Consider the following 72,089-nt stretch of genomic DNA (forward strand, 5'->3'; position numbering starts at 1 on the left):
GAGGAAAAGAATACCTTCGTGTCTTTGCTTCAACTGGTAATAAGTTGACGTGTAAGTTCTTATCCGATGAGTGTGTCACGCGATATCTGTTACTTTTCTCCGCACTGATCACGATTATTTGTAAAGATTATTGAAGATTTTATTTATACTTTTAAGTTATAAAACAGTGTATATGAACTCTTGTTTGGTGTAAATAAATATCTAAATTAGACTAAAAAGAAGATTTTAATGCGACACAGTTGGACATTTGTTTTTCAATCCATTGCGCCCCCTGCAGGAAGTTAACGTTTTTTCTCCTTGGAAACGGCTATTAGCTTGTAGCGCTCTAGTAGCGCTTGCTCGGCTGTCATTGCGCTTGCCGTAGATTTGTGGGAGTTTATGTAAAATCATGATGGCGGCGGCCTGTACGAGAACGCTGGGTAAGGTCGGCCGGTTAGTTTTAGACACGCCGACGTGCCGTTTTACAAACACTGCAGCATTCGTGCCGAGAACCTCCATGAGATGCCAAGGGAGAGCTTACGGTACCGGTAGCTCGGGGTTTAAATCCAGACTTTTGCTCGCGGCGCCGGTGCGAGGCAGTGGCAGAGTCCTGGGATGCGCCTTCTTGCTCGGAGGTGGTTTCGGCTTGTACCAGACCATCAAACTCACACTTCAACATCACCTTGCAGAGAAAGAAGCTGACGTAAATATACACGAATGTGCAATGTCTGACACCCTTGAAATTTTCTCGTTGACGTGCAGCTGTTGAAAGTCCAATATGTGTAATTTTTAGTTTGCTGGCTTACCTTGATTTTTATTGTTTCAGGCATCAGATCTGGACACAGACCTGAAATTGACTCTCTATCAGTATAAGACCTGTCCGTTTTGCAGCAAAGTGCGAGCTTTCCTGGATTATCATCGACTGCCATATGAAATCGTGGAGGTCAATCCCGTTATGCGGCAGGAGATCAAGTGGTCGACCTACAGAAAAGTCCCCATCCTGATGGTGAACGGGACGGTGGTATGTAGTCTTTCCTGATTATGGATAGTGAAGTATATGATGCTTCTGCTCACAAAGTCTCTTTCTTGATCGATTCCTCAACAGCAACTGAATGACTCTTCAGTAATTATTAGTGCTTTGAAGACATACATTAGCAGCAAGTGAGTATCTTCTGCTTGAATAGTTTTATTTTATTTGTATGGATGTTATTGTTAGACTATTTATAAGATATGTCTGCATAAAAACAAATTCTAATCTACAGAATATATTGATATACTTATTAAAATGGGAATTATAATTAAAACATCATTACAAATTTAGTTTTTTTGCCTGATAAATGGATAAATCAGTGACAACGTATAATGGTTTAAAATAACAATCAATTTTTATTTTGTTCACCAATAACATTTTAATGGGTGTCATCTGTAAATTATAGTAAAGATCTAGGATAATCATTGTTTGCTTGAGAGAATGTAATGCTATTAAATACAATTCAAATTATAGAATAAAAGAAAACTATTAAATTTCATATTATTTATTGAGACTGAAACCCTGTTTTTCTCTGACCTATAAATATTTTGTAGTAGCAACACTTAAGCGTCTTTTTTTTGCTGTGCTTTTGGCTTGACTTTATTTGTAACATTACATTTTATACATTAAATTTCTTCCCTAGTCACAGTTTGAAGCCAGAATGAAATGGCACCATTATATTTTCTTATAATATTGATAGAATATAATAAGAATATAAATATTTTGTCATCGTGTACACACTTTTCACTTGTTACAAACATGTTCGAGAACACAAAAGAACCTATTTGGTAAAATGTTGGAAACCAGTAACTGTTGACTGTATTTGTGTTTTTTACAATGCAAGTCAGTATTTACTGGCTATTGTAATTCTTCAAAATATCTTTTTTTTTTTTGCTCAAGAACAACAACAACAATAAACTCATAAATGATCAGAACCACTTAAGACTGAGTAAAGCCTGGTTTATACTTCTGCGTCAAGTGACCGGCGCAACTCACGGCGCAGGCAACGCGCGCAGCTGTGCATTTATACTTCTGCGCGCTGTCTCTGTTGGTCTGCATTAACACTTCCGAAACGCTAGTTGGCAATGAGGTGTAAATGTTTCTCTGTGTCGAGTTTCTTCGCTTCTGTTTTGCTATTCTGAACACTTCCTGGATGTACAAGTGACTCAAACTCGCTCATTTTGAGGCAGGAACCGGCGGACGTGCAACAACTTTAATCATGAGGTAAACACAAAACAAAACTTTCCATCCGGAGCTCCTTCACGGGACTCCACACTTGTAAACAATCGCTCGCGCCATTCGCGCGGCTCTTGGTCCCGCCCAGACTCGTCGGGGCTAGCAAGCCGACCAATCACAGGGCTTGCGCTACGCGTTGTTGCGACGTGTAGTTACAATTTTTGAGAGGTGCACGTCAGTGACGGCGACGGCCACGGCGAAGGGCTATGCATCAGCGCCGTAGCCTACGCCGGTGTTTGACGCAGAAGTATAAATCAGCCTTAAGGAGTCCATTTTTATTTTGGGTTAACTATCCCTTTAAGTACTGCATTCATTTTTGTGATTGCTTCTTCGCTATAAAAAAGTTGTGGTTCTGTTCATTCTGGCAAATGAATGTAAATTTAAATGCAAATTTGGATGGTCTGTTTTCTCCTCCTAGGGACAAAAAGATATCTGAGATTCTTGCTTGTTATCCTGAAATGAAGTCAAAGAACGACAGAGGGAAAGACGTGATAGAGTTTGGCAATAAGTACTGGGTCATGGTGCATGACGCGGATGCTGATCAACTATATCCTGGAAAAGACAGCAGAAAGTAAAGCAAATCAGTTATGTCTGAGAGTGATTGCATTCTCAACATATTTCATTTTTTATTTACTGTGTCAAACAATAATTTAGCTTTATGGGGCTTCCTCTATGTTTCAATAACATTTTTATTTCTCAGAGAAGAGATTAAATGGCGGACATGGGCAGATGATTGGCTGGTGCATCTAATTTCCCCAAATGTTTACCGGACGCCAACTGAAGCCCTCGCATCTTTTGACTACATAGTACGGGAAGGGAAATTCGGTTCCTTCGAGGGCTTTTTTGCTAAGTATTTTGGAGCTGCTGCCATGTGGATCATCTCAAAGAGATTAAAATATAAGTATGCACCTGTTGGCAGTGTGTAAATAATATGTAAAAAAAATGATTTGATATTAAAGTTAAATTTGCTCGTTCTACAGACACAATCTGCAAGCTGATGTAAGGCAGGATCTTTACAAGGCTGTCAATGACTGGGTGGCAGCCATTGGAAAAAACAAGCAATTCATGGGAGGTGATGAACCCAACCTTGCAGATCTGGTATGTGTTTTTCTGATAGACAGAAATTATATTAATAGAAATACACTTTATTTCTGTAAACTGGGGTCTATGAAAGCTTTTTCCACCACTAAATGAAAAAAAGGTTATTGCTACTTTTTAGCTCAGAATTCAAAATCCTGACTTTTATCTCAGAAATGTGAAATGTGAACTTGAAATTGTGAGTTATTGAGTTAGAATTTCCTTACAATTAAAAAAAGTCAGATTAGTCAGGTTAAAACTTGCAACTGCGAGTTTTCAAAATTCTGAATTTATATCTTGAAATTCTGATAAATAAAGTAACAATTCTGACTTGACTCGCAATTGTGAGATAAAATTTGGACTTTTATCTCAAAATTCTGACTTGATAACTTGCAATCGCAAGTTTTAATTTTTTCAATTAGCGAGATCCAAAGTCAGAATTTTGACCATAACTCGGAATTAAGACTTTTTATTTCAAATCCTGACTTCATAACTTACAATTGCGACTTATCTCAGAATTGTTGCTTTACCTTAAAAAAAAAAAGTCTGAATTCTGAGGTAAAAAGTTCTTATTTTCAATTTCTTGCCACTCGTTTACATGGGGATCTGTAAAATATCTATGTTTTTGAAAAAAAGGCTCTTATTGTCACGAAGCCTGCGCTTATTTAACTTAAAAGGCTGTATATTAAAAATATACAAAAATATTGTGAAAAAAATGAATTTTTGTTGTAAACAACAACCTCACTGCAAATCTCATCATGTAGCGTATTTTTAGGGCACAGGGTTACAATGTAACCTGCTCACCTAATGTTTACATTCGTAATATTTATATTATTTGCTAATAATTACCTCATGTGGAGCTCTGAATGTGCGTCTCATTTCAAAGTCTGCTACTGTTCACCGCAGGTCGCATTTCGGTCACAGAAGCATGCTTTTAGAGCTTTTCAGACTGAATGAAATATGCGGTTTTCCAACAAGACAACCCAGGGTGCTGAAATATAAAAGGCTAAACTGGGCAACTAAATAGGCAACTTGGTGGGTTACATAGACCAAAACACAGACAGACGTTCCGGCACAGAACGCCCATTTTTAAAGCAGAATAACTGACTTCAGCATTGTTTTTCAGAGAACAAGAATGTTCACTTAGCATGTTTCTTAAATATCTGCAAACATATTATGATATTTTTATGCTTTAGAAGAGTCAAAAACTTACATACAACACCTTTAAGTGTGCCGTCAGGAGCCACAGATATTTTGTTTTGCTTGTAAATTATTTGTGACTCACAAAGTGCTGAAAATGGTTCACTTGCATTTTAGGAATCATAAACGGCTAAAATCTTTTGTCGGTCAATAAATTGACATCAAACTTACATTTTTGGGTGAACTATCCTATGTAATTATGCTGGAATATGTACTTTACTTAAGTAATAGGCTCCTTCTCATACCTTGTTTATTTTTTATTTCTTTGCTATAGGCAGTGTTTGGAGTTCTGAGGGTTATGGAAGGCCTTCAGTCATTTGATGATATGATGGAACACACCAAGGTGAAGAAATGGTACAGCCGAATGCAGAAGGCCACACAACATGTGTCATAAAATCAAAGCTTCTGTCATTCTGTCATCGCTGCACCGACATGAAGCTCTTGATTAACACAGCACAACTTTAAAAAGCTTGATGCCATCTAATGGTAGCCTGCTGGTTTTGCCGTAAAGACTTCCTTTCTAGTAATTAAACTGGCTTTCATCTATTCTTGGCTCAGACTGTAACCTCAAAGCTAAGAAATTAATTTAAAGATATCAATAAAAAAAAAATCCCTGAAATGGCATTGAACGCTTTTACTCTGTCATTATACTTGACTAGGCTGGATTTCTGGATTTCCTTTTACTTTGGATGGCAACATGAACCTATTTCTATTTAAAGTAAAACATCCTCTTATGGTAGTTGTGAATGAGCTTTACAGGGATTGTTCTTAAACCATCCAGTTCTTCAAGTGTGTGGATTAGTTTGAAGCTAACATCAGTTTTCACAAATTACGGTTAATTGTTTTCGCATATGTTGCTCTTTCTTGTTCTTTCGAATTTCTGCTTCGCTACAATTGTCATCAAGTGGCATTTAGGTTGCTTACTCAAGCTTACAGTTACCTCAGTTTAGATTGCTCTTCTTTCAATCTGAGGTTACAGTGACTTCAAAACTTGTTTGCTGATTGTTCATATTAGTTTTCAAAGCCTTGGGTTTAGATGGTTTAATTTAAAGGAAATCTTAATGAATAATGTGATAGTTTCTATGGACATTCAGCCTGTTCATTTAACCAAGATATTATCTATGCATCATCTTTTGATTTGACAAGAATGGTAAATATTTGTCAAAGAAATAAACGTCTCAAGCATATGGTCATTGGCTTGATTGGTCTGTAAACTGTTTTTTAAATAGTCGAAACAGAACATACATAAATACATACATACATACATACACTACGCTAATGCAGTACACAAATTGTATGTGTAGATATTGAGTTCAATTGTTAAAAGGGCAGATTAGATTATTACATATATTATAGATACAGGGTACTTTTGGGTGCTGGAATTCCTGGAAAATGCTTGATTTTTAATGGTGTTTTTAAGGTTAGAAAAGTGCTTAAACCTGCTTGAATTTGAAACTTCAGGGCTCAAAATTGTGACCATTTTGGTTGCATATGCACCTGAAATTTTATCTATGTGAGCTCAAAATATATTTGGGAGCATTTGTGGGATTGCATAAATTGTTGCCGTGTGACCAGTTTTCATTGCAAAATGTTCATTGTATGCTCGTATTTATGAAGCTAATAATATGCCAAAACAATCTGAATTTGAACTGTTCATTTGAATTATTAATAGTTGTAAGTTAATAAAGACTAAATATTATATGCCATTTAAAATTCTTTTGAATTTTAATTTCTCAACTTGAATTTTAATTTCTCAACTTGAATTTGAATTTCTTAACTTGATTACTGAACATCTGAAATTTAAAACAACTCAATTTTTTAAAGTCAGATTTTTATAGACACAATTTCAAACTTTAGATTTTTTTGGTTCTGAATTCATAGACAGCAGATATTCAGTTTGTAAAAAAAAAAAAGTTTTAAGTTTTCAAGATGGAGAAATTCGGAACATCAAATTTAATATACTAAAATACAAAATTTAAAATTCAGATCATGAATTTCAGATCTTGCAGAAAGTAGGTCAGTGGTGATCAGCAAGGAAGAGTAGATGATCACCGAAAAGTCAAACTAAGCATTTTGGCCTATCATACAGCTGCTTGAGTTTGCTGGCGTTTGTTTGGCTATTGGGGCGCAGTTATTTTTAGTAGTTAACATGCATGCTTCAGTGAACCAAATTCATATATTTAAATTAAATCTCATTGGTTAATCAAACAAGCTCTCAGTGTTTTGAGGGATAAAGAGCTGATTCTGACTTATACTGTAACCTTATCTTTTAGTTAAAAATTCAAATTATTATTATTTTTTTAAATATCATATAATAATCAGTTATATTAACTTTTGGCATATTATTAGCTCCATACATATTTTGGAGACATTTACCCAGAATGCATCTAATCATGAACGACTGGTCATGAAAGTTTGGCATTACATCCAAACAAAATCTGACTGTGAGCTCATTTTTTGAGATATTAACTTTAGGTAGAAAGAGACCAAATTTTAATAACATACTTCTTCCAATAACTGATTATTTTATATATTTGACCATTTTTGGGTGAACTATGCCTATAAATCTATGCTTTAAAGTATTCAACAACTGAAGTTGAAATGTAATTTTTTGTTTTTAAAAATAGCTCAATGGATTTAAATGTGAAAAGTACATACATCATAAATAAATGTAATTTACTGTGGTTGTTAGGTGCTGGAAAAGCATAAAAAAGAAAAAGTGAAAAGTGCTGGAATTTGAAGTTGGAAAATGTGTAAGAACCCTGTACATGACAGGGTATATCTGTGGGGTCTTAAAATGTCTTAAATCTCAGAAGCTAAATTTTTGGTCTTAAAAAGTCTTAAATCCATCAATATATTGTGTTGCAGGTCTTAAATCTTTTTAATAGGTCTTAATTTTCCTTTGTTCATATATAGCTACCCAATCAGGCCATTAACTTACAATCATACAAGAATGTATGCTTATAAGATCACAAACAATCCCAATCTCTTTACATTTTTTTTTTATTTTAAAATAGGATTTTAACTAAATTTACCATAATTTTTTAATTACTTTCCTTACAGTAACATTTGTTTAAAAGTTCTATATTTGTTTACTGTGAATACTCACCTGACCTATATTTCTTATTATTTAAATTATTATTATATTGTTAAATATATTAAATTATAATCATTTTTGATAAAGCAAATGAAAATCTTTTTCAACTGGTATATTCGAAAAAAAAATCCTTAGCATTTTGCCCTGTATAAGTCTAAAGTTTCGTTCAATGGTGTTAAAAAGGTCTTACATTTAACTAACTGGGTGAAACCAGCAGAAACCCTGATAAAAATAAAAATAGGAAGTTATAAAAATAAAAATAGGAAGTTTTAAAGTTATTATAATTTAGATGAAATTCATTCAAATGTCATTCAAAAATGTCATAACGTTACTACTGTTTATTATTTATTATAAATGCCAAACGAGATGCCCACACATAGCGACGCGTCGTTGTCAGGACAACCTAATACGCTTCAGTCCATTGGGCATACACTTCTCAGCTCTTTGTCGATAAAGTTCGAAATAGCCAATCATTAACCAAAACAGTACATCGAAGGCGGGACTTGTAGTGCCAGGAGCGTCTCTGATTGGCAGCTATTGTTGTCCGTGCGAGACTACCGGGTAGTGCAAACAACATTACCCGGGGGATGCAACGTTGTATACTTGACTTGAGGTTGTAATATTTTTTTTAAATTCATATTTACCATTTAATGTACACGACTTGCTTTTTCAAACGTATTTCCGATCATGCCGATTTAACTGGTTGCAGTGCGTAAACTAAAATAACGACTCAGAACTACAAACATCGTTGAATGTGGACAAAGTGGACGCTTGTTTCGTAACACTTCTTTTTTATTTTTCTTACAAGTTTCTGACACACATCTGGGACACTTTTACATACCTGTAACTGTTTTAAGACCGTCTTACTAAAGTAAAGGGATGAAAACACGGTCGTCTTCTCCGCCCGTTCATGTTCATATCCCAGACTCCACATCTGTGCATGTTCACCTGAAGAAGAGCCCACAGAGGAGCCAGGTTTGACCAAATCCTCCTCTTGTTCCAGTTTAAATAAATATCATCTGAATTACAGAAACAGTTAAGTCACTCATCACCATTACTGTGTTTTTAGCAGGCAAAAGTGAGCAGTTTGCGATCCACTGCCAGTGTGAAGGTCCGAGCTCCATGGGTTCCTCCTGGAAAGAGCTCAACACGAAGACAGTACAAATGGGAGGTTTGTTTAGCCCTGTTTTACTTTATTCACCAGCGTGAAATAAAAATCTTTATTATGAATAATAATTATTAAAATCATTTTATCTCTAAACACACACAAACACATACATTTATAAGTGCCCTTGTATTTTTTAATTAAATATATTTAATTTTACTCTTAATGCAGCAACCTTTCCTGTGTGAGGGCCGGACAAACCATGTCACATCATTCGTTTTTTTTTTTACGTCACCCTGTTTACCATGTACTTTCACTTTTGCTTTATTTCAATTGTGTCACTTGCAAAATTTGAGAACGACCAATGTCAATAAATAGAGCAAGAGTTTTTCAGTGCATTCGTACACTGAATTAGACAAACACAATAATATTACATACCTACATTCACTGCTACTCAGTTTCTACTGCAGCTCCATGACCAAAAGTCCAACAGTGCATTGTGTTGTTATGTCACATTCCCATTCTCTAGTAAACCACAGCCATACAGTCAATTTCACACAGATAAAATCACGCTGCTTTTTTCTTGTTTTTAAAATGACAATTGCATTTTCATGAAATACTGTTTTAATTCCTTAAAAATTCCATCAGGGGTCTACTCGCTGCTTGGAGATCACTCCGGGACTCTCCTCTTCCTCACCTCCACTCCGGCTCACCGACCTGTCCAGTGAAGAAGAGGATCCAGGAGGAGCCATCAACAAATATGAGAGAAAAATCGAAAGCCTAATGTCGGAGGTTGACTGTTTAAAAAATGAGGTATGGATTGGGAATTTTATATTCCTGTGCCCTGGCATGAATCCGTGCAAAAATCAAAATAGTTGTTTTATTTGTTTTTGATCCATTTTATTTTGTAATCAAAACTTGTACACAGTTTCAATATATCAATTTCGATACTACAGCAAAAACATAGTTCGTTCACCAAAAACTGAATATGCTGTCGTTTTTTGCTCTCCCTTCACTTTTCACAAACCTGTTTGGGTTTCTTTCTTCTGTTGAACACAAAAGAAGTTATTTTGAAGAATGCTGAAAACCAGATACCATTGTCTTCCTTAATAGGAAAAACTATTAATATGGAAGTCAATGGTTACAGGTTTCTAACATTCTTTAAAATGTCTTCTTCTGTGTTCAACATACAATTTTTTTAATTTTTGAGTGAACTATCCCTTCAATACCAAATGTTTGCATGGTGTCTAAGACTTGACCTTATATGTTGTGTGCATGCTAATACTGAATTTAACATCTTGCACGTGAATGGTCTTTTACACTGGTGCTGAGCCATCGGGCAGTCCTTAATGTTAAGTCCTGCATGACAATAAGAAAGATTTTATAATTGATTTGACTCTACAGGTGAAATTACGGCAAGCAGAGGAGCACCTGAAGCACCAGTCACAGCAGCTGAGTGCCTGTCAGCATTTGATTGACCAGCATGAGGAAAGACTTGAGGAAGCTAGTAAAAGCTTGAGGAGGTCAAAACGTGAAAACACAGATCTGCGTAGCTCTGCAGACGGGACACAGGGTGAACCTGGAGAAATCAGGTACTGTACTTTAATATATTTTTGACATATTTATTTTCAGTTTTTTTTATATACTGGATTTTTTAATTGTGTGGTTGATGTGGACAGATCAGATGCAGGACCACTGCACCAGGAGCTAGAAACTCTGCTGAGGAAACTGGTGGAAGCTGAAATTGATGGTCAGGCCGCAGCCAAACAAGTGGTGCTTCTGAAGGAATCTGTGGGCAAACTCAAAAAGGTAGATTGCAAACTGCAGTGTCTTACAGTGATATTTTTTCACGTAAATAAAACACATGTGATTTGTGTATTCAGGAGAAAAAACAGTCAAAGGTAAACTCGGATCAGCTGGGCCGTCAACATGAGCTACTTGAACAGAAGTTGGACAAATTTGTGGAGACAAACCGAACTCTCAGACGCCTTTTGAGGGAGCAGCATGGGCGTGAGGTACTATTGTAAACTTAATTTATTATACATTTAATTTTAATTTAGTTCTATTGTACTGCAGAAATCCATTGTTTTTTTCTGTTGTTGTTTTTTTATTTTTATCACAGACAGATGCTTTGAAGATGACTGATGAGAGAGAGATTCTAATGAGGAAGCTAGCAGATTCTGAAGCTGAGAGAAGGGTGTGTTGTGTATATATTTTTTGTTGTTGTGGTAGTGTTACAAAAATTGTATATTGGTTTGTGGTGTTATTAATATAACAATGTTGTGAGCTTGATACGCAAAACTGCTGTTCGAAAGTTTGTGGTCATTTAAGTTTTTTTAAAAAAAATAAATGAATACTTTCATACTACACTAAACTATACGCCGCCCGGGTTAATGTTACAAAATAGTTCTATTTGAAGAGATAGTTCACCCAAAAATCAAAATTACAGCATAATTTAAACCGCTTCTGGTTTTAAATTCTTCTGAGTTTCATTTTCCATTGAACACACAAAAAAGATATTTTAAATAATGCTGATTGCTAGCACCCATCGACTTCCAAGGTTACATTATTAATTATTTTGATGGTCAATAGTGCTACCTATCAGCATTTCGCAAAATTCCTTCTTTTTTGTTTAACAGAAGAAAGAAACTCAAATAAGTTTTGAACAAGTGAAGAGTGAGAAAAATTTGGCAGAATTAAAAATGTTGAGTGAAATATTCCTTTAAATCAACGCAGCTATTTTTAACATTGCCAGTAAAAAACAAAAACAGAACAGTAGCAACTATTGAAATTCAGCTTTGAAATCACAGAAAAAAAGATTTTGAAATGTGTTTAATATAAAACATAAACAATTTTAAGTTCTAATAAAAATACATAATATTGTTTTACTGTGTTTTAGATCAAATAAATGTTGCAGTGGTCCATATAAGGCAGAATTTAGTTAAAACTCCAAGAATCTTACCAACCTCAAAATTCCAAATGGTAGTTAATTATTGAATGCAAAGCTGTTTCCTTTCTCTCAAGCTAGACTTGTTGTTTACTATTACTAATAAATATCATTTCTGTTGTAGAAACTTGAGACTAAACTTAGCAGGAGAGAAAGAGAGGCCAATCAGATGGCTGAGAATTTGGAAACTGAAAAGGTAACAGTAATTTTTCTTTATGCATTTGTGTAGCATTCTTCTACAGCATTACTTAATACCTTCAATACTTCAATATTGTGGATTTGCATCTAATTTTCTTCTGCGATGAGTACTTTAAAATCTGAAAAATATTTAAAAGACATTGTTTCATGACAGGAGCATATGAAAGCCACAGGAGAGCTGTCCAAGGTTCTTGAATCAACCCGCAGTCGCTTGCAGAACAATCTGCTTAAGAAGGAAGCTGAAAATAAACGTCAGGAGGCTCAGATCCAAGTAAGCCAACAAATTTATACTTTGTTCTCGGTTTTTGTTTGACACAGTAAAGTGAGACTGTAAACATGTCCTGCGACACAGAGACTGGAAGAGACACTGCAGCATCAGCAGGATGAGGTTCAAGGCCTGCTGGAGCAGATGAGAGAGTTGAAGCAGCACTGTGAAGGAGACGTCCACAAACAGGTCTTGGAGGAACACAGAAAACAGGCAGAGAAAAGTGTGAATACTGCTGCACAGCTTTCTGCACAGCTCCTGGAAAAGGTAATGTAGAAAAGAAAAAGATTTGGATATCCTACCAAAGACAAAAACCAGAAGTCAGAATTATTAGTTCTCCTGTTAAATTTTTATTCTTTTTTATTTTTTCCCATAATTTCTGTTTAACAGATAGATTTTTTTCAAAACTTTTCTAAAAATAATAGTTTTAATATCTAATTTCTAATAACTGATTTATTTTATCTTTGCCATGACGGCAGTACATAATATTTTACTTGATATATTTTAAGATTCTTGTATTCAGCTTAAAGTGACGTTTAAAGGCTTAACTAGGTTAATTAAGTAAGTTAGGGAAGTAAGCAAGTTATTGTATAATGATAGATTGTTCTGTAGACAATCAAAAATATAAAGCTTGATGGGGCTATTAATATTGACCTCAAAATGGTTTTAGAAAAATAAAAATCACAGGAGGGCTAAAAAATTTTTTTCTCAGTTTAACAGAGCAAGGAAATGTTCACAAGTATGTTTGATAATATTTTTTCTTCTGGTGATCGTCTTATTTGTTTTATTTCGGCTAGAATAAAAGCTGTTAAGAATTTTTTTTTTTTTTTTTTACAAATTTTAAGGTCAAAATTATTAGCCCCTTCAAGCTATATATTATATATATTCTATAAGCGATAGTTTACAGAGCAAACCATCATTATACAATAACTTGCCTAATTACCCTAACCTTCCTAGTTACCCTAATTAACCTAGTTAAGCCTTTAAATGTCACTTTAAGCTGTATAGAAGTGTCTTGAAAAATATCTTGTAAAATATTATTTACTGTCATCATGGCAAAGATAAAATAAATCAGTTATTAGAGATGAGTTATTAAACTATTATGTTTAGAAATGTGTTGAAAAACAAAATCTCCTTTAAAAAAAATTAAGGGAAAAATAAACATGCGGGGCTAATAATTCTGATTTCCACTTTGTGTAATTTTACCTAAATTTGACATTCAATCCCACATTGTACAGTTTTTATTTAATACTTTCTTTAATACATAAATCACACATTTGTCCAGTATGACCCATTCAGTACAGACTTGTGTTGTGATGCCTAATGTGTCTCTGTCATTTCTTCAGGAGGCTCAGTTAACAGAGGCTCTCTCCAGTGCTGAGGAGCTTCAGCAGCGTTTCTCCAAACAGAGCCGAGAGAAAAGCCAGCTGGAGCTGCAGATCACCACCTTAAATAAGTCAGGGACTCTTTCTTAACCTGCTTTGTGCTCAACTGAAACTCAGTCTAGTCTTTGTCTGTAATTTATTATTTTTTACTGTGAATTCTGGATTATGCTCTGAGTAATTTATGACTAGTAGGTCTCCAAATCAGTGAGTTTATTTTAATAGTCTGTCAAATGCATTGTAAAAACAGGTTTGTTCTTAAGTGAAACTCACAAAGGCTGTCAAGGAAAAGTCAGATTTAGTCATATTTTAGCAAAACTCTTCATATTTTTTCTGCATAACAAAAATAAAACCTACCTTTAGCGATTTTATTTTGCAAGTCGTTTAAAGGAAGACTCAACTTTAATTGCAAATAGTTTGATCTCTGAGCCTGGCGGAAAGCACTTTTAGTTTTGCTTAGCAAAGATCATCGAATCAGATTAGACCATTAGCATACCACTCTAAAAAAAAACTTAGAGTTTTTTCTTTTCTTTTTTCTTGCAGCATTACAGAAAGGTGCATATAACATTTTATGACAGATTTTCAATAGCGTTGGTCAGTTTATCTGCATGCAGGGTGTCCGCCGGATCTTAAAAAGTATTAAAAGCTGATAAATTAATTATGAGAAAATTAAGGCACTTAAAAAGGTATCAAAAAGTCTTAATCACATTTTTTTAAGGTCTTAAAGTTTGTTCAAACGCTGTCCTAGGAGTTCCATTAACAACTGTTTATTAAGTTAAAGTTTTGATACTGATTAGAAGTTGAAGTGGCGATGACGTCTTCAAATATTCTGAGAAGATCTTTAAAAAGTCTTAAAAAGGTATTGATATTATCTTCAGGATTCCTGCATATACCCTGTGCATGACAATTGCAAAAATTAAATTTAACTGAGATACACAAACTGTTTCTATTTAGTTAAAACCAATGTTACCAGTTAAGTTTTCTATCGGGACATAATTTAAAAATGGTAGTAAATTGCAGTGTAACGTTAAAAGTTATTTCAGCAATTGTACTGTGCTACAGTCAAAAACAGAACAAAAAATTATAAATTCTTAATAAAAAAAAAATCTTATATTTTAAACATTGTACAAAACTATGAAAAATAATGCACATTTCATCAATATTTCAGAAACCACATTTGAAGATTACCAGTATTGATTTAAAGGTGCAGTGGGTGATCTTGCACAATGCTAACTGGTTAGCATAAATCTCTGAACCACAGTCCAGAGCCACGCCTCCTGAAACACGAGCACGCACACCTTAAAGGTGACAGCAGAACCCTCTTTCATGTGTTGAGCTAAAACGACTAGTGCTTGGACAGCGGCGTGCAGGAGTTACCTATTACTAAGCCATACTTGCATGCCATTTACGACCAAATATTTAGAGTAGCAGTAAACAATATAGGGAGCGCGTCACAGGTCATTATTGTTTAAAAATGAACCAATGTGAATATAAAACCAACATAACCTCAGTAAAGCAGGCTAGGCGGAATAGCACTATTTACTTCTGTTTTGCTGTTAAACTAAATAAAAATCTACATTATCGATGTTGTAAAAGCTACCTTATGAAACTGAAATAGTCACATCAATTTTTCAGTGGCTGAACAACACTTCTGTGCATATCACCCATTTGAAACAACATCTACAGCTGCGCAATATTTAAAATCTGCATTTGCTGACAGTTTAAGCTACTTATCGGAATTATAGGAAATGTCGGCTCGACTCTATTTAATTGAATGAACTTGTTTTAGTCTTATGCCTTACCCAGAATATAAAAATAAATACACATACACATACACATATTTAGATCATTTACTTTGATCATTACAATTGGACTTTGAAGAGACTTTCAACCAGCACAGCAAAAAATGTTTCTGAAGACAATCACCTACTGCACCTCTAACGAATTAAAATTTCAGAGTAATGATGATGTTTTGAAAATGACACATACAAAATATCTTCATTACTCTGACATTTTAATCTAAATATTAGGTGAAATGTTAAATACTGTAAGGACTCTCACGGCGCTACATATGCTGGGGGAATTATTCAATGTGCTTGAATTAAAATAAAGTCCTTGAATGTGCTGTTCATGAAAGAGTGGGAACCCTAATCGTAGATTATCGTAATACATTTAAAATTTCGCAATAATATTGTATCGTAACACAAGTTTTGTGATAAAATCCTGTTGTGGGGTTTCTGGTGATTCCTACCCCTATTTCCCAATAACATTTCATGTTTGACTGATTTATGGTATTTCCAGAGCTCATGATGGCCAGTGATTGTAAGTGTTGTCTCTTTGCAGTCGTCTCAGTGAGTTGAGTGATCAGTTGTGCAGTTGTGAGCAGAAGTCCTGTGCCGAGAGAGAGGGTCTTCTCAACCGTCTGCACTTCCTCACCTCAGAAAACACTTCCACCAAACTGGAGAACCAGAGACTCAAGGCAAGAACTCTGTCTGGAGAAAGACTTACCTCTTTTGCAGACGAGTCATTTATATGTTCTTGTCAATTAATATTGCTTTATATTCTCCATTAGAGCACTCTGTCAGCTGCAGAGGACAGGCTGTGTTTGTCTCAGGCTGAGGTGCAGCAGCTGAAGGTCTCACTCAAAGACTTCGAGAGTCTGGTGGAAGGTTACAAAAGTCAGGTACTTTCAAGTTTCAGCATTTTTAGAGGGACATCAATAAACAATATTATAAAACTGATGGTTAGTCCTTGATTCTGATTGGTTGAGCCATGTAAATTATTCTACAAATATACATATCTCTATCTGTATATATATCTGACAAAAGTCTTGTCGTCGATCCCAGTTGTAAGAACAACAAATAACAACTTGTCTTCTAGTTGATCATTTGGAAAAGTGGCAGAAGAGAATTTTTTTCTGATGAATCATCTGTTCTGAACTGAATCCCAATCATCACAATTACTGCTGAAGACCTATTGAGACCAGTATGGACCCAAGATTTTTCTAGAAATCTGTCAAGTTTGCTGATGGAAAAATCCTGGTTTGGGGTTAAATTCAGTATGGGGTGTGCGAAAGATCTGCAGAGTGGATGGCAACATCAACAGCCTGAGGTATCAATACATTTGTGCTGCCTATTACATTACAAACCACAGGAGAGAGCAAATTCTACAGCAGGATAGTGCTGCTCCTCATACTTCAGCCTCCACGTCAAAGTTCCTGAAAGCAAAGAAGGTCAAGGTGCTCCAGAACTGGCCAGCCCAGTCACCAAAAATGAACATTATTGAGCATGTCTGGGGTAAGATGAAGGAGGAGGCATTGAAGATGAATCCAAAGAATCTTGATGAACTCTGAGAGTCCTGCAAGACTCTTTGCCATTCCAGATGATATTATTAATAAGTTATTTGAGTCATTGCAGAGATGTAGGGATGCAGTCCTCCATGCTCATGGGAGTCAGACACAATGTTAATTATTTTATGAAACCTCTTTATATATATATTTGAATAATCGTTCTATTTATTAATAATTTGATTAACGTTTTACAAAAAAAAATGTTGCAGGGATAGTTCTTCGAAATATCTTATTTTGTGATCTACAACTATAGCTGTAGAATGCTCAAAGAACTCTTTTGTGGACCATAAAAGTGTAAAGGGTCAGAGAGCTCTCGGATTTCATTTAAAATTTTTTAATTTGTGTTCCAAAGATGAACAAACATCTCAGGAATTTGGAACGACATGCGAGTGAGTAATGATTTAAACAGAATCTTCATTTTTGGGGGAACTAACCCTTTAATCACAGGTGTAAACAGAACTTTCAATAGATGGCAAATAGTTGTGTTTAAAAGCATGACTGATGACAAAAAGTGTGTTCAAATAAAAAATAATTATTTAGAAATTAAGCAAAATAGCTTTTTTATGAATGGATCTGCCCATAAATAGAATTTTTAAAAGGATTATCATTTGTTACTTGCTTCATTTAAACACAGATTCATTCAGGAACACAAAAGTGCAGTGCTGTTCAAAGATGTTTGGAACTATTTTTATTGGAAATTAGAAAAAAAGACAATTTTGTGTTTAAAATGTAGTTAAACGGTTAAAATCTGTATAAAGTCACCATCACGTAATCGATGATGCCTACATTAAAATTCATGAATGAAAATTGTTCATTCCTAACCCTCATGTTGTTCCAAAACTCAGAGGCCTTGGAGCATCTTCTGAATACAAATTAGGAAATTTGAGATCACATAAGAGAGCGTATTATAAAAAGCATGGTCCAGACTCAAAATAAATACCAAAAAACATCCTCGAAAGAGACTATATATCGTGAGTGGTTCATTAAGAACATTACCAAGCTACCGGAATACTTTGTGCATGCATAAATAAAAAAAGAAGGGCTAAATTCAACAGTTTCTTCTCTTCAGTGTCAGTATAGGGTGCACATTTACAATTTTTATTACCTGCATCTGTACTTTGTTTCAAGAGGAAGTCATGCAAGCATCAATACATGCATGCTCAATATACTGACACTGAGGAGAAGAAACAGTTTCATTATTTTCATTACGAGTCATTAGTATTGTTTAATGTTGTCAGATTTCAGCTCTTCTACATTGACGTCAAATAATAATCTGATTTCATTTCATTCATTTATTTTCTTTTCTGCTTAGCCCCTTTATTAATCTGGGGTCGCCACAGCGGAATGAACCACCAACTTATGCTAATATGTTTTACTCAGTGGATGCCCTTCCAGTTGCAACCCAACACAGGGAAACACTCAAACACTCTTGCATTCACCTGTACCACAAACATCACCTGCTCATTTCAGTCAATCTAAATTTAATAGTAATCACAACCCTTTAAATGTTAGTTGCAGAAGACGCATCTGGAGTCTGAGCAATGGAGGCTGAGACTGGAGATGATGGAGGAGGCGGCAGAAAGCGAGCGTGTGGAGGTGGACAGAGAGATGGAGCATGGCCGCAAGCAGCTCCAGGCCCGGATGAAAGAGATGGAGAAGCTGCGCGAAGCTCTAAAGCTCCTGGAGGATGAGCTCAGAGAGACCAAAGAGAACCGGATTATCCAGGACAGGAGAAACACTGAACACAGCTGCGCTCTGGCTGAACTCAGGACAAAAGTGAGGGGTTATGAAGACCACTTTTGTTGGTTTAAGATTTCTACCTTCAGATGTATGATTGAGCCAGCTCACTTGGGTTTATTAATTTCCTGTTTGGTTGTAGGTGGAGCAGCAGAGTAGTAAAATAGAGTCACTCCAGGAGAAGAACTTATTTCTGCTTGAAGAAAATATGCAGCTGAAACGCTCAACGGAAAGCATTGAAAGGTCTGTTGCACATTTGCATATTATTGTTTTGTTTTATACAGTAAAATTTCATTCTCTCTTTTAAAAAGTAAACCAAGTATATTGATATTTTGGTCTACTATGCAACATGCATAACATTTTAAAACTAAATTCATAAATATTATTAATAACGGTTTATATTTATTTATAAGATAAACCAAAGTGTACTTATTGCTTTATATTTTGCTTTAATAAAATATATAAAATATAATAATAATAATATTTAAAAAATGTAAATAAAATATATAAAATATAATAATAATAATATTTAAAAAATGTAAATAAAATATATAAAATATAATAATAATAATATAAAAAAAATATCCAAAATATACTGATGGTATAATCACAATATAAAATGTATCATATTAAAAAGGCCTTGTGAAATTGAAATCAAATATGTCTTAATATTAAAGTACAAATGCAGCCAAAACTAACCATATTGATTTGGTTAGCCTACATTGCCAGTTCGGTGGTTGAACAATTCATCTGTGCATGTCATTGTTAAGACCCCCTCATTTGAGTCGCAACATCAAAGAGCTCAAACAACAAAAGAATCTATATGCAACTTATTTATTATACATAAAACTAATAGAACAACAAATCAAGGAACAAACAAATGTCTAGGGATAGATATAGAAGAATAAGAACTTAAGATATAATCACAACTAACTTTAACTACATAATATAAATAATGCAAAACGAAACCATAAGGTTACAGAATGAAAGAGAAGGTCTCGACACGAGGATGTCCAAATAGCTACACAGTCCTTCCGAAGCTAGCACAACACTCTTATTTATATGCTTTAAACCAATTGGAGAGCAACCAGGCACCTAATCACGATCTGCCACATCCAAACTGATATCCTGGGGTCGTCACAGTCATCAAGAAGAAAAAAGAAAAGTTTCTCTTGTAATCTAAGATTAAAATCTCAAAATGCATTTCTTGTTTGTTTTCAGTTAAATTCACTGATTACGCCTGTCTAAAGTATTGGACGTGTATAACATACTTGACCATGCCCTCCAACTGTCAGTTTTGACAACGAACAAAAATGGTGAGCAGGAGGTGTCTGTTAGGTTGCAATAACTCTTCCAAAACCCTTTACCCAATCTTTTTGAATAAAAGACCCACTTTACTACATCCAATCAGCTCAGAGAAGAAAAAACAAGTCACGTCCACTGTTTTATCATTTAATATTTTGTTTCTCTAGGAACTGTCACAATATGGGAAAAAACGATCACAGCTTCCTGTTCATGTGGACTTTAACTTGTTCTGTGCCAAATAACTATAGCTACGTTTCCAACCACCTACTTTTATGAAAGTATAAAAAAAACAGTTGATGGAAACACCAAAAACATGTGCGCATAACTGAGTTGGATAAACTTTTTTCGATGAAAAAAAGATGTGCATAAATTGCTATGGAAACACTTTTAGCGAACAAATTTCAGTATGCGCATTAAAAAGTCATGTGATTTGTTATATGATCATGTGATGATGAAAATGTGTGCAAATGGACATTCCAGCAGGCCGAGCACATTGTAAAACTGAAATGTTGTTTTAATCATTCTAAAACACAGTAACCCTTTCAGTATTAGTGTTATTATATTATTAATTACCTCCAGAATCAAAAGACGCTATGCTCTGTGTATCACGCCTTTAAACGTCACCACGTGTTCATTGCTTGTTGGCATCGTCTTCTGAGGCACAAGTAATTTATTAAATAAAGAAAAGATTCACGCAGCTTCTCCTACCGCAGTAAATTTTTGTTTTTACTGTTGATATTTGGTGGCAGTTATTCAGGAACTATTTTGTTCGCTTTGTCTCATTGGATGGAAATGCTGATTTATTCGCACATCTTATGCGATATTCCAGTTTTGCATATGAATTTTGACCGCCCGGTCAAAAAGCATTAGGGGATCTGAGATCAGGTAGGTCTCGAGAGCTTCCCCTTAGAAAAGGGTGGAAAAGGAGTTGGGGTGGAAGGAAGGTTTCTTCCAAAATGAAGATAGAGCAGTAGGGGGAAAACTATCCAATTATAGTAAGCCTGCCTCACTCTGATTGGATTATTACTGATTACAGATGAGCAGCCAGTCGTGCTCAATCGAATCACATGTTCCTCGAAATTAGTTTCTGAAACTTCACTTCTTGTTGTTGCTACTCAGGAAGATGGAGGACACGAGTGCTCAGAACAAGGATCTTCTTCAGCTGGTCTCTAAGCGTGAAGAGACCATCAAGAGCTGCCAGCAGCATCTGGAGGAGAAGAGCCGCGAGTGTGAGTGTCTGTTCAGACAGCTGGAGCAGAGCAGAGTGGAGGCACAGAGACAGGTCATATATATACATACACACACACACGACAGTCTGTCAGTCTTCACATGCCTCGTCAGACAGCAGAACTCTTCAACTGCAGTGTTTGATGTTTGTGGACAGGGGGAGCAGAGTCTGGAGCGGCTGATTTCTAAAGAGCGATCCACTCAGTCCAGAATGCTGGAACTGGAGAGCCAACTGAGCCTGGCCAAAAATGAGCTGAGTCAAACACGCCGCAGCAAAGATGATGCAAGTATTCTATGATGAAGACACTTGACGAAAAGATGACAGGAATAGCTCACCCAAAACAGAAAACTGTCATTTTCAAACCTGTTTTATTTTCTTCTGTTGTACACAAAAGAAGGTATTCTGAACTTGAGAATGGGCAACTTGTTGCCATTGAGTACATATTATTTTTCCCCCTTTATTCAGGGGTACCCAAACTCAGTCCTGGACAGCCGGTGTCCTGTTAAGTTTAGTTATAACCCAATCAGACACACCTGGGCTAGCTAATGCCTAGTTCACACTAAAGGATTTTAAGCCTGATTTGAGTCCGATTTGGAAGTTAACGAGCTCGCCGACAGATCGGGCTGTGATCGGGAAGAAATCTGCGGGTGCTCGGCGCTCGGCATGTGTGAACTACTGAACAACGCATCAACGAGGCTCGCTGACGCGTTGCCGACACCTCGCAGACGGAAATCCAACATTCAGCATGCTAAATATTCCAGAGCAGTCGGCCGACTCAACCCCACGTGTGGTCAGATGTAGTGACGAGCTGCAGCCAATGAGAGAGCATATCAGCATGAGCCGCGTGCCTGTGTGTTCAGGAGCTCAGCAGAAACCTCTGTGATTGGTCAGAATGGGCATCGGTGCACTCGCTTCATTCTGCGTTAGCACAGACATGAGAGTAGGCTATATTAACAGTGAAACTAGAATTCTGTAACTATTAGAATTACCATACTGCTCATTCTGACCGTTCTCATATAAAACGCCATACTGTCACAACATATTTACATTCAAAGCTATTATTGAGATATTAAAATTAAGCTTTGAATGTCTGGCATCATATTTAATGACACCATTACCCTAAAAATATAATCTTTTTTTTTGGTAATACAGCCTATAAATATGTAGTTAAGATACTAAAACACTTAAAGGTCTTGGCTTTCATTTTCACTCTCAAACAGGAGCTATTTCACAGCACAGACTATGCTGTTTTGAAAGATATCTAAAGTAAATTGATGTTTTTGCCATCAGAAAGTTTTATGTTAGCAGGAAGTTGCTAGGCAAGAAAATGCACACATATTTAAAGTCACAGCGAAAAGTATCAGACATGCATGCAGTCATTTTGACCAATATGGTAATTTAAGGCAGAAATGCTCAGTTCTTTAGTGTTTTGTAATAAAAAAAAAAATAACAATGTCAGAAAGAAATACACTGATAGTTAGAAAACAGCAGGGTGTTATAAATATGTTAGTTTTATTTCAAAGAGTTAAATTAAAAACTCTCTGTGTATCTATCCACTGGAAGCTTGCAGATGAGTGATTAATCCGCTGATAAATCAGCTGATTTGACGATGTTTTTAAATGCTTTCTCCAAAGCTTAAAACGCTGTCAGTGATGTCATCAGCACACAAGCAGCCAATAGTGTTCAGCTTTTTCTGACGACTCCTCCCTCAAAATTTCATTGGCTGTGGTTTGGTAGCTTGAATGAGCTGATGGGGAATGAGTTGTTGTCAGATCATGTAGTGTGTGACCCCCCTCTTGTGGATCGTTCACAGAGTGTTGCGTAGTGTGACCACCACAGAGATCAAAAGACACAAAGTCAGGTCATGAAGTGTGAACGGCACAGCGATCTGCTGATGTTTAAAATCCTGTAGTGTGAACTAGGCTTAATCAAGCTCGGAGACCGGAAACGCGAGCTCTAGTGTCAAGTTTTACAGTTTGCTGCGTTGTAAAGTTCAAGCTTGGTGAACTCTGACCTGTGAAGAGGCATCACGTGACTGCATGAGACCAATCAAAGATCAAACCATGACGTCTCTGGACAGAAATTCAAAACATGGATCAATCGCTCGCTTTTTTAAATTTCTAATCATCTTGTTTAACCCCGTTCCTTTACTCAGCGCTGTACGACAGAATTTTGCTCAATTATGCTTAAACTCTAGAGTCCGCTGCATGAGAGCTTGATTAGCTAGCCCAGGTGTGTCTGATGTGTGTCTGGGGTTGGAACTAAACTTTGCAGGAGTTTGAGAACCCCTGCTCTATAGACTGTGTGCTACTTTAAAGTTCTGCACAGCTTGGCTCACTACGGTTTTTCATTTTCATTGCAGTTTAATACAGCTTGAAATGGCCCAATCAGCAATGTGTATATGTCAAGTTTTTTTTTAAGTGCTACTTGGAACCTTACCTGAGGTGGTACTAAAAAAGTACCAGGTACAGAAAGCAAAGCAGTGAAAAAACCCTCAAGACTGCACTGCACCACACTGAATGTAGTAGAAAAACGCTTTATATTTCCTTCCCAGTGGAGCTCCGGGGAATTTTTTTTTGTTAAAGTAGAGTATTACCATCTTGAAAACAGTTGTACTTTGTTAACCCATTCCCTGACATTGACAAGATATCTTGTCAATTAAGAGACAACACTTCCCCACCATTGACATTGGTACGGTAATCCCATAACGGCAAAATAATATAAGATCACATGTAAATAAGAGATACACATCTTGCCTTTGGCTTACTCTCTTCTTTTTATCAAGGCTCAACGCAGCAAAATGATCCAGCACGGTCAATCTGGATGAAGTTATATGTATGTGTGTGCATGTGCAGAAAAAGTTAGTTTTATTTTTAAAGGGGTTGCACAGAAACATACCAACAATAGAAGTCTATTAGACACATTTATTACAGTTACATCTACACATTTATTTAAAGCACTTCATTGCCTACAGTACAGTGCAATTTACATTGACCTACATGAAAGCAGGAAGGCAAACACTTGCTAAAGAAATGCAATTAAAATATTTAAGCAGATATACATCTGCAAAACTCTCTGTGATGAAACAGAGGACATTTTAGATTTGTGCGAGTAAATGATGAAGGGAATTTGTGTGTCTCTTTAAATGAAACTCTCTTAGAAATGGTTTGCATTTCCTTTTTCAGATGGAGAAGAGATTTCAGTGTAAACTTCAAGACATGAAGAATCAGCTGGAGCAGGTGAACAGCTCAAACCGCAGCCTGCAGAACTACGTCAACTACCTTAAAGCTTCATACGCTGATGTGTTTGGAGACTCCTCGCTGACCAGCGCACTCAATCCACACATCTGATTTATCAAATGTTAAGTCTGTCATTTACTAATCCTCATGTCATGCCGAAATGCCGATGATTTTTTTTTGTCTCTGGGGAAAAATCCTGTGGATTCACTACGCATGTGTTTCAGTAAAATTGTAATATTTGTTTCATTTTATAAAGGTCTTTATTTATTTGTTGTGACTGAAAAATCAAGGTTATTCCAAGTTAAAACATGGGTATTGTGGAAAATAAGAACACTGTGATTTTAAATTTGGATTTGGAAAGAAATGGCATCACATTTTTTACGATAACTTTACTAAACAAAAAATGACTAATGCAGAGAGACAAAATGTAAAAGCGCTCTCATTTTATATCTGTCCACTGGAAATAAGGTTAGAAAAGTTATGGAATAACATGAGGAAAAATAAAAGTCAATCTTTTTTCATGATGCAGTTCTTTTTACCGATAATGTACTTGAATTTGTTTTGTTAACTTTTTAATAAAACATCATTGCGACAACTCTCCAATGTACATCTTTATTCAAATCACAATGAACTTAACAGTCACGTTATTCCTCCAAAAATATTTATAAAAAAAAAAAGTTAATGGGCTCAAACCGTCCGTCTACTGTGGGCTTAATCACTGTCACTGTCTCCTTCACTGTCAGCCTCCTTCACTTCTGTGCTGAACTTGTACTCCTGATCGCAGCCCATGTAAGCGTCGCTCATGAAGTACAGGGTGTAGTTGTGCACACCGACCACAGGAGCCACAAAGTCCAGCTTCACCTGTGGAGAGAGAGAGAGCACGCTGTAGTTGAAGAAAGTTTTAAATGGTACATTTAGAAAGTCTAAAATAACGTGTGAGAATGTATATTCTGCTGCTTTTGGATAGAGGAGCAGGACTGACCTTGGCCTTCTGCTGCAGAGTTAACCTCTTGATTGAGATCAAACTGTTTGATTTGGGGTCACCGATTACAACCCACCAGCCTTCTTCACGTTTCTGCACAAACGGACAAGATATTATTTAACTCATGTTCATTGGGCAACACTTTACAATAAGGTTGTGTTAATTAATGCATTTATTAACATGAACAAATACTGTTATAAGTGCAATGTTCATTGTTTGTTAACGAAAAAATGGTTGTTTATTTTTAGTTCATGTTAACTCATGATGCATTAACTAATGTTAATAAGCATGAGTTTGGATGTTGATAATGCATTAGTAAATGTTAAACTATGATTATTAAATGCTGTATTGTTCATAATTATTTCAATATCCCGACAGACACTGACCTGAGGGAAGAGAGGGGCGATGACGGGGCCTGTGACCTCCTCTTCTCTCTCCAGCTGCACCTGCACCACTACTGGACTCCCACTGCAAACACAAGAACACTCATTCACACCTCCAGCTGATTATGGAAAAAATTCTGTGTTTCGTACAACCACACTATATTAAGCATCTTCAAAAGAAAGAGTTTGCACCTCTTGATGTCGTCTTTGTCAACCACTTCATACGAGAGCTCAATGTTGGGGTATCGGTTACAGAAACGAGCCACATCTGCCACCTGGACATCCGAGAGCTGAAGGAGTCCAGTGCGATCCTCATCCTCCATCTCCATGATATCAAAGATACTCTCCACACCCTACAGACACACACACACATCAACAAAACATAGACAGTCACACAAAACCATACCGCCAAACCACCAGGGGTGGCGCTTTGCTCTTAAATGTGACTCTTCTGTGCTTTCATCTTATTTAGGCATGCAAACACTGAAATAAATATAAAAACAGCGGGATTCCCTTTTCTTTTCATTACAGGGGCCATCGCTTCTATGCACCCTCAAAACATTCATATAGCAGTGTGTGACTGTCAACTGACATGCTTCCTAGTGAAAAAGAGACATTGTTTCGCAAACAGATTCTGTACACGCGGTTTGAAACGGGGCAAAAGTCTGGGTTTTGAGTGCGTGTTTGAACAGATATATACACATAATAATAATAATAACATCCAATAATGTCGATGATGGCGGGGTTTTCTTTTCAATTACAATTCATTTAGTCCTAAATGAGCATATAAAGCAAGTAATCGAATGCTTTTATTTTAATGTTAGATGTGTGCATTTTTTACAGTGACACCTGTTAATTGATGTAATCAAACAAAAAATCTAAATAAATGAGATTCATTCAGTGTTCTTTTATCAGAATGAGTAAGTTATACAGTCAACAAAAGATTGAGATTTTATAACTTGATTTTATTTATTTATAACAGCTATTAATTTTAATAAGATGTTTGTTAATTTATTTGCTGTTAATGCAAACTATTTATTTATTTTGTAAATAATAATAATAAAATATACCAATTTAAATGTTAATTTACATTAAAACAGCAACAGATGAACATATTTATTTATTTAGGGACTTTAAGGAGAGGGGGTATCCCTTATTATTGTTATCCCTTATTTTCACATCCCAATGTTGACAGGTATGGTTCTACACAAGTTCTTCATGTTGTCCCAACTCAAATCGATTACGGTAATCGTTTTTACAAATTTAAGTGGATTAAACATGAAACGATTCATTTTAAATAAGTAATCTGAACAAGCAGAAAAAGTCATTTTTGAGTGTATCTTGTTTAGTGTTAAAAAGAAAAAAAAAATTCAGAACCACATGAGGGTGAGTAAATGACACAGACTTTTAGATTTTTTTGGGTGAATTATCTCTTTAAAGAGTCTACCTTGTCTGTGCAGCGCTTGATGAGTTCAGAGGTGAAGTGTGGCAGCTGTCTGAGGTACGAGTCTTTGGACCACATGGCTTGCGTGACCATCTGTGCCAACTCCATAGCAGCCAGTGCTGGACTCAACCAGCCGTTACTGGAGAGCACGTCCACACACGCCTGGATCAGACGCACCGCCTGAAGACAAACACCAGAACTTTAGAAACACTGAATATATGAACGTCAACATAACAAAAAAAAAGGAATGATGTTTGAGATGATGTGCGGGGGGAAGATGACTGTGTTTGAGATGAAGAGCAGCTAGAAGGCTTCTGCGGTCGGAAGTTAACACATTTATTTATATTACAAATATACAATTACTGATTTTACATTACTTAAAGTGGTCTGCAAAAGCACTTCTCTAGTGCCATATTTGATTGCCAAACGTAATTTATATTGTGCATACAGACCTCTTATGTGCACCCTGACTGTATGCCTAATTTAAAAATAAAACTATATGGCATCTTTTGTCTGATAAAAATAAAGATTTCTGGTCAAATGTTTGAAATAAACAAAAATCTTTAGTTTTTTTTTTAAGATGTCTAATATGTTCTACATTTTTTTTTGTTTCTTCATTTTCTGTTACTGATGTGAAAATAGTGGTATACTTTCAAAGGTTTGGGGCAAGAATTTTTTTAATGAATTTTTCTTTTTAGCATCGCTGCATTAAACCGATGAAAAGTGACAGCACAGATATTTATTATGTTACCGAAAGTTATTACTGAAACTTCAAATTAATTTTGTTGTTTTGAACTTCCTATTCAAAGATAAGCAGCAGTCATGTTTGTTTATCATTGATAAAAATAACATTATCCCTATTATGACAGAGCAACAACAACAATAAATGAGCAGCAAATATCCTTTCTGAAGGATTCTGTGACACTAGTGCAATGCTGGTATATTAAATCATGCAACACTGAAGCGTCATGGCTGCTGTAAATTGCAGTGTTTCAACTTTTATGTTGCCTAAAGTGAAAACATTTTAACACTTGTAACTGGATAACAGAAAAAAGCATGTGAAAATATGATTAAGACCTTGCTGAGGATCTCCTCGGTGTCAGACTGCAGCTCTGCACTCAGCTGCATGCGGGACAGGTGAGCCTGGAGCAGCAGGTTGGTCTTGACGTGAGGGTCGTTGAATTTGGGGTTGTTCAGTTTGTGAGGGACTTTCTGAGCCAGCTGTAAAAATCAAAGAGAGGATTAAGCGCTCTGATCACGTTTTGTTGTAGAATTTGAATTAAAGGTGCATTTTTCTCACCTGTCGTAGCAGGGTGTCTTCGTGGTGCCTGATGGGAATGTTTTTATACTCTGCAGCGTTGGAGATGATCTCGATGAGGCCACGCACCTTTGTCTTGGCATTCAGAGACATACTGAACAGCTCTGGAGAGAATACAAACACAGGGTAGCTGAATCAGATGACACAGACATGATGAGAAAATCAAGAAGCAAATGAATCATCTTAACATTTCAGAAACTGAACATATTAACCAGAATCTGAAAATAAAAACATGCATGTTAGAATGACCATTTAAAAGACTCAAATTGGTCTTTTTTATGTTGATTATTAAATATTTTAGATGAACTAATTTTTATAGTTTTGGCTTTTGGAAAATGAAACTTAAATGTTAGTTTAAGTTTTGGTTAAAATAAATAAATAAATAAATAAATAAATAAATAAATAAATAAATGGATAAAATAAAATTTTAGGGCATCACAATTTTTCCATCATAGTGATTAAATTATTTGCATGACATGCATGTTTTTTTAGGATAAATTGTCAAATTCCCTGATTTTTCACTGAATAAAAAGCTGTATTTTCATGACCTATACATCTTTATTTTCAAAACAAGAGGTGCGAGGCTATTGTAATTTAAATTTGTCAAGACCTACAGTCTAATTCACTTCCATTTATTATTTAGCCATACAAAACAGCTAGTTCAGCTGCTTAATGTTGTCAACTGCAGTTTTCATCATATGACTTTAATTATAATGTATCATCTTAAACACGTTGGTTTGAAGCACAAGTAGTCTGACTGTTCACAGCTGACCTGTGGGAACTCTGTTATATAATGTTGAAACTAAGTGCAGCCTCTTTTTATATTTAATTCAGATCTACTTTCATCCAAAAAACAAAACAAAAAAACATCCAGAACCAAATGCCAGCCTACATTTTCCCAATAAATTAGTTTCACACATATATAAAGCAGAATACAGAAAAAAGATCAACCATGGCTTCTGTTCTATTGTAAATGAAGTGTTAAACAGAGAGAGTCCTCACCAATAGTAGTGTAGTTGATGTAATAGTAGGCTGCGATCATGCCCAGATTCAGAGGTGCCACGTCCATCTCATCCTCAATGCTGATGCACTTGGATTGTTCCAGATCCTGCAAGGTGTTTTCCACCAGCTCAGACAGATGATCTGACAGGTGACGATGAGACATACCTGCAAATTCAAATGCAAAAAAATATATATATATTTTTACATGAGTCACAAACAGTCAAACCTGCAGCATAAAGTCTCTAGATTTAGTAAAGATGTGCAGGCTTCTGTGCTTCATCACCCTGCAGATTGTAGTAGTTGGGATTCTGGGTCATTCTGCGGTACAGGAAGGTCCATGTCAGGTAGTCCACAGCATCCTGTTTGTTTTCCACCGTCTTAGTAACAATCTCAGCATTGAAATGGTCATGAAGGCAGTGGTCCAGGTGAGATTCTACAGGCAGAGGTTCATAGAGGAACTTCTTGAAGAAGTCCTGAAGAACAACGAAGCACAATATTATGAGGAGTTGAACAAACAAGTAAATATATTGAAAAAAGCATGGATCAGAGTCAGTTTTACCTTTTTGGACCCTTGACACATGATGACACAGCGACCCTCATCGTCCTGAAGAGGACGGTTTGCTTTTCCTACCATCTGAAGCACATCATAGATTGGGTAGTCCACATATCTGATCAGAGGAAGAGAGGTGCACAGGGTGAATACTGGGGATGTCATTAATGGTCTAAGATCAGTAAGTATTATTAGTAAGTAATCTTACGCATGAATTTTGCCATTGTAGTACTGTGTGTCCATGACAATCACCAGGTGGGCAGAAATGTTAGTGCCCCAGCAGAGAGAGCGAGACGCAACCACCACCTGAATTGCACCTGCATAAATAAAAAGAGGAGGCTTGGTCATATCTTAATCACCCAATTAACTTTATACTGCATCTTCAAATCTATTTACAAATTGTGTATTTCCAGGTCTGTTTGAAACTGCTGGAATTATGGCTCCATGAGTTCAGTATATGAGGAAAAACACAAAGACTACTCAGGAAATCAGAATGCAAAATAAATAAAAATAAGAGAAGAAATACAAACAAAAGAACTTGGCAGAAAATTAAACATTTTGACAGTTTTGGCACATTTGAAAGTTTTTTTGGCAACCAATTATATCTCAAATATATATTTTTATACATGCAAACATAAACAAGCATAAGATTAAAACTTTAGGTCTTTTGTATCTCACCAGAAGTGAACAGATGCTCCACAATCCTGCGCTCTGTAGGTGAAAGGCCCTCGTGAAGATAGCCCACCCCGTTAGAGAGGGTCTCCTTCAGTGTAACATCAGAGAGATTCTCCATAAATGGAACTAGATCCTTCTCTGTTGAGTGCAGGAACCTTCAGAGACAAAAAAAAAATGCTGGAGATGAGATGTCTGATGGGAAGAAAACTGATTAAATATATAATAACCAAATAAATCTTTTTTCAGCACCTCTGGGGAACCACATCTGCAGCACAGAAGGTGAGGATATCAATAGCTGTGAGACGTGTCTGGCGTCTTGATGGCACAAACACCAGCACTGGCTTGGATGGGGAATGTTTCATTATGGCATGATACACCGGTTTAGCCATGGACAGCAGACGAGTCTGTGTGTGACTCACGTTGAAGCCCTGAAAAAGTTATGAGGATTATCAAACAACAATTTTCCAAATGCAAACATCAAGGGTTCTGTTTGTTTACTGCTTTTAATGATGCACATTTTTATAGATTTATTCATAAACTGATGACCCAAATAATATCTGAATATTTGAATAATATCCAAATAAGATCTAAATGGGGTCTGACCAGGTTGTTTCCGCAGTGTAAACAACACTTATGTGGTTGAATGCATTCATACAGCCACAAAAAGCCAGTTACTTTCAACCTACTGACCTACTTCTTGAATATTTTTAGATTGTGATGTTAAAATATGGACAAATATGAAGACAAATATCTAAAATGCACAATATTCTCTCACAAGTCTTGACCAGAACAGAAATTAAAGTGGCTTTTTCTGTATAAAGTCGGATATACAGTGAGGATTGTTGCTATCGAATGAGCTTATATGCGTACTGGGCTTATAAACTCCCAATCACTTTTAAATATTTCCAAAAAGTTTAGGAACTGTCAGCTTTAATTCGTGAGGTGCATGGTTGAACGTTGATCTGTCAATCATCTAAATCTGACCAGTCAGGAGGATAAACTTTCTGAACAGCAAGTGCTATATAATGTGTCATGCATGACAGGGTTTTCAGAGATTATAGTTTACTGGGGACTATGCTTTACACACAGGGCGACCAGGCATCCTAGTGCTGAAAAAGAACCTGTATGTGTAGCAAAAATTTGTCTCATATCAATAGCTATTATGAAAGAGAGAAAAAGAGAAAGTGGCTCTAAAAGCAACCAAAGTGATGTCTTCCTCTGTCCATGTTTTTATGGCAAAGAATATCATGTGATGGCTTGTATATCACTACATCCGAAAGATTTACATAAAATCTTTTGTGACAATCAAAATCTGAAATTGGTACACCAGGATTTTGTCTACTTTTGATTGCATCAAGCAAAACACATCTTTGAAAAGCTTAATAAAAAAAAAATACAAAGTTAAAGTTTGACAGAAGTTCAGACTGACCTGGATGTGAAGCTCCAGAGGAACCGGCCTGACATTGGGGTGGAAGTTGAAGGTGGCTGTGGTGCTGCAGCCGAGCCAATGAGCCACATCTTTAGCATTGGACAAAGAGGAGCTGAGGGCCACAATGCGAATGGGCCGCTCAATCTGAGAGGAGATGTACCTCATCCTGGAGCAAATCACCTCTAACACAGGCTATGAGAGATATGTGAAAATTAGAAATATATATAATTTTTTTTTAAATCACGGAAAAAACAAAAATGAAGAAACAAACACTTACTCCGTTGTCTCCTCCAATGAGATGAACCTCATCTATAATGAAGAGGCTGACGTTTTGCACGTTCTTCCTCTGTTTCCAGCGGCGAGATAAAATGTCCCATTTGTCTGGGGTACTGACAATGATGTCACCTTTACCCAGCAGCTTCAGGTCAGTGCTCGTCTCACCGGTGAGTAAAACAACCTTCTTGTTCAAATTTTCCTGGAACTTCTGGTGCCAATCAAGGAAGACCTGCACAAAAAATATGACTCAATAATGATGTTTACACTCCACAGAAACTATAACATTTAAAGTGATAGTTCATCCCCTAAAAAGACAAATATATCGTCCAGTGAAGTGGTTCCAAAGCTTTTTGATTTTCTTTTCTCTGTTGAACACCAAAAAAGATTTTCTGGAAAATGCTGAAACTGGTAAACACTGACATCAAAAGTATAAAAAATAAATACTATAGAAGACAATGGCATTCTTCACACAATCTTTTTTTGTTTAACAAGCAAGAATTAAAAGTTATCAGGATTGAAACAAGTGGAGCGTGAATAAATTATGAACATTTTTGAGTGAACTGTTTGTTTAATCTCTTGTTTATGAACAAATAAATAAAAGGAAGAATTGTGCTTTTTTCATATTTCATGGTACCTCCATAGTTTCTGGCAGCATTGCATTTTCAACATCACATTTCAGTGTCTTTTATAGGGTTCTAACACTGGGTTTCTACAGATTTCATCAAGACAAATTTAAGACTTCTCAAGACCAGTAATAATTCAATTTTAGACTTATACAGGTTTAAACTAAGGATTTTTTTTTAACGGCCCTGTATGATCATCAGGAATCGTGTAAATGTTTTTAGTTTTTCTTCCCTGGTTAGGGTATTTAATAGTGAATTTGCTGTAAAACAGCTGTTGTAAATTATATCTCTTTGCAATAAAAAAACTTAACTATAAAAAAAGGTTTTATTAAGATGTATTGTTAGTCATTGGATGGATGTCGGCCCAACTGAGTAGCTTAACTCGGACAAAGCAAAAGTTTTAGAATTTTCAGACTTTTTAAGACCAAGCGTTACAGATTATGTGAATTATTATTAGAATAAAATACTTTGCTTGCACTTGGGGAAATACCTGTTCAGCCAGAGCCTCCATAGGTGTGATGTAGACACAGCGACCCTCTGCATTGTGGAGCAGCATCCTGAGAATGGCAAACTCTGCACAGATGGTCTTCCCGCTGCCCGTTGGAGCACCAACAAAGACATTGTCATCGCTGTTGTACACAGCATTGAACACTAAGGGGGACAAAAACAGTTTCATTTTGAGGGAAGACTTGGATCAAAAATGGAGCATATTATGGGGTCTGTGAGGGCAGATACCTTGAGTCTGGATTGGATTGAAAAAGGGGAAATTCTGGTAAAGGCTCTCGAAGGCTCCGTTTCTCAGAGCAGACACAGGTAAAGGCTGCAGGTCCAGCAGCTCAGTGGGAGGAGGATATTTCTCCGGCAGGATCAGGTGACGGAAGGAAACAGGCAGCTGTGTTTCACATGCTTGAGAAAGACAGTGCAAAAAAATTACCTTTAGAAAACACATTTACATATGAAATACTGTAGTATCTCCAGGGCTCAGATTTATTTATTTTGCTCAACTGTTTGGAAAGAGTTATAGAGCAATAAATTCAGTAGAACAAGAATAACTTACAAAGCCAGCGGTCTGAAGCTATGCGAATGAAATACTGTGGTGGCAGTGGCTCAAACACAGGTACAAAGAAAGTCACAAGATGTTCATCCTGAGCGTACTTGGCCTTCAGGAGGAAGTACTCGTGATGAAGGACGACCTCACTGTCTACATCCTCCACCAAGATCCAGAAGGCTTCCGATGAGCCATGTATCTAAAACAAGCCAACAGTGAGTCTCAAGCTCATATTACAAAAAACCTCCTGGAGTTATTTACTTCTTTAGTTTAAGACTGACCTTGTCATCCCACTGGAAATCGGGCGTGATTGTGAGCTCCACTTTCAGAGTGGAGCGTGTGATGGGCTGCAGATGAACTGCCAGGTCCAGTTTAGGGAACTGATGGACGTACTTGTGAATGGTCTTCCCCATCTTTGGCATGCGGATCAACTCACCTGAAATAGACCATGAGGTAATTCAATAAAACTGCACATGAATATGACAACATTGCTTGAGTATAATAATTAGCAATTCTCACCGATTTCATTGTGGTTCAGGTCATAGAGACGCTCGAAGGGGAAGTTTTTCTTCTCAATCTTCTTGATGACTTCTTCGGGAAGCTTGCGGAACTGACGCAATGGAGACATTGACTGCCACCTTGATGAAAAACAACAAAAACAAATGATAGAACATCACATGACAAGACAAATGTATATACAGGGTTTATGCAGGTTTCACCAAGTTAAATTTAAGACTTTAGGACATTTTAAAGACCATTATGAATGAAATTTTAGACTTATACAGGGCTAAACGCAAGGATATTTTTTAGAATATCACAGTTGGAAAAGATTTTCACTTGCCTCATCATAAAAATAATAATAATTTAATAAAATAATAATTATAATATTTTAATAATAATAGATATGTCAGGTTAGTATCCTTTGCAGTTAATATATGGATAACTTCTAAACAAATGCTATAGTAAGGAAAATAATTAAACTATTATGGTAAACAGAGTTAAAAATGAAATTTTTAATTAAAAAGTTGCATTGTTGTATTGGTGTTGGCCAGATTATGTAGATTTACATGAACAAAGAAAAATTAAGACCTGTTTTAAAAAGATTTAAGACCTACAATACAATGTTTCAGCACATTTAAGACTTTAAGGCCCAGTGGACACCCTAATATAATTATTCTTTCCAAAGTCAACATCAAGACAACTCACATCCTTTTGTCAATCATCTTGCAGAGGTTTAAAGTCTTGTCGGTAAGCTGGGCCCAGCCTCTGCTCAAAACAATCTCAAAGATAGCCCTCATCAGCCTGCCAGCACTCTGCAAAAGTCGAACACAATGTTAATACAGGAAATCAGTCAGACTGAAGGGAAAAATGTTTTTTTATTATAAGACAAGATTTTATTCTACACTCGCCTGCGTCACATAGACCATGTCAGCCATTAAAGCAAAGCCCTCCAGTTTGAGCTGAGAGATATATGCCTGCAGCAGCACGTTAATCTGAAAAATAGACATAACGTTTAAGATAAAAAAGGATCAGCCAACTTCACGTACAACTGACATGTATTTAAAAAAAAAAAAAAACCTTTGCACTGGGTTCTTCAATGCTTTCCTTCACTGGAATAGGGACTCGCTCGAGCAGTTTCTGAAGCTCGAGTTTTTCTTCCTGTCAATCAGAACGTAAGAACCACGCTTGTTAAATCCTGGAAGCAGATATTTGGATGAACCAATTCGTCTGGTTAAATAAAACAAGGCACGTACCTCTCTGACAGTAATGTTCCTAAACTCAGATGAAAGCGAGAACACCCTGAAGAGCTCGATCTCACTCAGTGTGGGCTTTAGCAGCTGGTTGTAAGTCATTATGGACTCATGGGTGATGTAGAAATGACTGGCGATGCGCCCCAGGTCTGTCACCTTCAATGCAAACACATTAGCCATCATTTAAAGCACATCTGTTGCTGCCGTTTAAATATTTAATCAATAGATTCAGGCAGCCGTGCTGAAATCCATTATGCCATGCTGGGGGATTTCAAGCTGGTACAATCTCGGCATTGATTGTGCATATAAATCATCTGGATGTGCCAAGAGGTGTTTAGAGCAGTGGTTAATGTGATGAGCAAGAACAGTGTGTACCTGAAAGCTGCCAGATCTCTTGTCGTATTTGACCAGGTTGTTCTTCTCCAGGACGGTAGCTGCCGTGTGCACCAGGTCCATCCTGCGACGCTCCAGCAGGGGGTCTATGCTGCGGTCGTCATGGGACACGCCGTATAGTGTGGGGTTACGCAGCATGCGCACATACAGGTATGTGTATCCCAGCCAATTTACAGCATCCTAAAAAAAATAGACCAATCACTGCTAGAGATGTTGAATTTACAGAGAAATACTGCTGTTAAGCATGTGCAATATTATCTGTAGAAAATAATATTTTCAAGTGTGTGCTGTAGAAAAATGACAATGTAAAACTTTAATTCTGGAAATAAATCTAGTAATGGTAAGGTTCCAATAGTCAAATAGTGCAATAATAATGAGAAATACATTATTGTACTTTTTACCGCAAGCGTGAGCAGTGGTATGGAGAGTAGAGGCAGCGCGAAGGCATTTGCCTTTCACACTGACTGCGCCTGCAGCGCACAGCTCATCAGCAGCTGTTGCACAGATCAATCTATCTCTGTCTAATCTATCTATCCATCTATGCACTTTTTTTTTTTTACTTTTCATCTGCATCAAGGCCCAGGGCAACTTCCTCCAAGGCTGTTTCCTTGACCTGCAAGTCTTTATTTTACAAATGATATAGATCTTAAAGAACTGTATGCGTCTCAAGCTCTATGAGGAGTGTCATTTATGTCTTTTAGACATGTGGTATCATGTCATTTTGTTTTTGACTGTCAGGATAATGTAGGATTAAAGTTATAATAATATTTATACGTGATCAAACCAGTGTGCAAATGAAGCAAAACTGATACTAAAATGGTTTTAAATTTAGTTTTGTAGTTCGGGCCCAAACAAATAATTGTTGCTGTTTTTATTCGTTTAAGTTCATTTGATTGAATATATAAAAACCAGTGGATATTATCAATGTATTTGTTGGGTAAAATTACAACTTTTTACTATCATTCAATGTGCTTTTGGTCATTTTTTTGTCACTTTATTTAAGCGTGAGAAGCGCGGCAAAAATAGACCCACCGCTGAAAATATCACTTCAGTGGCGCTCACACCTTGTGCTTATGCGCTGCTTCTGTGCGCAGTATGAAAGCTTTAATCTGTTAACATCAACGCCAAAAAAACATGTGCTGCGTGAATATGAAGTAAATATTTTGCCAATTTACTCAAGTACAATAAACAACTTTAATTTTGAAAACAAATTCTTCAACAATATGCTTCACAATCAATCAAAAACTATAATTTGGAAGACACAGAAAGCATTAGCAAAGCAACATTTTCAACTTCATAAATATTGAGTAAAAATTATGACTGATGTTTTTAAAATTAGTTAAAAAGTTATATAAAAATTACATTCATTTTTTCCCCCCAGAAGTATTGGAAAATACTAGGCATAATGGTATCTTTATTTAATGATTATTATTCACAGCAATATGTAAAATTACAATCTATGTATATATTCCACATCTTATAAAGGGGGTGCCACAAGTAGACAGTTAATTTTTTTTTAAAACCGCCTTTGATATATCACCAAAAAACTAATTAAATTAAACCTATATAAAAAAACACCTGCTATTAAACTAACCATAACCCTAATCCAAATGCATTTACAACTCACCTTGGCATTCTGCACGTTGCCCAACACAATCTCTGCATTCAGCATGTCAGCTAGTTTTCCCACCATCTGGCTTTCGATGGGCAGCTGCTGATTGAGCAGGGACAGGTAATACTGCAGCTCTCCATGAGAAGTGATCAGAATACCCTCTCCTTTAGAGTCATATTGCGGTCTGCCAGCACGACCCAACATCTGCACCAAAAAGTCAAGAGTTATTACCCACAGTTCAATTAACTTCTTAAAAGATTGATGAAAAACACTGACCTGTAGGATGTCCAGTGCTCCCAACTCCGTCCATCTGCCTTTCTCTGGGCTGTAAACCTGTGTGCCTTTGATTATGACAGTGTGAGCTGGTAAGTTCACACCCCAGGCCAGAGTGGCTGTGGAGACCAGCACCTACAAAACACACATTCATGGGTTTTAGGATTTAGAAAACAAAATAAATTTATTTATTTATTTTTTTTTCCCTCACGGTTACTAACTAACCTGAATGTGACGGTCAGCAAACAAATCTTCTACCAGCGTTCTGTCCACTCTGGTCATTCCGGCATGGTGAATAGCAAAACCATACGGCAGAAGATCCTTCAGCTCCAAGTTCTGCAACCATAAAAAAATTAATTAATTGATAATGTGTGTAGAGGACAATTAATTGCTCCAATATTAGTTACATTTTAGTATTCACTGATGGGTATACTATTAGCTTTATCAACACACTGAGTTTGCAATGGAATTGCTGGTTTATTAAACAACAGCAGACAAGAAGCATGTTTGATCCTGGTGTAAAAATTATGGTAAATACTTAAGTGGGTGTAAATGATCTAAAAAATTCATTTGTATGACTCAACCACTAATATCTCAAATAATAAAAATAATATCATAATAATATCTGTATTCACACTTGTAGTTCACTTTTCTTGGCTTGTCTGGTCCAGACCAAAAAAAAAAAACAATAGTTGTGAGATCAGTAATATTTCTGAATTCTTAAGATTCGCTGAATAGATTTTTATTACTGTCAAAACTTGTTAAAAACAAAACATTGCTGTATCCTTGGCTAAATGCACTCCTTGTATGTGATTTTTTTTTTATGATTGCTTTTTTGGTCACATCCTGTGACATCATAGTCTGTTTTTGTCTCTGGTCTGTTGCATTGATATTTCAGTTTAACCACACCAGAGTTAGACAAACCATTTATTTGGTGCATAGCAGTGTTCAGATGGCAACTATTACATTTGTTCAATTTACCACACTAACAATCGCACCAGATTTCACTGCTATTAAATCAATTCTGCCAAGTGTGAACAAACCCTAAAATGATGAGCTAACCTTGCACTGCTCTGCCTCAGTCCTCAGGACCTCAGTGGAGGCTGAACCCTCCCTCAAGAATAACCCCAGAGTGTCCTTCTCCAAACACATGTCCCTGATTGCTCGAGCTGTCTTCCCGGTCTCCTTTCTCGAGTGCACAAACACCAACACCTGGGGGAAACAACATGTATGAAACAATAAAAAAGACAATATTAATGACTGAAAAACTAATGGGACACATGGAAGTACAAAGGACTAATCATGTTATTGTGTTGAGCTTCACACCTGATTTTTTCCAGCATGCTCCATGATCTTCTCATAGACGATTTCATTCATGATCTGAAAGCGTTTGATGGCCTTTTTCTCTGTAATTCCCACATAGGTTTGTTCCAGAGGCACAGGTCGGAAACTATAAAACAAAAGAAAAAAGCCAAACATATGTTCATTATTATAGTAAAAACATATTCAGTGTTTACCAAAAATTGTTGAAGACCACCATTCACAATCTCACAACAGCAGTCCATTTCTCACCTGTTGTCGAAGTAAAAAAGTCCCTTTGATGGATCCACACGAAGGCAGGTTGCCACATCCTCATAGTTAGGCAGCGTGGCGCTAAGGCCGATAAGCCTCACGTCTTCCTGCGTCAGCTCCACGTTACGGATGGTTCGAGCAATCAGTGACTCCAGGACTGGGCCGCGGTCATCATGCAGCAAGTGGATCTCATCCTGTAAGGCAACGCATGTTTATATATAACACAAAACATACGGAGAAACACTGAAAAGAAGTTAAAGTGAAACCTTGATTTGATTACTTACAATAATGATAAGGCGCACAAGCTGTGTATAAGTTCGTTCTCCTCCTTTCCTTGTAATGATGTCCCATTTCTCTGGCGTGCACACGATGATCTGAGTGGCGTTTATTTCCTCCTTGCACAGCTGATGGTCTCCGGTCAGCTCGGAAACAATGATGCCATAACTAGCCAAGCGCTGCAGGTGTAAAGCAACAATATTTTAGAACTGTATAATTTATTATAACATTAAACAAGTATAAAAGTGCTAATGTTAAATCTATGTCTTAATGTGGCCTCACAACATTATCTGGCTAATTGTAAAACTGTAAATTCATCTGTCTTAAAATCTTTCCTGTTATTATGACAAGAAGTCACTAGAAATAAAACTTGCTTTTAGTTGAGGAACTATGAGAGATGAAATCAAGTTGGTAACACTTTTAAGAAACGGTCCATTAGTTCATGCTAGTTAATGTTTTTACTAACAAGAACAAACAATTAGTAATACATTTATTACGGTCTTTATTCATTTTGTTAATGTTAGTTAACATTAAGTTAAATAATGTTAGTTCATGTTAACTTACAGTGCATTATGGTCAACAAGCACAACTTTATCATTTAATAATGCATTAGTAACCGTTGAAATATGATTAAAAATGCTATACACGCTTATTCATACTTAATGTAAGTAAATACATTAACTAATGTACCATTATTCTAAAGTGTTACTAGAAATGTAAGATGTTTTTACCTCTATGTTCAGTGTTCCTACCTTGCCAAAGCTGCCCACCATCTCCTGTACCAGTGAGCGCATAGGAGCGATGTAAATGATCTTAAAATCTGCAACATTGATGGTGCCATCCATGTTAATGTGCTTTCCGATCTCTCTGAGCATAGCCATAAGAGCAACATTAGTTTTACCAGCACCCTACAGGTCATAGAGAGGGACAAAAAATCTTTAAGTAAAATGCACATAAAACTGGCAAGTTCTACATTATATCATTTATCTTTGTTTTCCAGTAGACTAACCGTTGGAGCGCAAACCAGAAGATTCTCATCAGTCTCCATAGTGGTTTTGAAGAGTTTACTCTGTATGCGATTCAAGGATTTAAATCCTTCAAATCCAGCTTGAGCATACTTGGGCAGTTTCTCAATACCCACCAATGTCTTTGAAAGAAATAAGAGAAAAGTGAAATACTGGCCAATCAACCAGCAATTTAAACTCTGTTGTATACACTTCTGTTCAAAATGGCCAATAACATTTTTTTTAATGGAAAAAAAAATGTATATAGCAAGACAGCATTAACATGATCAAAATTGACAGCAAAGATGTTACAAAGTATTTCTGTTTCAAATCAATAGTGTTCACTTAAGCATAGTGATTAGAGAACAGCGAAAATAAATCTTTCTTGCGACACAAACAAACCACATCCATTTTGTTATATGGATATTCACCATATTAGAAAGATTTCTGAAAGATCATGCAATACTAAACAATGGAGCATTTGCTCTGGAAATTACATTTTGCCATCACAGGAATAACAATTAAATGCTAAAATATGAATACAGTTTTAGATAGCAATGTTTCCACAAGATTTCAGTATGATCTTTGATAGCTTTTGAAAGCTTAATAGCTTTTTTGTTTTACTTAGCCAACTTGATGTGGCAATAAATTAACCAAAAATCCCTATCCCTAATAAGAAAAGAAAAACTAGCAGATAAATACCTCTTCATCACCAAAGGGTTTGGGTTTGAGTGCAGGCACATGAACCTCCTCATAGCCCTTTCTCTGTTTGCGGAAGGAGCCGTCAGGCAGCTGGCAGCGCTTGTTGGCCATGAAGTGACTACCTTGAGTGAAGGTCAGATCTTCCAGGTCTAATAGCTGCCTTGAGGACACAGACTAAAGACAAAAAACACAGAACAATAAAGTGTCACAATGCACATTAGGAGTGGTTATCAAACTGAGAAAAATTACATTTAACTCTAATTTTAAGAGGTGGACACAGCATTAAGTGGGATCTACCTCGCCATGATCAATGTCCATAGACTCCAGATCATCCACACGAGATTTTCTCATTCTCTCCCTGCGAGATCTCTCCTCCTGCAAGAAAACACAACATCATAAATTTACAGACAGACATTTGTCTTTAAATGATTAAAATCTCAAACAGTCCAACACTAATGTGAATAAAACCAGAGGGCAATTCCTGACCCTGATGATGTCCTCTTTTTCAGTCTCTTGCAGCTGGTAGAGAACTTTGGAAAGATCCTGATCGGCCTCCATTTTATTAATGATCTTCTCCTTCTCTGCTTCACTTTGAGCACTGGCCAGCATGGTGCAGTACAGGACTAAATATGACAAAAAAGCAACATTAAAAAAAAAGCAGTATATCTTTTTAACATTAAGTCACATTGGCGAAACATTCTCAAAAATTCCAATCCATTTAATCCAACACAATCTACTTACTCATCCGCCTGTGCTGGCGCAGGACCTTGATGAAGTCGAATGTGTTGAAGCCTAAAAGCAGCACCAACTGGTTCTCACACTCTCTGTCATCACTGGCAGTCTAACAAAAAAAGTTTTCATTCAGCAACTCAAAAACAAAACAAATACAAACAAATCCCTTAGTCTCTAAGGACATGAACATTCTCTACCTTAAGGATCTCCAAGACCTCGTCTGCTTTTTTCTGGGACACGATGGCATCGTTGTAGAAGCGGCTGAGCTGTCGCTGAAGCCAGAAGGCATCGATGTCTCGAGGGTGAAGATCCTTCTTTTTGGTCATCATTACATCTCCTGTGTTTCCCAGCTATGGAGAAAGAAAATGATAAGCTGGTTCTTGTACTTTATATCAGTGATCTGTAAACCCTATAATTATTATTTATTATTATTATTATGTACTTATTTATGATCCAGGTGTAGTTTTTTCATTGATTATTTCTAAAGCCTGGTTTCCAGGATAAGGCCCTAGTTTATATTTGGCATACAAGTAATTTTTTATAAAAGTCCTTTAAAAAATCTTGAAACAAAACAGACGATATATTTTAAGACCTGTCAGTGCAAACTTCCTCAAGTTAAAACAGCTCAAACTTCTAGGCCTAAGATTAAACTGAGGGTTGGTGACAATGTATTTTTGGTTAATTGTAGCCTTTGTAATATTTTGTGGCTGTTATTGCTTTTTGTGTGTTTCCATTATCTAATCTGTAATAAAGTTGGATTAATTGCAGGCATTTGGGTAATTATATTTAATTGTGAATTTGCAACTGTAACAGTTTATTATAGTGTTTATTATCTATAAACAATTCATTAAAATTATTGACTATTTGAAGCAGTATTACAAAGGTAGCTTACATAAAATGTTAAAATAACATTAAAATCTAACTTTTAAATAAATAAATAAATAAATATGACAATTTAGTCATTAATAATAATATAAAATTGTGGGACCCAGTGACCTGCTTGAAAGTCACTGCTTTATTATAACATGCAGAAACACGTGGAGCATGTGACTTACATTTGCAGTCAGTGTGCTGCTTTCATCTGCCTCTTCTCCCTCACTGTCATCAGAGCCTTCATCCCGAACCTCTCCATACTGGTCCTCATCACCCTCCTGCAGATGAACCAACAGCACAATGACGTCACTTAAAGAGCAAAAAACACATTATCATAATTCAACCAAAGCCAAAGCTCACCTCCTCATCGGACTCAAACTGCACATTGACTCCATAGGTTTCATCAATGTTGTCATCTGCAAAAAGACAGACAGTAAAGCACAATCTACCTGGACATCAAGTTGAGGAGAGCTTGGACACCAAAAAAATTAAAATAAAATACCCATATTCTGTAGCTCTTTGTCTCCTCCATAGTCAGAGATCTTCTTTCCCAGGTTGACCAGGACATGGTAACGTGTGTCATCTGTAGGCCCCAACAGCTGCTCCACCTCCCTCCTCCTCTCTTTGTCTCTCATCTTGTCATTTTTCAGCACAGCCAACACCTCGTCTGCTGCTCCACACAGGATATCCCTTGGCTTAGATTTTAAAAAATATATATGTAGTTTATATTGTGATATTTTAAAAAAATTCTATCAATTTCTTACATTCATAACATACAAAATTAGCCCAAATTTCTAATAAAGCATTGTCATTTTACACTTAATGGATTGTTAAAAATAGAGATTCATAAAGAGATTAACTTTTGCTTTATCAACATGTAATTTTGCAATTACACAAACATACAAAGGTCAGCACAATTTTTTTGATAGATTTCTGGATGTTTTGAAACAGTTTCTTTAATCCATGTTCATTGATTTGAACAAAAATAAACACAAATATTTAAAAAAATGTAATTAATAAAAAAAAAGATTCAAATTAATCAACATTTATACTTTATATAAATATATACTTTAAATATAGATTTTTAAAATATAAATCTGTCACCAATAACAAAAAAGCAGTCATCAACCAGAATTTTTATAACAGCGCATCCCTAGCAAAATCTACAGTAGTTCCATTAAAATTTCATATTCATAGCACATATGAACAAGGACACTGTTCCTACCTGATCTCCAAGAGCGGCCTGAATGAAGCTGAGCAGGATTTCATATGTTTCTCTGGTCTCTTTGGTTTTAGGTTTGTACACAATGCCCACCATCTCATCAATGCCCTCAGACAACAGTGTGAAGCCCTTCATCTTGTTGATGTCATGTCTGTCCTCGTCTCTCTTTCTCCTCCTGCATCACACAATGCACCACATTTGTTTAGTAAATCCTTGACTCATTTGAGACATTTTTACCAGCAAACTTGATGCATTTGTGATCAGACTGACTTTGCTCTCCTCTCCTCCAGCATCTGAGGTTTGGTTCTCTGGCTTCTGTCTCCCATTTTGGTCCCCTCCAGTTTTCCGACCAGAGACAGCACCTCTCCGGTGGGCTCATCTCTGCGTGTTCGGTCGATCAGAGATCTGTCTGCTTGCAACACCAAGTTAGAGTTCTGTGGAAGAAACACAAACACTCACAATCAGTTTGATGGTAAGTTTGAGTCTCAAGCTCAAACTGGCTATATGCATAATAAGTGCGTGATGCTATAAATCTATCTTGTTGCCATGATTGTTGAAGCTTTTATAAGAATATGTGATGTTTTCAAAAAGATTAATTCAACAGGTATAATAACAAAAAAGTAAATTGCAGATTAAATTGCACAAGGATTATGAAGTACAATAAATAACACTTTGCAACAATAAACATTACTAATACATTAACTAATATTGAAAGTGAGAAATAGCTACATTAAAAAAGTAATGCAGTTAATGTTAGTTATTAACAAGTTATTAAACATTAACAAGGAAGTTGACATTTGCCAAGACAAATAAACGGTTTACATGTAGTTTTCATTCATCAATTAAGTTTAATTAACTAATGTTAACAAATGAAGCTTCACTGTAAGGTGCTAACATACAAGTACATAAAGAATATAACTATTTTCAATGAACATCTGACATGTTATAACATTACGCTGTTACACATTACATTATAATGCCAACATGCATTATAGATGTTATTTATGACAATATATTGTATATACCATATTGTATGAATATCAGCATGTCTAATCCTTATCGTTATGCTAAAACACAATATCATTTAGGGCTGGACAATCATTTGAAAATTAATCGAAATTAACATTTAGAACCTATGATTGATCTAATTTTCCCAGGTCAATTTTTTCAAAAATCTTTTCCTACAGGATGTGGAGTCACATGACCCTGCTCTGTTAAGGCTGATTTATACTTCTGCGTCGAACACACGGGTATGGTCCGGCGCAGCCTTTGAGAGGAAGAATACCCATGCACCTCTCAAACAATGTAACTACACGCTGCAAGTTTGCATTAAGAAAGCCACGCCAGATATGCCTTGAGACAGCATATTTTCTATTACAATAAAATTATTTTCCACTATAATTTGTTTACAAAAAAATAAATAAAATCAAGAAATGCACTGTTTAAACTATTTACAGGATATACAAGAGTTATTTTATTTAGAAGAGATACTGTTTATTATATACTTTTGAAAACATTGAAAATAATTAATTTTGCTTCCAAATATTTATAGAAAAAAAGTGACTGTTGGTTTAAGGCAGGGGTCGGCAACCCGCGGCTCTAGAGCCGCATGCGGCTCTTTAGCGCTGCCCCAGTGGCTCCCTGGAGCTTTTTCAAAAAATGTTTGAAAACAGAAAAAGATGGGGGAGGTAAATATATTTTTGTTTTAATATGGTTTCTATAGGAGGACAAACAATCTTAACGTTTTCCAATGCTGTAAAAGTGTGTAAAATATTTATTTTCAACATTTCTGTCAACGAAGATTTGCGTCATAGCCTGCGACACATGGAATAGGCAGGTGGCTGTTGTAAACTATCCGGCGGCTGTGTGATGCGCCATGGAGCGTAAGCTGTCTTTGCCAAAGATGTACAGCGGGGCACGCTCTCTCATTTTCCCTCCCTGAGAGAATTCAAAGAAGCCCATCCCTATCACTCACTCAACGGTGATTATTTACAAGGTGCGATCGTTGATATGCAAACTGCTTTTGGGAGCAGATTTTGCGAGTGGCGAAAGGAAAAAACGAGACTGTCTTTCCTTGTCACACACCCCTGGAGATTGACCCTTCCTTGTTGAGCACATTCCCAGTAAGGGGCACGTTATGCACGTTCACTTTGATGTTGTTTTTTGGAATCCTCAAAATAAAAAACATCAAAAATCTGATTTCTTTACTGCATTTCTTTAATTTCATCAAAGCAAAACATAATGCATTAATATTGTAATGAAGTTAAACTTGAACATTAAACATAATTCATTGATATTGTAATGAAGTTAAACTTTAACATTAAACATAATTCATTAATATTGTAATGAAGTTAAACTCGAACATTAAACATAATGCATTAATATTGTAATTAAGTTAAACTTGAGACGGCATCGTACAAAAGAGTAGTCACGTGGTGCGTCATTCTCTACAGGATGCACTGCAGGAAAAAAAAAACATTTAATCATGAAGGCTCAGTATGTATTTGTAGCCAACTAAATCATTTTTATAGTAGGCTAATACAGCTAATAAAAACACATGCAGCATGTGTTGCCTTCATTATAAGGCTTATATAAGGCTTTTAATTTTTTTGCGGCTCCAGACATATTTGTTTTTGTTTTTTTTGGTCCAGTATGGCTCTTTCAACATTTTGGGTTGCCGACCCCTGGTTTAAGGCAACGTGTGCTTAAATATCAGTTGTTCAGCATAGATGTTCAATAAATAGTAATAGAGAGTAGATAGTGTGTGTTTCCTTCAGTTATTTTAAAATTATGTAATGCACCCTTTAATAATCTCTCACTTGTAGTATGGGATAAAAAAATTAAACAATTAATTGTTCATTAATCGTAATAAAATAAAAAGGTTCAATTAATCGAGATTTTGAATTTAAGCCAAATAGCCCAGCCCTAATATCATTCAAAGCAACAAATCTACTAAATTAATCACAATGCTGTCTAGAGAGATAACTCTAAATCGTGTTTAAAGCGACAATTCACTCAAGAATGGAAATGTACTCACTCTCAAGTTATTAAAAACTTTTAAGTGTTTCTTTTGTTGTTGAACTCAAAAGACAATATTTGAAAATGTTGTAAACCGATAACCACTGACGCCATTGAGGTAAAATTGGTATTATTTTCACACATTCAGACTTTCTCCTAAATATAATTTCAGAAAAAAATTTAAAAATCGAAATAGTGAAATCAAATTAGCAGCCAATGCCTATCAAAGTACAACAATGCTCACAGTCAAATAATAAGTGCTAATATTGTATTGAAGTCATACTTAATTGTGATTTCAGATCGAATATTCAAAGTACCATGGTAAACAATACAGGGAGCATGTCACAACAGGTCACTGAACGCATCTACCAAAAACCAGCTTAACCTCAATATTGACGTCATAGTAGCAAAAATAAATACAACGTTAGTCAATGTTACCGGTTTTCAGCATTCTTCAAAGTATCTTACTTTGTGCTCAATAGAAGAGAGTCAGACAGAATTATAATTTGCGTTGAACTATCCCTGAGCTCACGCACACCAAAACAAACCGCTTCAGCGCGCTAAAAGATCTAATTTAGCCACAAAGCATATAACATGTCATAACAAACTACTAGACATGTAATAAAACTTACCGCTTTGTATTCATACTGCAAACTACGCGCAGTAACATCCGCCATGGCTTCGTATTACTGTAAGTGCGCTGAAATGAAAGTCTTCTGTATTAACCAGCACACCCGGTGCTAGCGGAGAGAGAGACTGCTAAACAAACCACACAGCACTCATATATGGAGCTAGTTATTCAAAACTAGGTTAATGTGCACGGACAGCGCGTACACTACAATATTATTAAAGTAGAAAAGAACTCTCTTTTCTTTATGTGGATATCCACACCATACGCTCGAAACACGCACGACGGTTTCAAAACGTAGTTTGGTGTGATTTCCGCTTCCGGGTTCAGCCAAACTGAAGTGTAGTGGACGAAAATGCTGCCTCTTCTGGAAAGTAATGTTATTAAAGATATCTGACTTCTGAAAAAGGGAATTTCAAAAGTGACGCCAAGGCTACACATTTTAATTAAGGTTTTGCTCTACAGACACTATTCTTTTTCCAAGGTTTCTAGCCACTTGGCATTTAGCCACAAGTTTGTCGTTGGGAAAATATATTTATGATGCTTAAATTTGACTAAAGTACTTTATATACATAGGACTTTTAATTAAGCTACAATTTTAAAATTATATTCAACTCACCAGTGGCTGCCTGTCTGAACTGCCTCAGCTGAAGTGTACCTGCAATTGGGAGGTGTTAATGTCAAGCCCTGTAAAATACATGTTTATATCTAGTTATATACAGTTAAGGTCAGAATTATTAGCCCTCTTTTTTTTTTTTTTTCTTTTTAAAATATTTTACAAATGATGTTTAACAGAGCAAAAACATTTTCACAGTATGTCTGATAATATTTTTTTTCTTTTAGAGAAAGTCTTATTTGTTTTATTTCTGCTAGAATAAAAGCAGTTTTTAAATTTTTAACAACCATTTTAGGGACAAAATTATTAGCCAAATAATCATGGCAAAGATAAAATAAATCAGTTATTAGAGAATAGTTATTAAACTGTTATGTTCATAAAATGTGTTGAAGATATCTCCTCTCAGTTTAACAGAAATTGGGGGGAAAAAATAAACGGGGTCGAATAATTTAGGGGAGATAATAATTCTGACTTCAACTTTGTGTGTGTATAAAATATTTATAACAATATATACAATTAAATATATGTTTATATATTTACAAAAATATGTGACACATTTTCCAGTAAAATACATGTTCATAATTTAAAATATATAGATATATACACCAATATGGCTGTAAAATACATGTTTATATATTCATAGAAATATATACACACAAAATATGGCAATAAAATATGTTCCTAAATTTATACAAAAATATATACACATATATTCCAGTTATATACATGTTCGTGTATACATAAACATCATTTGTTTAAGAGAGCAAGGAATTTTTCAACAATATTTCCTATAATGCTTTTTCTGATGTAGAAAATCTTTTTTTTTCTTTTTTGGCTAAAATAAAAGCAGTTTTGAAGGTTAAAATTATTAGCCCATTTAAGCTATTTTTCCCGATAGTCTACAGAAAAAACAATTGGCATATAAGATCTTGACTAATTACTCTAATCTGCCCATTTAACCTTATTAACCTAGTTAAGCAAAACTTTAAAAATATCTAGCAAAATATTATGTAGGGCCATCATGGCAAAGATTTAGTTAGTTTTAGTTCAGTTATTAGAAATGTGTTAATAAAACTATGTTCATAAATATGTTGGAAAAGAATCTTCTCTTCGTTAAACAGAAACTGGGGGAACAATATGCAGGGGGGGGTAATATATATATATATATATATATATATATATATATATATATATATATATATATATATATATATATATATATATATATATATATATATATATATATATATATATATATAGGAATGAATTTTACTGGAAAATATGTTTTTTTAATAAATACATGACCATGTATTTTACTGGCAAATATTTGTATGTGTGTGTGTGTACTATATATAAATATATATAATATATATATATATATATATATATATATATATATATATATATATATATATATATATATATATATATATATATATATATATATATATATATATATATATATATATATATATATAAATATATAATATATATAAATATATATATTTATATTGTACTAGCACATACAAATATTTGCCAGTAAAATACATGTATATATATATATATATATATATATATATATATATATATATATATATATATATATATATATATATATATATATATATATATATATATATATATATATATATATATATATACATGTGTTTTATGGGCATTTATGTATATACATATTTTAATAAATTTATAAAGATGTATTATACTGGCATGTTTTGTGTACTGTATATATTTATAAATATATGAATGTATTTTTAATACTACATGCATGGAATTCTTTTAGTGACCTTCCAATAAGTCCCTTTATATGCAGAAAACAAACATTTAATCCCATTGTGTTAGACAACAAACTTACCTTACGCATGCATTAGCAGAGCTGCTCTGCCATGATATGCATGCATTGCTGTCTGAGGTGAAAAAATGTCACTACATGCATAAAGCTACTAAAGTGACCTTGTAATAAGCCCTTGTATAAGCAAAAAACATGATTTGGCTTCATGTTAGAAAGCCAACTCACCTGGTGCATGCATAATATGGCAGAACGTCTCTGTCAGCAAATTCATGCACCATTGTTTCAGATAGACATGGCATTACACGCATGAAACTCTTGTTAGAAAGCCAACTTACCTGGTGCATACATTATAGCAGAATGGTTCTGCCGGGACATGTACTACTCTATCAGGCAAAAAGGGCCCTACATTCATGAAACTCTTGTTAGACAGTCAACTTATCTGTTGCATGCATTACAGAGCTGCTCTACCAGAATATGCATGCACAGCTGTTTCAGGCAGAAATGGCCCAATATGCATGAAAGTTTTTAGAGAACTTGTTATAAGCCTATGAATGCACAGATAATAATGTAACATAGGACGAACAAGTGATGTAACTGGTGTAAATGAATATTTGAGGTCCAACAAATAGGATTGTTGAGTGTAAGAAGACGGCACTGTGCTTTCTACAGCACTGCATGTGCCATTTTTCCTTTAGGAGACTGTCCTACTGTATGTTTACATTTAATTTTTTTTTTTAATTTATGCAATGCAGTGATGTCCTTTACTTTCTATATCATAATGACATGGTCTGTCAACAAACTACAGAACAAACAGAAAAAAAGCATAAACATGAATTTTGTCCAGTCTCATGCAATCAAAGTCCACATGAGGTGTACAATCATTGTCATCACAACTGTAGTAGTTATGTTGACAACATGACTAAGCAATTTGACTCTCTTATCCTTACACAACGGCACAAGGACTTGTCATTCTGATGTCACTGTGTTCATTGACAGATATTTATTTCTGAGAGATAAACTAAGGGTTTTGAGCAAGAGACATGGCTTTTGCAGGCAATTCATGATGTTTTGCTATTTGAATGTGTTGTTTTGAGAAATGCACTTACTTAAATTTCATGTATGTGTAGATTTAGACTTTTTAGAAGATATACAGCTGTTAGTTTTGTTTATACACTTTTGTTGAATATAACATGAAAACATGAAAAGACTTACAAAAGAAAGCATGATTTATGTTTTGTAAAACTGGTTTATTTACAAGTGTAAATGAGCATGCAAAATCTCACAAGAAACATTATTTCTTTCAAATTCCATGCAAATATATAGATACGTTTTATAAATAAAATATTGCGTTACAGCTCAAACTATACATTTTCATTTTCGTTAAAAGGTCTAAACAGAATTTAGTCTAACCTAACAACACTTTTTCTTTAAAAAAAGGCCCAAATAAAACTAGATAAACACTGTCATTCTACATATTTCACACATTTACAGCTAAAAATACTAAGCACCTTAAACGTACAAAAATCACAGAGTAAGAGTGTGATGTGCAACCACGCACAGTCTTTGATTTGCTATGTACAGTACATTTGATGGCACAAATTTGAAGGGCACTCCATATTATACGAGCATCTGGTCAGTTTAAAAAGTAGGTATTTACAAAGGGTAAATTGTTTAATGTAACGCATTAGGTCAGCGGCAGTATAACGTAATAAAATAGTGCCATTATAGCAGCACTGATGAGACCAGAAATTGGCACGGTCACAAACCAAGCGATAAAAATATTCCGGAAAAGATGCCAATCGACCGCCTTCCTGGAGCGGAGCCAGCCAACAGACACCACTGATCCCACCTGTCAACGAACACACAAACAAAACAACACAGCACATCGTGTGTTATTATATGTTGAAGGGATAGATTACCCAAAAATAAAAATTTGCTGCACTTACTCAGGCCTCTCAAGATCGAGTCAGGAAAAGCATATATACCGGCAACACTAATTAATAACCTTGTCTCCAGATGATAATACATTGAGGTCTTAGGAAGAGCAATGATTAGTTTGTGCAGGAAACTAAACATGCTACATTATTACATTTAGTCCACAACCTCAGAAACTGTCATATAAGTATGTTCACTACTGTCTGCATCAGCTTTTAAGGTTAGCAGTGGCGTAGCGGAGAAGGGGCACCACGTCATGGAGGCTCCCCAAAACATTAAGGTTGTTAATTTCTGTATTTTCCTTGAAGGAAACTGCTGTCAACAGATCATTAACAGAATAAATAGATTGTTCAGTTTGATTTATTAATCAATCAAAATTCATTACATCTTATACACGAAACATGTTTCACTTTAATAATTCATACTTTAACAATATAGTCAAGACGTCATTTTAACTGTTTTTTTATTCAGTAATTTAATAACTTTAAAAAATAGACATATAAATACCCAGATTTTTCAGGATATATATATATATATATATATAAATATATACGGCAACACAGTGGTGCAGTAGGTAGTGCTGTTGCCTCACAGCAAGAAGGTCACTGGTTCGAGCCTCAGTTGGGACAGTTGGCATTTCTGTGTGGAGTTTGCATGTTCTCCCTGCGTTCGTGTGGGTTTCCTCTGGGTGCTCTGGTTTCCCCCACAGTCCAAAGACATGTGGTACAGGTGAATTGGGTAAGCTAAATTGTTCATAGTGTATGAGTGTGTGTGGATGTTTCCCAGAGATGGGTTGCGGCTGGAAGGGCATCCGATGCATAAAAACGTGCCGGATAAGTTGGCGGTTCATTCTGCTGTGGCGACTCTGGATTAATAAAGGGACTCAAATGGACTAAGTTCACAGCACTCGTTAGAATTAGTTTTTAAAACTTAAATGGTTTGTTGCAATCGGATTCCTCAAATGGTTTGAGTTACCTTAACTTATTGGGTTTTACATTGTATGATTTTTGTTTGCTTGTTTATGCTTCAACATATCATACATAGAACAACGTGTCAAATAATTTCTTTTATAAACGATAGATTATCTCATTGACATGTAAAATTAAAATCTATACATTTCATTTACGATGAAAAAATCTTTTCATATGTCTGTTGATTATTCTTGTACACTGTAAAAAGTGAAAACTTAAACAAATTGCACCAAAACAAAGGCAGCTCTCGCTAAAGACTGTCATTAACACACTAAGGACTGTTTACTGAGGCTGTTTCAAAGGTAATTATGCTGTAAACTGTTGAGACTGTCAGTCTTGCGTCATAACACCTCAATATATCATCAGAAGAAATGAGTATTAGTTTTATTACTCATGTTGAACTTTATGTATCAACAAGGATCACAATTTTAGGTAAAAATCTTGAAGAAAAAAATGACCAAACATCTTAGAGGCAAACTTGAATTACTTTCCCTTTAAAATGGCATGTGTTTAATTCACTGATAAACAACCCACCTTGCAATGAGTAGTGCTGACTGGGAGTCCGATGTTGGAAGCGACAACCACAGTAATAGCAGAGGCGAGCTCAATGCTAAACCCACTGCGAGACAGACATGATGATTATCATAAGCTCTATAATCATCTTTACACACAGCACAACACTCTTTGAATGACAAGAAAGCAGTATGGCCTTGCGAAAATGTCATAATACTGAAGAGACAAGACAGATGTTCTCTACTGAGGGACTTTCCACAAGGCTGGGAGTGTTGTTAAACTGTTTGTTTACACTACAAAGTCAACAAAGATAAGAAAGTGGGAACTGGGCCCTTAAGCCCCATGAGAACTGCTGTGATAAAACTGAATTATGAAGTCTGATCCCACATCTTATGGGTTCTTACTGAGGGTATTAGTGTTTTTTTTTTACCTGGAGGGGGTGATGGGTGTCAGGTCTTTGCCCATGGTTTGAATGACCCTGCGACCCCAAATCCAGAGTCCTGTACAGATGCCCACTCCACCGTATAAGAGAAGCCAGATGGGTGTAGGAGCGCTGGGTGCCACTGAGGCGGTGTCATAGATCAGCCAAAGGGCCACCAGAGGGCCAATCGCATTGCTGGAACAGAGGAATCATGGGTAGGGTTATCGCTTAGAGATTGCAGAGTATAAAGAAAAGATTAGAGATTAAAGCAACGTGAGAAAGGAGCTGGAGTGCATGACATAAATTATGATCTAAATGCTTGGAGTTGGTAAGGTTTTTATTATGTTTTGAAAAGTATTATCAGTCTTCAGTGTCAAATAATCCCTTAGAACAGCGTGTATTTGAAATATAAATCCTATTATTATAAGTCAAAAAGCCATGCTTTGACACATTTAGTGCATTCCTTGGTTACCTAAAACCATAAAACAAACAAAAAAGTTAGATGACAAATTAAATATATGATAAATACTAAAAAAATTATATATGGTCGACCATATGTGTTTGTGTGTGTGTGTGTGTGTGTGTATATATATATATATATAATAAATACTAAAACTTTAGCTAAAATAAAATAAAAACCTAAAATAAAATGAATAAAAATATATAAATTACTTTTAATTAAAGTAAAACTAAAATAAACTTAATAAAAATAATAAAACAAATTACTAAAAAATGCTTTTTTACTTAGATTTTTTGTGTTCTTTCTAGTCCAAATATCTTAAATTTGTAGATCAAGAAGCAAAAGGTAAGCTAAACATACTGTCTTGTTTTCAGAAATAATATGCCAATATTAAGTGAGTTTTTCCTTAAAACAAGCTAAATAATCTGCCTATGAGGTAAGCAAAATAATCTTGTTTTTCCTTTTGACCTAAGATTATTTTTCATACCCCATTGGCAGATTATTTTGCGGCAAAATCATTGTTTGCAGTGTATGAATATAGAATATGTAAAGATTTTAAAATCATTGCCTGTTAATAAAAAATATAAATGTCTTGAAACAGCTTTCTGTGGCAAATTAGTTCAATTTTTTGGGTTTTTAAAATTTAGAAAATCTTTTTCATCTTTTAAAAATCCCTTTACACAATTTCCTTCACAATGTTTTTTTGTTAAGAGCTTTCAAAAAATAAAGGGAGATATATGAAAATTCAGTTATAGTTTGCATGCTTAAAGGAAGATTTAAACTGACATCTTTCTTTACCCCAATTCTAGATAATCCTAAATTTACCCCAGGAATTCTGGATGATGGTTGTAAACGCTGGAGTAATTTGGGAATCGTCAGGCTTGGGGATATGTTCTCAGACAATAAATTAATGTCTTTTACGTAATTAGCTCAGAAATACCAATTGTTCAAACGTGATTTTTTCAGATTTCTTCAATTGAGACATTATATCACTAACAGCACAGCACTTGTTAAAAATGGTAAGATCTTCTATTGAGAGGTTATTTTTATCATCAGGAAAGATGTCTGTTGGTCGTTTTTATGGGTCTGTATGTTCAATCCCATCTCCTGATACAAAAAAATAAAACCAAATGGGAGGAGGAGTTAGATACTGATATTGATGAGAAAACATGGGATGATATTTGGTCTAATGGTAAGAAAATATCTCTTTATACACGTACAAAAAAATACATTATTAAATAATACATACACTCAAAAATTTTTTTTGCTCGATCAAACTACTTATTTAACGTGAGTTAAAACAACACAATTCTTGAGATTTCATTGGGACAACTTATTTTTTATGTTCAATCCACATAAATTTGTTCAAAGTATTAAGTTAACTTAATTTGTGTTGGGACAACATAAATTAATTGTGTGAAACCCTGCATTTATTACAGTGTAGACTCCATATCTCTCCTGTAAAACCCAAAAAGTTAAGGTAACTCATACTATTTGCAGAAACCGATTGTAACAATCCATTTAACTTGAAAAACAAATCCTAATGAGTATTGTGTAAATAAGCATAGTAAAACTTGATAATTGAAGAAAACTCAAACCAACTTGTATGTGGTCATGTAACAGACTATAAAGGTTTTGATCCAGTTTCATTGATTTTGGGTATACCTATACCTATTTTAATGGACACATTTTTTCATCGGCTAAAAAGAAATTGCATAATGTATTAACCTTTGCTGCCCGAAAAAAATATTTTACTTAATTAGATTAGTGATGAATCTCCATCACTTAAAGGTTGGCACAAGATAATTTTTGAGTTAATTCCCCTGGAACATCTTACCCATGGTTTACACAAAATAACAGAACATATTTTCAATGTTTGGACTCTAATTTGGATTGTTTGAAACCTAGTCTTTGCCCAATGATCCTAAAAGGAATAATGTAACTGTATCGTTATCTGAAAAATAATCAATGTTTTAAGACCTTTTTATGATCTGTTTTATTTGGGGTAGTGCTGTTTTATATTTAATCTGAGTTTTTTTTCTTTCGTTTCTTTTTCCTTTTTTTCTCTTCATAGTTTTGTGTTGATATTTTTCTTTGCGTGTCTTTTGAAGATGTATTGTTATGTTTGCATTATTGTAAAAAAATCCAATAAACATAATTATAGTTAGAGAAATCACTAATAATTCATTGCCAAGTTAATTAAATCTCAAAATAAATAAACCTAAATTAACTTTTTTTTTAAAGAAGTCTGAAAAATCCCATCTTACATACCTAACATCATTCCCCCCATGTGCGAATGAGCCGAAGCAGGCGGTGAGGATCTGAAGGAACTGGAAGAGTGTGGACACCTCAGGCTTGTCGATCTCCAGCTCATCAATATCCTCCTCCAGCACATCTCCTCTGAGTGCCTCATCCTCCATCCCCACCGCCAGAGCCGCATCCTCCAATGCAGCTTCACCATCAGCTACCGCCGTACAGTAACTGTTATAGCTGTCGTACCGCGAGCGCCTCTTTTCTCCATCCAGTCCCGTGCGGCTTCCTCCCTCTCCGTCCTTTAGTGAGCCGTGGATGCCGTAAATGGCCATGGTGTAGGAGGTGTAGCTGTTGTTGCGGCGGATGGGCTTTTCTACGGGCTCTCCTATGCATTCACCTACTTTGGCCAGGTGAAGTTTGTGAAGAAGATCCTTGTAGATTCCTGAGTCTTTGTGAACGGTGTGAAACTGGTTTCCGCTCAAGTCGGGAATAACAATACCGCCACTGCCGTTTAAAGCTGCAAGAAGTAGCAATATTTTTTTTTAATGTTTTACTGTCAATAAAAAAAAGAAGCTGAAGTTTAAGGCAAGACACTGTAGGCAAACACATTGTTTTCATTAGGGGTGAATAATCCTGGGAAAATATTCAATACTATTGTTAAGTATTGCGATAACAATATTTTTTATGATGCTATTTTTATTAGCGATATTTTAAAATATTTATTTATGTATTGATATTAAAATAAACTGGTAAAAGACATTTTCAGATCCAACAAATTTCTGAACTAAATTTTAATTCAGACTAAAAACTGTCAAGGTACAAACCTTTAGTCTCAGAAGAAATTTGAATTCTGATTGGTTCATTTTTTCCCCGTTCTTGTCTTGATTAAACAATGAATAAATAAATAAAAAAAATTATTTATTACAGATATTTGTAATATGTATATATCATATACTATTATTGCGATAACAATAATTTTCCGATATATTGTGCAGCTCTAGTTTTTTTTGACCCTATAATTATTAAAAATGTGCTTTTTTTATATATATAAAACAGCTGCAGAAAGACTTTTAACGGGAATTTTCATCTCACATTTACTTGCTCTACAAAAAGAAACACTTAGCTGTTAATTTGTATTTATGAAAGTTTATTTCCGACAACATTTTGTTTAAATGCCTAAAAAGATCAAATAATACATCAATCTTTCATAAACAACTACCCAAAGGATAAATCAAATGCTCCAATGATCAAATAATAAATCAAAATGCATTCTCGAATAATAAATCAAATGTATTTGATATTTAATTTTCATGAACGACTCAGTAAAATCCTGTAATAATTCAATGAGAAATCAAATGCTCAAACTATAATTTAAATAATCTCCTGATTACTCACACACAGAAGCTCATGATGGACTGATTAATAGGTCTATAAAGACACCTCATTCACACAGACTCTTTGCTGAGTCTAGTTTTTGCTGTGAAGCATTACAGAGCATTTTTACAGATCTGTTTGTTCTATCATGTTTTGATCATTGTCTAGTTTACCATTATTGTTGTTTTACCTCCTGTCCTGTTTCTAATACTGTGTTTGATAAATGTTTGTTAACATTTGTCGTTGTTTTAGTTTTTTTTATTAAACTATGTTTGTTTGTTCAGACAATGCATTATTTCTTAGTAGCAATTTCCACAATAATTTTTTTGTCCACTCAACTTTAGACATTTTAGGTTAGTGCAACTGATTCTTTCAAAAACAGAGTAAACAAGAACAAATTAAAGGAAATAAGGATTATGAATATTTAGGTCAGTTGGCACAATTTTATGAATTTTAATAATAATATTTTGGTCAGTTGAATGGTTGGCACAACTTAAAAAGTTTTGTTACAGAGTAGTTCACCTCTCCAGAAAACTAATCTTAATTAATCCAACTAAAAGTTTTTTGTATCACTGACAAATAATTTAGGTCAGTGCAGCTGATGTTTTCAAAAGCTGAGTGAAAAAGAAAAGCAAAAGGAACTAAGGATTTCTTTTGTACTTGCTTAAATTTTTCTTTAGTGTACTTTTACTGCTATTAAGGAGAAAACAGTAAGATAAAATATTTTGAGAATAAGTTCTGAGTAAGAAATGTATGAAAATCAATACATATTTAAATTTAAAACATTTTTAGAAAACTTGTAAGACTAAAAATGTCTGCAATTCTTAATATAATCAATCAACTCAGAATTTATGTTCGTAAGTTTTTTTTTTTTTACCCAATTTACCCGCAGTCTAATGGATCAAGCATAACTCAAGAGACTGACCATGAGTGCAGTCCTGATCTTTGGTGTCAAACTCTTTCTTGTCCAGGTCAGTTTCTGCCGATCCTCCGATGTCGAAGGACACTTTGTTGCTGTCAGCAGGTGGTGTCTGTGGAACAGGAGAGTAGTTTCGAGGAGGGCCAGGATGATGGTCCATCAGGCCATTTAAGGAAGGCTTCTTCTCAACTAGCTGTGTCCCACTGGTGTCCGCAATATTTGGACCTGAAAAGGTGGAAATAGTTAAAGAAATTATGATATTGTAAGAGAATGGATCAGGGTGAACATGGAATAATCAAAAAAGTCAAAGGGGCAATTTATTAGAAACATTTACAAACATATTTTATCATTCAGCCGAGAATTAACTATATTCAAAATTTGGATGTAGGTAAGATTTTTATCTTATGTTTTTGAAAAGTACGTCTAAAGTAAAATCTAAACTGAAACTATTTAATGCCTGCTTGCTAAACAAAAGTATTTTTTTATGTTTTTATAATATTTTTTGTTTAACCCACACTTTTGAATGGTCTTAAAACACCCTGAAAAGAGTTAATGTTGTTTTAAGATACTTTTATCTAAACAGTTTGATTTTTTTTTTAGATTGAATTATATATTTTTTTGTTACATTATGAATGTCCTATATCTACTTAGTTTAATTGCTCAATAAAGGTTTGATATCTTTCTTTTGAAATTTTGAACTGTAAAATTTCATATTCATTTCAAAAACTAGTTTCCATCCATAGAGAATTCCTTAATTTGCCTTTTAAATTCAAGTTCACCTAAACATTTACTTTGCATCTTCTTCTTCAACCGCGGGCACACAATGAACCAGACCACCAGAGCAGTGAGGATGGCACAGCCCAGTGAGATTAGCAGGGTTCCCCACCATGGTATCCGATCAAACCCCAACACTGAAAATAAACAAACAGACAATCACTTGACATGTTTTAGAGTTCAATGGTTTCTTATACAATACACACTTACATATTATTGTTATAATACTTTATCTAATGCTAGTCTTGAAAACATCTTATAAATTAGCAAATTAGCATTAGCATATACTTCATCTTCTGTTTAAAACTAAAACTGTGTTAAATTAACCAAAAACACAAACAATCTGGGATTCGAAATTAGTGAGTGTGAACAAAAACGATCATCGTCCTGCTTTCAACAAAATAATAGCACGTGTGTGTCTGTGTTTTACAAGTCTGTTGTGTTGACTAAAAACTGCAGTGAGATAAGTTAGCTGTTATACAAATTCTCTGTATTAAATGAGCTTAAAAAGGGGACCTTCTGCTATTTTTTATATATATATCATTATAAAGTATGGCTAGGTTAATTTTCGATTCCTATGAAAGAGAAGAGCCACTAACAGCACTGAACACTGTGCGTGGCTGGCCAGATAACCAGGAAGAGGGCGGTCCTGTGCTTAGCTGATTAGCAAACAGACAACTGTTGGTTCACAGCAGACACTATCTTCGGGACATCACGATCCCCTGAAGTGTGCTTAAAAGTACAGATTGCTGAACTTAGGCCAACATTTTATTTAAAAATGTTGTTACTAATTCAACTGTACAGACCATTCCTCTACACAGCACATATGTTTGTCAGCAAAAGGGTCTATCCTCCTTAAAGGGAAAGTTCAACCACAAATGAGAGTTTTCTTACTGATTACTCAATCCAGTGGAATTAAACCTGTATGAATAGCATTTTTCTGTTCAACATAAAATGTTTGAAGAGTTCAGATGCAAAAACCTCTAAGTGCAATCTGAATTGTTCTTCTAAAATTAGTATTTTTCTCAGATTTCTATCTCTTGATTCAGTAATTTTACTTTTATGAGAAAGGATATTTTCATTGTAGAAGAAAATTCTAGACGGCACTTAGAGGTTTTTGAATCTGAACTCTTCATATATATATATATATATATATATATATATATATATATATATATATATATATATATATATATATATATATATATATATATATATATATATATATATATATATATATATATATATATTTGTCTGGTAACCATTGACTTATCAGACTATTTTTTCCAACTATGGATGTCAATGGCTACAATTGCTTTTGTGATTAGCATAAAAAAAAGAAATTTGGTAATACTTTACTTTGATGGTCCATTTGACTATTAGTAGACTGTACTTAATGTGTTGATACTGCTCTTTCAACAAAACTATAAGAAACTTAGCAAGTACATGTCAACTTACACTAACCCTAACCCCAACCTAACAGTCCACTTAATATGAAATGAGAATTAGTTGGTGTAGATGCAATGTAACTTAAATTCAACAAATGGAACATCAAAATCTGACCAGATATTCAAAAAGGTTTGGTATTACTAAATTGTGAGTATTATTGTTTTATTTTGTGGCAAACTATCCCTTGAAACAAACCGACTCGGTATGTGTTTGTAAATGTGAAATTAATGGTCAGTTAATCAATAACAGATGAGGGAGGGGTCATTTGTGCATTCAGGTCATGTGACCATCATACAGCATGCTGTAAGTTATCAATGTGAGTACATTTTGAGCTACAATCTGAGAACAAAATGTTCCTCAAAATATGAGCTCAGATGCAAAAACCTCTAATTATCGTCTGAAATTTCCACAGAAAATGTGTATGTTGCGATATCTTTCTTTAAAGATCAGGAGAAGGACTTATTCATTGCCACATTACTAAACATACACACAGGAAAATTTCAGGCGGCATTTAGAGGTTTTGCATTTAGAGGTTTTTGCTCTTCATATTATTTTAAAAAATGATCTAAAATACAGCACTTGAAAAAAATGAAGATATTTTTTATTAAATAAGATATTAATATTTATTATTGTCACTTCTCTTGTTTGTGTTTTAAAAGAAAAATGCTTTTGTTTATATGTATGTGTCCCACATAACAAAATTTTTCTGGCCCAGCTCTGGCCCACACAATCATCTTTTGCTTGGCCCACATGCTGTATTGAATTACGATACATGACTTTACCAAGTCTGGATTCCAGACAAGGGCCAAACATGGACCATATCTGGGCCAAGTCTAACCAAAACACCCAAAGCTGTGCCAGAAATGATGGTGTCATGACTGCAATTAAATTGATAAAGTCAAGAAGTATTGGGCTTTAGGCACGCTATTGACCTTATTCTAAAATGCGGAAGTTCGCCTGTTTTCACGATTGTCTTAGAACTTCCGATTCAGTCGCCTATAAGAGAAATGACTAGGAATAATAAACGGCAGAAAATGGCCAAACTACTTGCTCAACAAACAAATGTTTGCATGACTACACAGACCAAGTAGCATAATATAATAAGAAAATATTAAATTGCAACATCAAGCAGCGTAACGAGCAGTTGTTAACGTCAAAAAATGAATGGAAGTGAATGTGACCGGAAGTCGCGAGACAAAAAGATTCAAATGGCAGCACCCACTCGTCAGCTGAGAATAAGGTGAAAAGGCATGCTTTTTTCTCGAAGCGACCTGATTGGTCGAATCTTTTTCTTTACTCAAAAATAATTTAAATGTGGGTCAAGACTTAAGACAGGCCAAAATTACGTGGCCCACATATACATTTTAAACATCTGGGCCAAATACTACATTTTACATCTGTAAAATAGTGATGTGCCACCTCTGCCAAACCCGGACTATGTTTGGCCCACATGCTGTATGCCAGTGCGGAATAAATGCATGCTGTGCCAGCTTTATGCCAAATCTGTGCAAGAATTCTTTGCTACCTACGATGTTTGTGTGTACTTTAGTGATTTAAATTGCATCATTTATACAACTCTATTGTCATTTTCTGCTAATAAATGCTCTATATGATAGCTTCAAAACTTTGAAAAAACCTTATCTATAGTTTAGAAATTATAAATTAGATTTTTACTTACAACACATACCTATTTATGGTGAACAACATAAAATAATACAACCAAAGCTGTCTCTTTTCTCTTTTTCCTACTTGTTCAAGAAAAAATATCTAAAAATAAAAGAAAAAAGCTTACTTGGTGCTCCAGTAAACATGATGGAGAACAGGTTGATTCCCATTGTAACAGCATAGAAAACCGGTAATGCTCTTAAACCATTGGGCACTGGATCATCCTAGAGCACATGGAAATGCTGCTGTTTAGCACGTGATTAAAGAAAAAGCGCATGTTCTTTCATTATTGACTACAACAAGAGATTATGAAGCACCAAAACAGACATTGGTACATTATGCAACAAGTGAGCTCAGATTTGCTTTTTTACCTTGTTCAAGATAAACTTGCGGACAAAGTAGAAGAGAACAGCAGACATGAAGCCCGAGAGGAGAGGTGAGAGAAACCAAGAGGCCACTGGAAAACACATAAATCAATGAGCCACATAAATATGGTCAATGTATCATTAAACTCCTCAAATTTTCTCAGGACTGCACGACAAGTATCAACAAAGACCCCTTAAGTCACCATGGTTAATCATGTTTCCTGTCTGAAGAGTCCAAAATGTTCCGCTCCATAAATAGATCTCATTTAGGTCATGTGAAAGAATAATAATAAGAGGAGATCTGCATGTTCGGGAGGCATTACCACTTGCTATTTCTGGGGTCACATGAGAAAATATTCTCTTTCCATTTACTGACTCAGGGATAAAATATGTAATCTGACTAAGCATGCTTGTGCAAATTCTCAAAAACACTCAATTTCACATACCAATGCGGAGCAGTTCCAGCCATTTGACCCCCTGGTGACCTCTGGCAACCATGGAAAAGCCGATTGTGGCGCCCACGATGCAATGTGTCCCAGAGATGGGGAGCTTCAAGAAGGAAGCTGCGAGCTGCCAAACTGCAGATCCTGCAACCGCAATCACAACACTCGTGACGTGACCATCACAAGTCTCGACATCATGAGAAAATTACACCTAGGTGACATACTCGTGGTTTACTGGATTCAGCTGATCTGTGATGCCCCGTGTGACGCACTGTTAAATACGTATTGGCTTTAAAGGGATAATTCCCCCCAAAAATAACATTTGCTGTGCATATAAATCCTGGCAGCAAGGAATAAAGCTATAATTGTTGTAAATAGTGTTTAGCTTCTTACACAGAACAATAATTTCACTTTATTGGCCTCAATGTATATTCAGTAGCCACACATTTTTTTTGTTGTTGTTTTTTTTTTTACTCTTATAGTGCAGTGAGTAGTTCTGTCGCCTTACAACAAAAAGGTCGCTGATTCGAGCTTCGGCTGGGTTAGTTGGCATTTCCATGTGGAGTTTGCATGTTTTCCCTGTGTACGCATGGGTTTCCTCTGGGTTCTCAGGTTTCCACCACAGGTCCAAAGACATGCGCTCAATGGTGAATTGACTAAGCTAAATTGTCCAAAGTATATCTGTGTGATTGAGTGTGTATGGGTGTTTCCCAGAGATTGGTTGCAGCTGGAAGGGCATTCACTGCGTTAAATATATGCTGGATGAGTTGGCGGTTAATTTTTCTGTGGCGACCCCTGATTAACAAAATAAGCCGAAAAGAAAATGAATAAATGACTCTCATAAGTTCTGGTAACAATCAATTAGTATTTTATTTATCACTTTAGGAGTGTAAGTCAGTGATTTATTACTTATTTAAAATAGATTTGAAGAAGAACGAGAAAAAAGGGTTGTCCAAAACAACATTTAACCCAGCTTTCTTTGTTTACTATATACAAATGGTTGCAATAATGTGTTTGCAAGCAAACAAATTCATCATGATTTAAAAAAATCTGCTGCATAAAAACATATTACACAGTAATTGGTGGTTCATTTTGCTGTGGCGACCCCTTATAGAGAAGGAACTAAGCCAAAGGAACTTGAGGGAAGATCCTGTAATAGTATGTATTTTGTTATTGATGTCATTAATGCAGATGAGAAAGTTGTTAGTGCGATTTTTATGTTGTGAATTCCTGATTGTGTTCAATATAATTTAACAAATTCTGGTTGAAAACAACAAAACCTAAATTTAATCTTTAGAAGACAACAATTTTAAAAATTGTATTTTAGTGCCTTGTGGGCACCTTGATGTCAAGATGACACCAAAAAACACGTCAAAAATGCAATTGACTATCTTGATATCAAAATTAGATTAAATTGACATCTAACATTGGCATTAAAAAATAAAACATACAAAAAAAAAAAAACAAACAGCACTGTCTTGTAATTGATTTTTGCCACATTTGGTGCCAATATTAGATGTCAGTTTAATGTATTTTTGACAACAAGGTAGCTTGGTAACAAGGTAGGTACATGCATTGTAATGATACAAAATCCAGTTTCAATTTTTAATTTGTAATTGAATCTTTACAATGAATTAAAAAAAATGTGTGGATGTCAAATGGACATTAAGGTTTTGACAAAAATGATTTGCAGTTTTGATGTCATGCTTGATGTCTGCCCAAATTTGTAAAATGCTCCCAGGACAAATCCCATTCAACCTGGACTGTAGCGCTGTGTACGGGTGTAGTAACGAGCAAACAAAGAAAACAAAGCACAAAGGCAGAACATTTCATAGGTTAGATTTAGTTTTTAATGTTTTTGTATGTTAGGAACTTTTGTGCTAAACAGGTAACGTTATTGATGATAATACAGTCACTTACTGCATTCACCACAAGGCAAAGTAGCACCAACTCGCACTAAACACTAGGCTTATGCTAGTTATGTTGAATAAAATAAGCAAACAATGTAAATGAAATATGACAACAAGTTGCTGCTGTGCCAGAAACTTGTATTATTGTCAGTTAAGTGAACAAGTCACTCATAACGGAGATTTCTCCACAAACAAATCGCTCCCTCTGTTAGAATGAGAAGTGAAAGCAGGAGAGGGGGGTGTGTTTCAGGACACGGATTGAGTTAAAATTTAACAGGGAGGGAGGATAATACATTCTCATGCACACAAACACACACTCTTTGTCACCAATGCCTATGCAATTACTTATCCACTGATGTAGAAAAGTGATGTAAAATTATGATTTTCGTAATTTAACAAATATATTTTCATACTGACCACAGTGAAAACTCCTGATCATAGATATATGAACATATGTGTATCTATATCTGGCTCTGGATGGCAAGTCCTCCACTACACCTTGTTCCCAAATTCATTTCAAAGGAGCACTACCCTGTATTAAAACAGCGACTCTATTGACGCATTCCTTCCAATACAATAGCGTAGGCAACATCTAATGTAAATATTTATGGATGTCTGTTGCTGAGATACTGTCCGCCATATTGGAGCAGTCAAAGTCAGTGTTAAAACATTCAAGAGCAAGTTGTGTAGTAATATCCACATATGAATATCTATAAATAAGTTTGATTTGCTTAACTAACAAGATTTAACATTTTGTCAGTTCTTACAACCAAAGGTTGTGCAATGTTGATACATCTTGGAGAACTCAGTGATGATATTGACTGTTACAAGATGGCGGATGCGTCACCATTTGTGGAGTGGTCAAATTTGTGGTGGCGTATACATATCCATATCTATGTTCCTGACTTCTTCATTTGTCTGATACACTATTACATAATGAAAACATTAAATCAAGTACACACTCACCAAACATGGCACTGATGGATCCAGCCATCAGCACAGCCTCCGAGCCATTATACATGTGAACATCGATGATCCCCGAACGGATGGTTTCGCTGACCTTTGCCCCCAAAAGCATGGCACCCACTGTCTCAAAGATGGTAGCCAGGATGCAGGCCTGGCGCAGAGTCACAACCCCAGAACCCACGGCAGTCCCGAAGGAGTTGGCGACATCGTTGGCACCCACAGAGAAGGCCAAGATAAAGGCGATGACGAATCCCAAAATCAACAGCCAGAGGACATCAGACATGTCTGTCTGTGCACCTGCCGCTAGCACACTAACAGCTGCTAGAGATGCTAATGTAGTGGATTCCATTTCTGGAGAAAAACACTTCTGGCCTACCGAGAATCAACTGGCTTGGATTATTGAGGTATTTTCGTAATAAATAAATAAATAAATAGGCAAAGTGATATAGGATATGAGCTAAAAATCAAATCGTCTCTACAAATGAAAATAAACGTAGCAGAAAGTAAAAAGCAACTGTTAGCTACATATACTAATATCAGTAAAGGTTTTGGATTGGCTTTGAGTGGCTACACAAACTGAGACATCCATTATGGACTAGATCTTAGCAGGTGTTGATGGTACTGAAAAAGAAAGAGACATTTGGATTAATTAAAGACTTTATGGCATGATTATAAAAACACAAAACTGCTGAGACAAACTATTGAAATAAACTGTGCTGCTTTTATATAGACCATTTTGAGGATGTAAACAATAACAGTGGTCCCAATGCATTTCCTGTTTTACATTTTTGATTTCTACAGCTTGCGAGAATCCAAAAAGGTCCACATATTGATAAATAATATTATTATGGCTGTTTTAACATGAAGTTATGATTGAATCACCTCTTGTAACAGTTTTGAAGTAGTTTGATAACAAACAGGAACTGTTTATGGGCCAGTGACATGACCACATTGAAATAGTCTATAGTTTGATTTAAAGATTTTTTTTATGGAGATATAATATTTAATTTTAATATTTTTGTTGTATAAATAAAATAAACATTTCTATAAACTTTTGGCTATTTTTCTAAATAGTATGTTTTTATTTATTATTTATAATTAATATTAATATAAATGTGATTAATTCATTAATTTATTAACTTTTACACAATCACGCAATTTGATGCAGAAAACTATAAACATCCAGGGAAAAGGAGAATTTCATAGTTACTTTAGTTTAGTTTAGTTAGTTTTTTTTCCACAACTATATAATACTTACACATTGTTAGTCTTTTGTTGTTCTATTGTCCATATTGTTTTTAAATCACTTTGCTTAACCATTTAACTGCCTGCTCTACCAAATGATTGACCATAGTTTGACTGTTTTAAATAATGACTGGTAAAGTCATTTAGAGAATGACCTCAAGATGATTTAGTGTTCAAAAATGTTTTATTTTGAATATTATTTTAAATAATTTGGTCAACAGTCAACTTGATCAAGTTAAATGAGTGTAGTTAACTCAAAATTGACTGAAAGTTAATTCTGCTCTTTTGAAAAGAACTTTGAACTCAGTATTGTTGAAGGTAATGAGTTAATTAAAAACACCATTACTTCAGCTTAAATGGAGTAAGTTTACAGTACTCATACAGAGTAGTTTTTTTTTAACTCTAATGGTTTGTAACAATCGGTTTCTTCAAACGATTTGAGTTGCCTTAACTTTTTAGGCTTTACAGTACTCAGTTGGTTTGAGTTCTCTTCAGTTATTGGGTTTTACTGTGCTTAAATTGCTTCGTTTACTCAAATGATTATGTTCACAGTACTCATTAGGATTAGTTTTTCAACTTAAATAGTTTGTTGCAGTCAGTTTCTTCAAACAGTTAGAGTTATTTTAACTCTTTAGGTTTTACAGTGTAGCATATGTAATAATTCCACTACTTTTACCACAAACCAATATATCAACCACTTGGTAGAGGTTGACATTTTAGAAATTATGGGATGTGTTGAGAAAAAAATGCATTGTGTGTGTTAACTAGCTACATTAGGAGTTAAAAAATGCAATCCTTTTTTTCTTGGAGGGTCAATTAAAGGGTTTAAAGACTCTGTAATTCTATTACATCAGTACACAATACAAGATATTAGCATGCACATTAGAATTAGAATTTTGGGTGAATAACTAGGAAAGATAGTTTGTTGATAAACAAACTTATTGTATGCAGTTATTTATCAGCAGTTTGTATCTGCATATTATTTACTGACTATAAAATAAATGCATTTTCTCCCAAAAAACTTATGAAGGGAAATTAAGCTGTGCCAGTAAGTAATCGAGTAAGGAATTTGTAAAACAAAAAGCCATATTCATTTGGGGAAAAAAGAGGCTTAATAATGCTTCATTAAGCATGCTATACAAGCCTGAAAACACTTTGATATTTTGATTGCAACTTTTGAACAGACTATTACATAAGAGCTTTCAGATGATCTAAAGGAAACCGAAAACGAGCAATTATTCGGCTTCACACAAACATTTAAAGAGATGCTTCTAAGTAGATGAATTTTGTTTGTTTTGTTTGTTTTGACTTTGTAAACAAACATCACACTGGTCTTCTGTGCAATGTTTACAGACATAAAAATACTATGAATAACCAAAACTGGCAATCATTCCACTTAAGTAAGGGTCACGTGAGGGTGATATTAGATACAGAGGTAAAAACAACACTTTATGCTTACTTTTCTAAAACAACAACTTCTGCATGAATGAAAATGATTGATTTTTTAAATTATTGTCTAAAATCAGTCACATTTTTTTGCCACACTTAATATCATATACTCTCAAATGTAAAAGCAATACAAAATGACTAAAAAAGCAAGTACTCACCAAATACGATGAATGTCTTCTGCTGGGTTGTTGTCAATAAATTCAGTGAACAATGAACGCTCAGCTTTCTAAAACTTTCTCAGCCTTTAACTCCAGGACTCAACTAACTGTAGCTCAGTCCCGTCTGTCATTTATAAATACTAGAGAAGGAGGAGAGAGTGAAGTGAACCACACCTCCACAAGATCATGAGACTGTGGCTTCTGTGAAAGGCAAAGACTTTTAATGTTTAGCCAGACGTTTGCACCAAATAACCAATTATACTCTATATTTCGTCATCTGGGCTTCATGTAGACGCATGTGCCTGTGTGCTAACTATCTTTATGAAATATGATCATATAGTTGGGTTTAATAATACAGCAATAGGCTGTGAAAAAAGTCTTTTGTAAGAGCTCAATTACAGACACCTCTTAATATGTTATGCCTGGAAACCAAAGTTGTTAAAAATCTACTAAAAAGATTTTATGATAGTGTTTAGAAGATCGTAAAAGGTTTCACTTTAAAATAACTTTTAGATTAAAATACTTTATGCTGACAAGGATAGTGCTATATATGGCATTATATGTAAATATAAATATACTTAGCCAGAATTATTAGCCCCCTTTTGAATTAAAAAAAAAAAGTTTCCCAAATGATGTTTAACAGAGCAAGAAAATTTTCACAGTATATCTGATAATATTTTTTCTTCTGGAGAAAGTCTTATTTGTTTTATTTCGGCTAGAATAAAAGCAGTTTGTAATAATAAAAAAAAACATTTTAAGGTCAAAATTATTAGCCCCTTTAAGCTAATTTCCCCCCCGAATGTCTATAGAACAAACCATAGTTATAAAATAACTTGCCTAATTACCCTGATCTGCCTAGTTGACCTAATTAACCTAGTTAAGCCTTTAAATGTCACTTTAAGCTGTATAGAAGTGTCTTGAAAAATATCTAGTAAAATATTATTTACTGTCATCATGGCAAAAATAAAATAAATCAGTTATTAGAAATGAGTTAATAAAACTATTATGTTTAGAAATGTGTTGAAAAAATCTCACCTTTAAACAGAAATTAGGGAAAAAAATAAACAAGGGGGATAATAACTCTGACTCAACTGTATATTCATTCATTCATTTTCTTGTTGGCTTAGTCCCTTTATTAATCCGGGGTCGCCACAAGGGAATGAACCGCCAACTTATCCAGCAAGTTTTTACACAGCGGATGCCCTTCCAGTCGCAACCCATCTCTGGGAAACATCCACACATACATTCACACACTATGGACAATTTAGCCTACCCAGTTCACCTGTACAGCATGTCTTTGGACTGTGGGGGAAACCGGAGCACCTGGAGGAAACCCACACAAACGCAAGGAAAACATGCAAACTCACACAGAAACGCCAAACGAGCCAAGGCTCGAACCAGCGACCTTCTTGCTGTGAGGCAACAGCACTACCTACTGCGCCACTGCTTCGCTCCAACTGTATATTTGAAATGATAATTAATTGGTGTTTTGCGGTTGCAGAATGATCTTTAAATTAGGTATTTTTATATGTCATCAAATGATACTTTTCTCTTATGATTAACATGATTGACATAGTTTGGTATGCAACTATTGCAACACTGAATGGTATTTTTAGTTGGTGTCTTCTGTAAAACATGAAGAAAAAAGTATGACACTCATTATTTTTTGCTAAATAAAATTAAACAAGACATACTGTGTTTATCATAGTGTACATATATATATAATGGTCATTTTTATGGATGTACTGTATTTGTTAGAAGTATGTGTTTGAATAAAATATTTAGTTTTATTGTATGTTCCAATTTATTTATCCATTTTAATACAAATGCTCTCATTATTTATACAATTTTTTTTTTTTAGAAAAAAATAATTTGTCAGGACGTCACGGCGGTGAAGTTGGTAGCACATTTGCTTTACAACAAGAAGGTCATTAGTTTGAGCCTCGGCTGGGTCAGGTGGTACCCCTATTGTTTGCATGGGTTTCCTCCGGGTGCTCGGGTTTTCCCCACAGTTTAAAGACATACGGTACAGGTGAATTGAATAAGCTAAATTCGTCGTAGAGTATGTGTGTGAAATAGTGTATGGGCGTTTTTCAGTATTGGGTTGCGGAAGGGTATCCACTGCGTAAAACATATGCTGGATAAGTTGGCAGTTCATTCCACTGTGGCGACCCCTAATTAATAAAGAGACTAAGCTAAAATCAAAATGAATGAATGATAATTTGTCAGAATA

At 35.2% G+C, this 72,089-nt stretch overlaps 4 protein-coding genes across 15 annotated transcripts; 2 read left to right on the top strand and 2 right to left on the bottom strand.

Annotated features, from left to right (window-relative positions):
* The first annotated feature begins 335 nt into the window (after positions 1-335).
* Positions 336-5,715, top strand: ptgesl (prostaglandin E synthase 2-like). Of its 2 annotated transcripts, none has more exon segments than NM_200280.2 (7): positions 336-682; positions 806-1,000; positions 1,085-1,140; positions 2,664-2,816; positions 2,946-3,146; positions 3,226-3,343; positions 4,797-5,715. In NM_200280.2, coding segments are annotated over 7 exon segments (1,137 nt in total). In that variant the 5' UTR covers positions 336-388; the 3' UTR covers positions 4,917-5,715.
* Positions 5,716-8,161: 2,446 nt separating this feature from the next.
* Positions 8,162-24,969, top strand: odf2b (outer dense fiber of sperm tails 2b). Of its 10 annotated transcripts, none has more exons than XR_012383693.1 (19): positions 8,162-8,232; positions 8,428-8,594; positions 8,689-8,790; positions 9,373-9,537; positions 10,129-10,316; positions 10,404-10,533; positions 10,608-10,739; positions 10,847-10,921; positions 11,796-11,867; positions 12,024-12,140; positions 12,222-12,401; positions 13,481-13,590; positions 15,860-15,995; positions 16,089-16,199; positions 18,378-18,641; positions 18,745-18,845; positions 21,027-21,189; positions 21,292-21,676; positions 23,058-24,969. XR_012383693.1 is itself a non-coding variant. In XM_005167163.6 (19 exons), exons 2-19 carry the CDS (start codon positions 8,499-8,501, stop codon positions 24,483-24,485), a joined length of 2,433 nt encoding a protein of 810 aa, XP_005167220.2. In that variant the 5' UTR covers positions 8,162-8,232; positions 8,428-8,498; the 3' UTR covers positions 24,486-24,969.
* Positions 24,970-25,085: 116 nt separating this feature from the next.
* snrnp200 (small nuclear ribonucleoprotein 200 (U5)) lies at positions 25,086-48,209 on the bottom strand. The gene is given in 45 exon segments (NM_001123257.1): positions 25,086-25,235; positions 25,357-25,449; positions 25,743-25,824; positions 25,932-26,092; positions 27,187-27,363; positions 28,261-28,404; positions 28,484-28,605; positions 29,504-29,668; positions 29,787-29,976; positions 30,063-30,171; positions 30,262-30,370; positions 30,732-30,883; positions 30,978-31,156; positions 32,158-32,349; positions 32,435-32,662; positions 33,547-33,707; positions 33,792-33,962; positions 34,114-34,303; positions 34,386-34,540; positions 34,624-34,742; positions 35,311-35,417; positions 35,514-35,597; positions 35,683-35,763; positions 35,859-36,011; positions 36,231-36,428; positions 37,876-38,064; positions 38,137-38,268; positions 38,359-38,469; positions 39,196-39,345; positions 39,460-39,583; positions 39,706-39,899; positions 39,990-40,160; positions 40,734-40,889; positions 40,991-41,128; positions 41,688-41,861; positions 41,985-42,062; positions 42,174-42,310; positions 42,429-42,528; positions 42,617-42,769; positions 43,475-43,570; positions 43,653-43,708; positions 43,795-43,987; positions 44,518-44,689; positions 44,785-44,948; positions 48,165-48,209. Coding segments are annotated over 45 exon segments (6,405 nt in total).
* Positions 48,210-51,812: 3,603 nt separating this feature from the next.
* slc20a1a (solute carrier family 20 member 1a) lies at positions 51,813-69,965 on the bottom strand. 2 transcript variants are annotated; one of them, XM_005167150.6, is made up of 11 exons: positions 69,857-69,965; positions 67,005-67,625; positions 64,132-64,272; positions 63,692-63,777; positions 63,448-63,544; positions 60,224-60,343; positions 59,439-59,657; positions 57,158-57,656; positions 54,436-54,621; positions 54,027-54,111; positions 51,813-52,435 (listed from the first exon to the last, which is right to left on the bottom strand). In XM_005167150.6, exons 2-11 carry the CDS (start codon positions 67,351-67,353, stop codon positions 52,271-52,273), a joined length of 1,947 nt encoding a protein of 648 aa, XP_005167207.2. In that variant the 5' UTR covers positions 67,354-67,625; positions 69,857-69,965; the 3' UTR covers positions 51,813-52,270.
* Positions 69,966-72,089: the final 2,124 nt, after the last annotated feature.

This window comes from Danio rerio, chromosome 8 (assembly GCF_049306965.1).
Source record: "Danio rerio strain Tuebingen ecotype United States chromosome 8, GRCz12tu, whole genome shotgun sequence".
Lineage (NCBI taxonomy): Eukaryota > Metazoa > Chordata > Actinopteri > Cypriniformes > Danionidae > Danio > Danio rerio.

Bases quoted from the DNA above. Each gene is read 5' to 3' on its own strand.
- odf2b (XM_005167163.6), top strand. From the start codon at position 8,499: ATGAAAACACGGTCGTCTTCTCCGCCCGTTCATGTTCATATCCCAGAC. The intron at 9,538-10,128 runs GTATGGATTGGG...TTGACTCTACAG, and splicing joins TTGACTGTTTAAAAAATGAG to GTGAAATTACGGCAAGCAGA. The intron at 15,996-16,088 runs GCAAGAACTCTG...ATTCTCCATTAG, and splicing joins TGGAGAACCAGAGACTCAAG to AGCACTCTGTCAGCTGCAGA.
- slc20a1a (XM_005167150.6), bottom strand. From the start codon at position 67,353: ATGGAATCCACTACATTAGCATCTCTAGCAGCTGTTAGTGTGCTAGCG. The intron at 63,778-64,131 runs GTATGTGAAATT...TGTGTTTTCCAG, and splicing joins GCTGGAACTGCTCCGCATTG to TGGCCTCTTGGTTTCTCTCA. The intron at 60,344-63,447 runs GTAAGCTTTTTT...GTTTATTTTCAG, and splicing joins CATGTTTACTGGAGCACCAA to TGTTGGGGTTTGATCGGATA.